The sequence below is a fragment of the Ictalurus punctatus genome, chromosome 6 (assembly GCF_001660625.3).
Source record: "Ictalurus punctatus breed USDA103 chromosome 6, Coco_2.0, whole genome shotgun sequence".
In the NCBI taxonomy this organism is placed as follows: Eukaryota; Metazoa; Chordata; class Actinopteri; order Siluriformes; family Ictaluridae; genus Ictalurus; species Ictalurus punctatus.
In genome coordinates, this window is record NC_030421.2 from 4,922,630 (window position 1) to 4,994,718 (window position 72,089).

Here is a 72,089-nt window from a genome sequence, read left to right on the forward strand (position 1 = left end):
AGTGTGTTAGAGGTTAGTGTGTTAGGGGTTAGTGTGTTAGAGGTTAGTGTGTTAGAGGTTAGTGTGTTAGAGGTTAGTGTGTTAGGGGTTAGTGTGTTAGGGGTTAGTGTGTTAGAGGTTAGTGTGTTAGGGGTTAGTGTGTTAGAGGTTAGTGTGTTAGGGGTTAGTGTGTTAGGGGTTAGTGTGTTAGAGGTTAGTGTGTTAGGGGTTAGTGTGTTAGGGGTTAGTGTGTTAGGGGTTAGTGTGTTAGAGGTTAGTGTGTTAGGGGTTAGTGTGTTAGGGGTTAGTGTGTTAGAGGTTAGTGTGTTAGGGATTAGTGTGTTAGGGGTTAGTGTGTTAGGGGTTAGTGTGTTAGGGGTTAGTGTGTTAGAGGTTAGTGTGTTAGGGGTTAGTGTGTTAGAGGTTAGTGTGTTAGGGGTTAGTGTGTTAGGGGTTAGTGTGTTAGGGCTTAGTTTGCCTGACTGTCTCTATCTGTGTCTCCCCCTCTCTCTTTTTGGGTATCTCTCTCTTTTTCTTTCCATGTCTCTGTCTATCTTTCAGTGTCACTTTGGGTTGCTTTATCTCTCTCTTTCTGTGTCTCTCTCTCTCTCTCGTGTTTCTCTCTTTTCATCTCTTGTTGTCTCTCATTCTCTGTCTGTATCACTGTCTCTATCCCACACTTTTTCTTTTTGTGTGTCTTTTTCTATAACTCTCACTGTCTCTGTTGTTTTGGGTGTATCTCTCTCTCTCGTTCTCTCTTTGGGTGTCTCTCGCTCAGTCTGTCTTTCTCTTCAAGTGTCTCTCTCTCTCTCTGTCTATATCTCTCGCTCTCTCTTTTCCTGTCTCTTTTTTTTATATCTTGGGTCTCTCTCTCCTTGAGTGTCTCTCTTTCTCTCTCTGGGTTGCAATCTTTCTCTTATTGGGTGTGTCTCCCAAAGCCTATCTCTCTGTTTGTCTCTCCTTTTAGTCTCTCTCTCTCTGTTTCTGTTCCTCTCCTGTTCGTTCTCTCTTTCTGCCCACCCCCCTCTATTACTCTGTTTTGGCAGTACTTCCTTCTCTTCTCCTCTTCTCTCTCAGGGGACAGGACAGAGGACGAGCGATCTGTTCATCATCCCGTCTGAGCTGAAACACACAGAGGAGCTGCTACCCAGATCCTCATCTCACTTTCCAAACGAGGGGGAAAGTGCAAGGACGCAGCACAGACACTCTTTTCATTCATGATTTTAGAAATACTGTGTGTGTGCATGTGTGTGTGTGTGCATGTGTGTGTGTGTGTGTGTGTGTGTGTGTGTGTGTGTGTGTGTGTGTGTGTTTTGTATGGTGTAACAGCAACTCGGCTTTAAGTGAGAGAGCTTTTAATCAGCAGGCTGCTAAAAGACACATTTACTCATCTTAATGAACTCATATTATTCACCTTACTCAAGAAATAAAAACAACCGTCTATTAAGTGTGTGTGTGTGTGTGTGTGTATGTGTGTGTGTGTGTGTAGGCTCTAATGTTTAAATTAGCCCTGAATGTGTGATCTGAATCCATTAAATACTGTTTATGTACAATAATAAAAGCTTTAATATGTTTTTAATGCCCAAGATCCTACTCTACACCTTTAGCCTCATTAAATATGCCTATAAACCATGAATATGCACAAATATGCAAATTAGAAACCATCCTAAATAGCCTAATATTAGCTAGACGGCTCTTTAACTGTTACTAAACTGGCTCGTATGTGCAATATATTTCTTTTTCTTGAACTGTCGTATTATTTTATATTTTAAATTATGTTGCCAAACGTATAAAATGTTACACATACATGTTGCTAAACGAATAAAAAAAATGTATGTTGCCATAACAACTACCATTTTGTTCACTGCTAAAATTAACTGGCGTAGTAACTGCTATCATAAATAGTACAGTATAGTGAACTATCTGTGTCGACTTGAATGTTCCCTGTCATTTATTCATGTAACAGTTTATTCTTAGTGATTATTTCATGTAACAGTAACTAAACTTTTGAAACATGATGTTACCATGACAACCATTATTTTCTTCATCAACGACGTTAGCTAGCCAGTTAAATGAACTGCTTAGTAATTACCAACTGCTAGATAAATTTACTGCTCAGAGATTTCAGTATTTCAGTTTGAATTAGCAAAATATGGTGTTACTATGACAACCGTTATTTTCTTCATCACCAACATTAGCTAAGTTGCCTAGTTATCTGCTAGTAAACTAGCTCGCCCTTTTAAGTACTAGTGTCTTAATTTGAATTATTATTATATTGTTGTGATTTATCATGCAACAATATGTAAACCTGTTGAAACATGATGTTACCATGATGTACGTGACATAGCCATTTTCTCCCCCCCCCCCCCCATCACTACCATTAAAAGGTTTGCTAGCTAGTAAGTAATAACCAGTGTACCAATTTCTTTATTTCAGTTTAAATTATTATGTTCTTATTCATTTAACTGCAGCTAAACCTGTTAAATTATGATATTACCAGGACAATCATCATTTCCTTCACCACTAACATTAGCAAAGTTAGCTAGCCAGCTGGTTAACTGCTAGTAAATGATTTCGCATTTTGACACAAGTGGAGATTTCAGTATACGAGCCTCAAGTTGCATCTTTCTGTCAGTTTTCAGCGTCTGACACTTTTGTATCACCATATACTAAGCGATTAGCTGTCCTGCTAATTTTGCTGCTAGGAAACTAGCTCACAGAATTGAATCACTGTATCAGTCTCAGTTTACTTTTTTTTTTTTTTTTGGGGGGGGGGGGGGGGGGGGGGGTTGTTTCTTAGTTTACAACTATTTACAACACCCTCACAATTATTTACAGCGGTAAAACCTGTTAAAAGTTGTTATGTCATTTTTACCATAACAACTATCATCAAGGCTAGCATAAACATTAGCAAACTAAAATGTCGAGCTAGCTAAGTGCTAATGAACCGGCTAAAATTCGGCACAGGTGAACGAGTGGGATTTCAGTTTCAGTCTCCATTTCATTTACATTGTTATGATTAATATTTAACAGGAGCAAACCCTGCAAAAATACTGTTACTATAACAACCACAATTTTGTTCATCACTAGCTAGCTATCTGCATTTTATCAGATATTTTAGCATTTTGTTCCAGAGGCCGACACGAGAGGAGTATGTGACTAGAAACCTGCTAAAACATGCCGTTACCAAGACAACCATGATTTCCTTCATTAGTATGATTACCAAACTTAGCTTAGCTAGCTGGTTAAACTGACTTAGCTAGCGTTTGTCACCATTCATTGATATGCGTCTTTATTTATTTAACAGCAGACAAACTCGTCCATTTATAGCGTCACCATAACAACCATGGTTTTGATCATTATTAACATTAACATTCAAACTTCTATGGCTAAAAGTTTCAGGGTAGTACGTTGTCATTCTCTGATCATTTGCATACTGGGTGTTACATGACTAATTGAGGTCATAGGTAGCCCCGCCCCCAAAAATCAGCCGTATACAGAAACAGCCTAAACATTTATCTGTATATTAAAAATACATTAACTGTTTAGAAAATCACCTTCAGGTCGAAGAGACAGTACATGCACATACACACAGACTGTAGATACACCTCAGTGTTCTATCTGCTACTGTGTGTGTGTGTGTGTGTGTGTGTGTGTGTGTTTACTCTGTGTGGACACCTCTTTACAGCAGGGTATTTTTGGGCTGTGGAAAACACACACTTCAGCTCTAGCAATTATGGCGGTGGTTAGGCCACACAGCCCTGGTCTGGGCCTGACAGTTTCTCTCTATACCCCCTATCCACACACACACACACACACACACACACACACACACACACACACCCTGCCATGGCTGCGGAATTGAAGACGCCCACGCTCGTCCGCACCCAGATCTCTCCATCTGACACAGCTGCCAGAGATGGAGCGCTATTCAGCAGCCAAGACCTCCCCCTCCCCGACACTACGCCCCCACACTCACTCACACACACACACAGAGCTCAGTGCTCTCCTCCCGGCAGGGTGCGAGTGTGTACAAGAGTGGGAGAGAAAAAGAGAGAGAGTGAGACAGAGAGAGAGAGAGAGAGAGAGAGAGAGAGAGAGAGAGAGAGAAATGAATGTTGGTGAGATGGAAGTGTGTATAAGAGCCTGAGACAGAAAAGTTTTTTGCATGCAACTTTTATGACCGTGTGTGTGTGTGTGTGTGTGTGTTCAGGTTCAGCTATAAGACGAGGAAAGAAGACAAACTGTAAAGGGATTACTGACATTTAGGTTTGAGCTGTGACGACTGTACGTGTGTGTGTGTGTGTGTGTGTGCTGACTCGCAGGGTGCGGGTGTACATGTCTTTTGTGTATCTACGCAAGAATGTGTGGGCAGGTATTTACGCATTAAGTGTATTTCTGCGCAAGTGTGTTTAGGTGTGTGTGGGCGGCTGAGCTGCTCACATCTGTGTTTTTTTTTTTCTTCGTGCTCATTAAAGTGAGAATGTGTGTGTGTGTGTGTGTGTTTGTGTGTGTGTGCGTGTGGGCTGAGTTCTTGCGCCAGGGTGTGTTCTGTGTGTGTGTCTGTGTATGTGTGTGTGTGTGTGTGTGTGTGTGTATAGGGAGGGTATCTGGCATCTAAAGATAGCTGATTTGGCTCAGTGTGTTTATAGCTTTCCCAGTTTTCCTTCTCATGACTTCAGTGTAAAGGTTAAAAAGTTGCCCTGAACACAAGAATGTAATATTTTTAAAAGTCTCTTGCTCCATTTCAGATGGATGATTCGGAATATTACATTCTTAGAAAGAAAGAAAAGATCAAATTTAAAAACCTGTATAGGTTCCCTGAAAATCCTATATCTATACCTGTATATATAATTCTATTATTATTATTATTATTATTATTATTATTATTATTATTATTATTATTAAACTAACATCTGGAGAAAATTGAATAAAATCCATATACAAATAAACAAACCTATATTTTTTCTGAGTAAAACTGATTTGGGGCGGAGCAACCTCTGAGCTCAGCATATGATGTCACTAGGAAAAAAAAAATCAGACTCCACAGCTTTCAGCCAATCACCTGCCTGCTCGACTTGTTAGATAATATACAGACTTAATGAACTTGATGTTAATGATGATGGACAATTGTGGTTGCTATGGTGTTAGATGAGTCACTAAGAAAATCAAAAGTCAGATCCTTTTGAAATTTGCATATTCGTAAGTAAAGTTGTCAAGGCGTCCATTTTAGTTGTTTCTTAAGTATTAACAGAGTATTCTCTCTTTCTCTCTCATATATATATATATATATATATATATATATATATATATATATATATATATATATACAGTATGTGTGTGTATGTGTGTGTGTGTGTGTGTGTGTGTGTGTGTGTGTGTGTAATGGGCAGGTCAGTGCTGTTTTGTGGACTTTTGAAGGACGTGTCGACAGAACGAGCACCCAAAAACCTAAACAGGACACCGACTTCCTGTACTTGACGGTAAATGTTGTGTGTGTGTGTGTGTGTGTGTGTGTGTAAGAGAAGTGGTTGTTAGGATGGGATGTTCTAAAAACCAAGGCTAGTGTGGGTGGTGGGGTGGAGAGACGTGACCCTAGTTCACCACACACACACACACGCGCGCACACACACACACACACACACACACACACACACACACACACACACACACACACAACAAATGTTTAGCAGAAACGTTCACACAGTGTACAGATGATATGTGGTAATGACACACACACACACACACACACACAACAAATGTTTAGCAGAAATGTTCACACAGTGTACAGATGATATGTGGTAATGACACACACACACACAGTCACACACACACACACACCACAAACAGAAAAGTTCACACAACTAAAGAAAACCCATTTCTACAAAAAGTAGAATGATATTGTTCTCTCACATCGTAATTTTTAACAATAAATTCACGATGAAAATGGCTGCTACGTTTTTCACTCACATTTGGTGAACAGAATTATGGGAAGTACACATGTTCACCCTTAAACAGAACATGTGTCAATGGTATAATCTTACCTGAGCTTGAGGTGTGTGTAGAAACATAATAAATGTACAATAATGAGATGAGTGACAGTCGTACTGTATATTAAAGATAAACTACTAGCATCATGGTGCTCAGGGGCGGGGCTAACAGTGTTAATCACTGCTGATTGGGTGCTAATGAAATGTTGTTGAGTTTGTTTGAAATGTGAGAAATAAATGCACAGACGAGTTCAAAAACGTTTTTTTTTTTTTTTGTTAAATGCATTTGTTAATTGTGTAACAAAAGGATAATGTTATTTATTGAAGCATACAAAAAAAGTTATCCTATCCCAACTTAGACTGTGTGAAAATGTATTTGCACCCATATTACTAATTCCCCTAAATCTATGAAAACCACTGCTAACCCAGAAGAACATTACGGCTCGTCTGAATTTTTGCCCAAACACACCTTGATGATCCTCAAACCTTTCGGGAGAATGTTCTGTGGAATGAAGAGTGTAAAGTGGAACTGTTTGGAAGACAGCGGTCCCGTTACATCTGGCGTAAACCAAACACCGAATTCCACAACGAGAACATCATAGCTACGGTCAAGCCTGGTGGTGGAAGTGTGATGGTGTGGGGATGCTTCACTGCTTCAGGCAGCGCATTCATTTAGAACAGTGATTAAACTGACTGAAACTACCTGGGGTGTATATATATATATATATATATATATATATATACGGTTTTAACGCACACCTTCCAGCCAATCAGAATCGAGTATTCGGAAGTGTTTTGGAGAGGACGGAGTTTATTAGTTACGGGAAAACTGCGAGTTTCTTTTTGGCGATGCAATCAATCGAGAACACCTTGTTGTTGAAGTGGGAGGGGCAAATCGCTTTACAAGCTTCGTGAATGTTATTCTTCTTACAGTATGTTGAAAAGATGGCCAGAGTTTGTGCATGTGTGTGTGTGTGTGTGAGAGGGAGAGAGAGAGATTTCCAACAATCTTGTTTCTCACGTTAGTCCTCAGAGTCGCAGTGGCTTGAAGTCTGAGTGCTGTGGTACAAATCTGCAATGAGAAATCCTACACAGCAAAAAACAAAACAAAAAAACAAACTCTAGTTAATTTTATAACTTTATAACAAGATCATTTGCATGGAAACACTGCGAATCGCTGTTTCTTATAGGGTATCTTCGAAAGGATATGATTATTACGGGTCTACAGAAAACTTTTAAACGTTGCAGACTGCACTTCTAATGTTGTTTACGCTCTACGCCTGGTTTACTGTAGATGCTGCTATTTACAGTAGTGTGCATTGCTAATATTATATGGTTTGGTGGTTCATTGACAGTTTGTCATTAGCACTGATTATCACTCCAGCCTACGTGTTTATAGTACTCGTTCTTTTTTGCACAAACGTTCTTTCTGTGTTCTACAGCCACAGCTAGCTCACACTTCTGGTTCCTGGTCATTTGGTGAAACTTTTTGCAGCATTTGTATCACTTGTGTGTCCTAACACGTGTTGCAGGGCTTAGAATAAAACCGTGACTGAATAAATGCTAATTCTTGGATGATCTTTTGACAAAGCGACGCTCTTAATAAAGCTTTTCGATAATTGCCGGTTCGTAATGAAGATCTTTTGGTTTGGATTGGGTTCGCAGCCAAGATTTCCTTTTCTTTTAAATGGCCTTTTCTTTCTATTTCATTGACTGAAGCGCAAACTGCTGTTTTTCCACCTCCAGCTGTTTTTTTTTTTTTTTAAATAGCGGCGTTAAGTTCTCTGTATAATCAATAACTCACATCAGACAGGTTCACGGTGCACTTGACATTAAGTTAGGGATAATAACAGGAGAAGGAGGACGACGTGGCACATGTAAACGCACCGCAGCCCACGCTTAATCTTACCTGCTAATGCCTGGATGTGAGGTTCTCGTAATCACAGCAATTCATTGCGACGACGCAATAAACACTCAAGACCTTGTCAAGCATGTCAAGAGGAGAAATTTCACACAGATTAGATTGAGCAATCAGATTAAGGCTCAATCCGGCTGAGAGTGCTCGTGTTCACCCGTGGCGCCTGTGTGAGCGAGCGTAGGGGGGGCGACGGCTGATTAAATTTCACCCTAATTCCCTTATTTGCTATGGAGATTGAGCAGGAGTAATCCCCGCAGCATGGAGACGCTGGATTCAGAGCCACAGGGTGCTCATGTCACGCGTCAAGCCGGCTTTGCCTGTACGATCGTGCTGTCTGTGAACAAGTGGAGGAGATATGAAGCGTCTGACTGCACTGGCTGCTCTCTGAAGTCAGGAGATATTCTCGTTGAAGGAACGCTAAACAAAACACAAAATTTACATTGATAGATGGCGGCATGTCCCTTAAATCTTAAAATAAATATGTACCCTTTCGTGCATAGTGCCCACGCTTTCTGATGGACAGTCGGATTGTTTTCTAGGAAACTATAAGATAGAAATAATCTGCAAATCACCTGAGATCTTGACTGTAATTGAATATTAATCACGATCCTGGTTTCTGTTGCTCTTTACCATTCTCAGTGCAGTCTCTGGTTTACGTTTACATGACATTATACTCAAAATACCAATTTAAGAGACTATATACATATATTATTTACAAACATTATTCATTTTCTGGCCCAGAAAAAACTCCAATCCACCAACCAATTCACTAAAGGTTGTAACTCATTATGTTCTCCCTCCAACTAGGAAACCCCCCCCCCCCCCCCCCCCCCCCAAAAAAAAAAAACTCTCCTTCAACTCAGAAACCCTACTTTCCTCAAGTTCAGAAAGTGATGTCAAATCAACATGGCCGCTTTTTCGGTTCAGGGTTTTTGTAGAAACTAATCGCAGCTAGGAAATAAAGTTGTGAGCTGGGAACTGAAGAAACATCAGACTACAGGACTGATCCGAGGAGTCGTTCGAGCCAGTTGTTTGAAATTTGCCGCTTCACTACCTATGCTTCATAATTTGTGTAGAATTGTACGAGTTAAATGTTGCTGAAATCTTTTGAAAACAAACAATCAGCTGGATTACGTCCGTTGCTCTGCAGAGTCTGGAGGTGGGCTTCTGAGTTTAAATCTGGCGACCCTGCGGGAGTGAGAGTGATTCCTGATGGATTAGGGTGCTTACACTGCTATTATAACAAGCTGGAGGAAAAGTAAGGTGCCTCTATACGCAGCACTAATGACGCTCTGCAAGCTCCCCTGAGTGGAGCTCGTATACGTTCCTCCTGAAGGACTTCAGCACAGGCGTACACGCTGCCCACAGCTTCCTGTGTGTTTTCAGGGCACCGCCTACACGTGAGCACAATAATGACCGGTGTCCCTCCCACCTCCTGCACACACACTGCCATAATGAGCTGTAATCACATCTCATGGCCCCTGGTGGAGCTCGGCGTGTGGGTGGGGCTCCCACCACTGCCACATTCTGATTGCTGCCCACCCTCCATTTCCTGCACAGGGAGGCTAATGAGGAGCCGCCGGCCCACCGATCAGCGCGGGTCCGACGCTTGTTTGAAGGGATTAATTAAGAGCACTCCACGTCTGAAGCCTGCATCTCGCTCGACCTGAGCCTTTCCATCATTACCACATGTTTATCATTTACCGTGTTCAGTGCGGGGACATGTATGACTTTTGTTTGGATACAATAAAACCAATATTAATTTAAACCTGCCATATAAACGCATGTGCATGTTTTCTTTTCCAACGTGTTATTTTGGAAAAGGGTTTATTATTATTATTATTATTATTATTATTATTATTATTATTATTATTATTATTTTTCAAGGCTTCTGCTGTGCTGCTAAAAGGCTTGAACCAAGAATGTGGAGACAAAAAGAAAAGAGTGCTGTGTCCTTACACTATAATACACTACACTACACTACACTACATTACACTATAATACACTACACTACACTACACTACACTATAATACACTACAGTACATTACACTATAATACACTACACTACACTACACTACACTATAATACACTACAGTACATTACACTATAATACACTACACTACATTACACTATAATACACTACACTACATTACACTATAATACACTGCACTACACTTCACTACACTACACTACACTACACGAGATTACATTACACTACATTACCCTACACAACACTATTATACACTACACTATAATACACTACACTACACTACACTTCACCACACTTCACTACACGTCACTACACTACACTACACTACACTACACGGGATTACATTACACTACTTGGACTTTTCTCAGTCTTGAGCATTGTTTTCGCTAAATATGGTCTTTGTCTCAACTGAGACAAATGTTCTTCTTTCTTTCCATATGCACAAAGTTTGTCACAAATAATTCTATGGCATTTAAATGGTATCATTAATAGAGAATGTATGGAACAGAGAAGCTTTTGCTCACTTTCTTTCGCTTGTGGAAGCAACCCTCTGCTTGTGAGTCAAGTTGAATTCTGAGACTTTGGGGGCGGGAATGAGCTGCATGTTCCCTCGCCCATAATTGGTCACTTTTAACCAATCCCCTTTATTTTCTACACAGACTTTGATGTCATTTAAAGTAAAAATTCCAGCAGCTTGAACTTTCTCTTTCTAAGCACACTCATTAATACTCTCACACTATATAATTCCTTCTTTTAGGAAACCGAATCTTTGGCGCAATGCAATTCTGAGACTTCAAATCTGAAGTAAAGGCTTGAGCTCAAAAAGGAGTCTTGATTTTGACTCGATCTTGCTTTCACTTGGCCTTGACCCCACTAAGATCATGGTCTTAATGGGGTCTCCCGCTCTGTATCTCAGACAAAAAACAACGTAATTCCTACGTAACTCTCACGTCCCAGTTCTGATGCAAGATGAACTTGTACCAGAATGATGGGAAGAGAAGAGTATGGAGAAGGAAACAAATCATACCACATGATTTGTCAAACATGGTGGAGGAAGTGTTATGGCATGGGCATGTACGGCTGCCAGTGGAACTGAGTCATTGGTGTTTATTTATGATGTGACCGCTGATAGAAAGTAGCAGGATGAATTCTGAAGTGTACAGAGCTATACTGTCTGCTCAGATTCAGTCAAATGCTGAAAAACTGATAAGACGGCACTTCACAGTACAGATGGATAACGACTCAAAACATACAGCGAAAGCAACCCAAGAGCTTCTTAAGGCAAAGAAATTAAATGTTCTTAAATGTCTGATAAGGCGGAAAGATCCACAGACAAGCAGCAACTGAAGGTGAAGCATCTCAAGGGAGGAAACTCAGCATTTGGTGATGTCCGTGGGTTCCAGACTTCAGGCAGTCATTGACTGCAAAGGATTTGCGTCCACTACTTTTGAGCCTGTGAAAATGGAGGGAAAATGGCTGTAATTCGCAATGTTTGTTAAACCCCTTGAAGTAACGCGGAAAGTTTACACTTCTTCAATCTCATCTTCATCGCTTCATTTCAAATCCTTCGTGGTGGTGCACGGACGGCAAATGACGAAAATCGCATCGCTGTCCAAATACTTATGGTGAGTTTCTAACACATTTCAGAGTGGAAAAAAACAAAAAGTGTTTGGAAATTATTTATGAGATTTAATCGTAGAAAACCTCAATTAGAAACAAAACTAAACTATTTGTTTATTTGACTCGCGTATATGTTTTGTTCTGTCACGAATCTGACCAACACCTGAACAGGTACCGAAGTCCTCTTTCTCCGAAACATACTGTAAGGCGGAATATAAAATCACATACGGTTAGATTTCTTTTTCACTGTGTATCTTAAGAAAGAATCGAGTCTTTTCACGTTTGATGTTTCCCAGACGGCAATTATGAACAGGCTCTGCTGAGGATCGGTCCCCCCCACTCATCCGCCTACGTACACACTTTTTTTTTTTTTTCTCAGCTCACTGCTCATGTCAATCTCTCATCTCTCTCTCTCTTTCTCTATTTCTGTCTCTCTGAAACCCTCCTTTAGGAAACAAGAATGGAAAAAAAAAACTTCATAAACAGCCGTTTGAAACTGAGAAGTACTTCCAATACGTAGATGTAAACTTTTTTTTTTTAAAAAAGCAAAAAAAAAAAAAAAAAAAAGCACAGGATTGGCATATTTACTGCAGAACTAGAAGAAGAGAGAAGACTCCAGGAAACTGTATTTGTGTATATTTTGTGCACGTATTAGCTAGAAAGTGGGACGATGTGGGGAACGGAGAAGCGATCTTCGTCCCACACACGGGTCAGCGCCCAGCAGTGGGTCACTGAAAGTCCCTTTAAGCTTCCCTCTTCCCGCTGAGGCTGTGGAAGTGTTTGTGTCTGTAGGATGGGCTTTAGAGGCCTGGCTGTGGCTGTGGGTGTCAGATTTGAGCCCACTGATCACACAGAGTACAAAAGTCCTTCTTTTCTGTGTGTGTTTGCGGAGAGGCGTCCGTCCTCTAGCGCCAGCTCTGCCGTCAGTGCTCCGAGTCCCACGTCCAAAAGCTCGGCTTTGAATTACAGGGTTACAACAATGCAGCCGTGGAGCTCCAAATGGAGGAAAGATTTAGCGTCAAGAATTCTATGCACTTTATTTTTTTAATCACACACCCATCATACTCATGATCACACGCTCATCGTGTATTCTTTCTCAAAACATGACGTTTGTCCTGTATCTATCTCCGTTTTCTTAACGCACGCATTATACAGAAGAAGAAGAAGAAGAAGGCAAATTCTGCCCTAAAATCGGTTCTTTAAAAAAAAAAAAAAAAAGTTTTGTTTAACGGGACTTTCTGTACCTTAAAAGAAACCACGAAACTTCCTCTAACTGTCGGTTTCTGACTGTTTTTCCTAACAATTTCCCCTAGTGGCTCGGCACATCCTGCATCTTTGTAAAACAAAACAGTTTATGCAAACTCCTTCGCTAAGCTTGGCGTAAAAACGATCCTAAAGACGTTTTATTGGCAAAGCTACGAAAAATGTTCTTGCAAACAACAACAGAATGACTCATTTTTATCTCATACTGTTTATCTCCGTATTATAAGGTGAATAAACCAAATATGTGATGATTGAAACCTGTTCTAGACTCATTTGAAGCTTCACGTTCTGTAGTCATGTTCTGTTGAAAGATCAAATTTTTCTAAGCGTTCATTTCTAGGAAGAAGAGAAGCAAAAAGAAAACGTAAAGCCTTAAAAATATCATATTATATTTGATTTATAATAATCTGAGATAAATATGAGATAAATTTGCCCCTATTTAAAAAACCGACACTTGATGGGATATTGTTTTTCTACTTCGTGGCTTGGTGTGAAAACCAGTGAATCGTGTTTTTAATGTTCTTTCGTTCCCGTCTCTCTTCTCTTTGCAGTCTGCGTGATATCACTACGTGATATTTTCTTAACGTACACCATGGTATACAGTTTGGAAATAGCAACATAACTGACTCACACAACATTTCCAATACAGTACTATGCAAATGTTTCGAAATGCTGTGTTCACACATCGCTAATAGCTTCCTGTCTGACACTGTCGGCTTCCTAAAGGTTAACCCCTGAGCATGTCTTCTTCTTTTTCTGATGCATTTGTTAAAATATGTATAGAGGAAAGTTCAGTTTTTGGGCTTGCTAACATTATTCACAGCACGGTGCTGTGAGAATTCTGGTTTCTGATTGGTCAGAAGGTATTCATTCCCGAAGTAATGATTTCAAGAATTCAGAACAAAGTTGGTCATATATCAAATCGTTGCCTTACGAATCGAAATCTTATCGTATCCTGTTGCGCGATATCAGATCATATCGTGTCACATCCTTTGTGTTGTGTCATGTTGTATCGTATTGTATTGTATCATATTATATCATATAGTATCGTTTCCGGTTGTATTGTACCATATCATATATTACTACATTGTATTGTATCGTTTCACATTGAATCGTATTGTATCGATCGTATGATAATGATAACACGATACACTACAGCAGAGTGAAATTCTTTGCATAGCCCAACATGACAGGAAGTTGGGTTCAGCGCCCCTGGAGCAGAGAGTGTTAAGGGCCTTGCTCAAGGGCCCAACAGTGGCAGCTTGAACCCCTGACCTTCCGATCAGTAACCTAGAGCCTTAACAGCTAAGCCACCACTCTTGTATCATATCATATATCGCATCGTGATGTATATATCGTATCACATTGTATCATATTGTATCAAATCATATTGTGTCACATCGTAACGTCCCATAAAGTATCACATTGTATCATATTGAATTGTATCATTTCAAATCATATCGTTGTATCCTATAGTATCATATCGTGTCATATTGTATTATACTGTATCTTGTGGAAGCCTGAGGTTTACACCCCTATATGAAAGTCTGATTTTTTGTTTTTTTGTCATGTACAGTGTGTGCGTACCTCAGATAAATCCTCACAGACATGCTAATCCCTGAAAGAAATATGTGCCTGTAATTATCTAGCTCTATTACCGTGACTGTTTGCTAAAGTCTATGTCCGTTTGTGTTTCTTGCTGACTCTCAAACTCTGTGCTGAAGATGATTCAGTGCTGCACGTGATGATTATGTGCTACAGAAGGAGGGGAAAAAAAAAATCGCAAGCAAATTTTAGGTTGCAACTAGAGAAATAACGAATACGAACATGAAACTGCTGAAATCTTATTCCTGTAGTGAAGAGAAGCCAGTGAACGTTTCAAAGGGTAACGGCAGCATGTGCAGCAGTGTGAGGTGTGCGGCGTGTGAAGAGAGAGAGGCTGTGACGGTAGGCCTCGTGGGCGTGGGTGTACCTGTCAGGAAAAGCCACTGTCGTCTCAGCATCCTAGAGAAATGAGAAAGCAGGCGCCTGCTGTGCATACGCCCACCACAAAAATCCCCCTTCCATTTCAAAGGCTGAGCGCTGCACTGAGATGACATTTTCATCAGGTCTTTGCAAAGTTTTTTGTTTTTTTGGTTTTACATTTTCCCCACAGCCTGACACGGTCTGTGGCACACTGTGTTAAGGATATGAGAGAGACAGAGAGGCAGAGCGAGAGAGATATTCATCACGGTTTCATGTGGAGATAAAAAATATCGCATATGAAGCCCTTTCTTTGATGTTTTGATGTTTCACCAAGGCACGCAGGACAAAAAAAAACAACAATGGGGGACATTTCCATTTCCGGGGCATTGATTATAACACTCTCGTTTCGACAAAGAAAGCCTTCATCTGGATATCTTCCTCTGGAAAGAGCTTTCACAGTAGACACGATGATGGAAAGAACAACATTCTGAGACTCAACGCTCTCATTTACAGTTTAAGAAAGCATAATTAATTATGAAGAGAAATGTTTTTGTAGTATATTATACCGCGGTGCTGTTGAATTCTGGATTCTGATTGGTCCGAAAGTGTCAATGCTACATTTAACAATTTAAGACTAATAATAAGCAGGTTTTAAAAATGTGTTGTTATGTAACGAAGAAAAACATGTATAATTGCGTTTTCTGATGTAACAGTTATGGAAGGAGTCTCCAGCGTCAGCGCTTTTATAACGGTCAGCGATAAATCTGTAACTTTACGTTTTCAGGACAGAGGAGTTATAATAAAGGAAATCGTTTGGACTGCAGATATTAAAGGTTAATTAATTAAATGGATAAAAAGTGCAATGTGTCATTATTGGCAAATTGCTTCAAGAATGAAGAAAAACGACTGTTTATAGCTGCTATAACGTAAAAGAGAACCAGACCTAACGTGTTTCACAGACATTGCACGATATCAAATGTGAATGAACGAATGAATGAATGCCTTTTATTGTCACTATACACATGTACAATGAAATTAAGAGCCACTCCTTTTTGTTTCATGCCAACATGTACATAAAATAAACAAGAAGAATAAACAAGATAAATAAACAGATAAATAAACAAGATAACAAACAGATAAATAAACAAGATAAATAAACAAGATAAACAAGATATTGGGGCGGGGGGGGGGGGGGGGGGGACTATGAAATGCACAGTTTTGAGACACTATATACATATACTGTGAAATCAGTACATGTATGTGTTTAGAATGGTAATAGCTTTTGTGAAAAAACTATTCTTAAATCTATTAGCCCTTGTTTTGATGCACCTGTAATGTCTCCCTGAGGGCAACATATTGAACAGATCAGAGCCAGGGTGAGAGCTGTCCTTAATGATGGTTTTTCCTCTGCTGAGGCAACGGGAAGTGTAAATATCCATCAGGGAGGGCAGAGGGCAGCCAATGATCTTCTGTGCTGCTCTTAAATGTAATTCTAAATGGACAAAAATAATAACGTCATTGTTTAATATGTTTTTTTGTTTGTTTGTTTTTTTTGAAAGGAATCACTGGTAAATTGCTGTGGTGTAAGAGGAGTAAAACACTTCGAAATGTTCTGTTATAGGAAAATAATCTCCTTCAGAATGGTAATTTTAACAACTCTTTGCATCTTGGTGCATCACACAACCCTGCCTTTGGTTATTTTCCAATAACAGCATGACCTGACATGTTTTCTTACTTACTCATATGCTCCTAAAACCAGAACTTCCCTGGAAAGCTGGTGCTGGGAAATGGATCATCAAGACCCCTAAAGTAGAGGAACTGTTTGTTTTATCATTGTTCAGAGTCAGTGTGCACTTTTTTGTGCTCAGAAACGGTGTCTAGAAAAAGTTGCTCATTGAAAAACAACTCTTGGATGTGACATATAAAAATAAATAAATAAATAAATAAATAAATAAATAAATAAATAAATAAATAAAGCATGGCCTTTAAGAGAATCTGTTATGTGTTTGTATGTTCTGATTAGATTTCTGAATAACAAAAATTCTTGAAAAATGTGAAAATTGACCTTTGAGGCTCAAATATGTCGTGTGCGATTGGTTTAATCTGATTTGTGTTTTTGGAAGTGTATTAAATAAGTATGGAACAATTACTTCTTTTTTTTTAGCTTTTAAAGGTCAGGTCTTAGAGTTACGTTTAATGTTGTGGATCGTCTGAAAAACAATTTAGTTTCTCTTATCACTTACATTATAATCTATAGTCTGTCCTTCTGTTACTTACTATTGAAGTTAATAAGACCAAAAAAAAAAAAAAAGAGAATAAAACATGTTACAGCTTTAAACTCCTGCAGTCCGACAGTTACAACAAATGCTGACACTGGCGACTACTTCCATGAATGTTAAATAAACGTCTCCTTACAAAAACTTCACCAGATCAACCATTTTTAAAAAAAAATGTTCATGTAGACCATCCAAGTGACTGTGAATGAGCGCTCTGCTGAACAAAACAAAACAATAGAAACCCTCAGAGAATTTGTAATGGTTTTAATGGGAATTGTAATCAGGTTCCTGTGGGTCTCTACTGGTAATCTATTGCCTTCTATTTGTGGCATGTTTTGCCTAGTGGATACCATTAAGATATAAACCATTTTGTAATGGTTTTTAATCAAAACCATTTTGTAATGGTTTTAATGGTTAACAGCTGATGGTTTGTAATAGTATTTGTAGTGTAAACCATTAGAATGTCTGTGATGGTTTCTATTGGTTTGTATTAGAACAAGCGCATTAATATAAACTTGTATTATTGTCAGAGCTGCTGTTATAGAAAATTAATCAACACCTTCTGACCAATCAGAATCCAGAACAGGACTTATAGTGTAACAAGGGGTATATAGAAAATTATTTCAATGTGTATATTTATGGATTAATTTCCACGTATTGTAGTCATCGACATGCAAACAGGTCTTTAGGAGAGTTGTATTATTTTTATTTGACATCACTGTGACCTTTACAGTGCCTTTAATAGAACCCGGAAGTGGAGTTGTTTATTTTTAAACTCTTTCGTGAGCTCCACTGTTTAAACGGCTCTGTCAGGCCAGACTAATCGATCGCGGTTTGAATTCTTTTTGCTTTTACGCTTTTTTAAAAGCGGATTCTTTGGAAATTTCAATTATTAGTATTAACAACTGAAGAACTTGTTAGACTAGTGATTAAACAAGTAAACAAAGTTAAAAATGAAGACAGTTCGGCGAGACGAGCCGCTCTGGATCTGTTAGTCATGCCTTACCGCAGTGCACCGAATTTGAAAATAAAACTTTTCCTATCTGAGTTAGCCAGCTAGCTAGCTGCTTAAGTCCTGTTAGCTTTTAATATTGCAGCAGTGTAAATTAGCCATTTAGCCACGTTATGCCATTATGAAGAAGGTTGTTAGCAGTATATATGCTGTAGGATTAATTATTATTTCCATCTCACGCGCTGAAGGAAACAGAGGATATTCCTATGCAGGTAAATGCTAGCTGAGCGAGCTAACGGCTAGCGTTTGCTAGCTAGCTAAGTAGTACTGTAAAGAAGAAACGTTTATGTTAAGTAAAGCATTAAACCTAATTTTAGCCTAATTATCTACAACAACTCACGTAAAAGTGTGCTTATTCGCTATTGTTAACTGTTTATCCTAGCCAGAGAGCTGTGAATGCAGTACATATCAGCAGGATTAGCTGGCTTGTTGTTTGGTTGTTATATAAACACATGCACACATATATTGAAACAAACACAAAAATTGATGCAAAATATTAGCATGTAAATTTAAACTCTTATCACGGCACATTTTTTTTTGCATGAACAAAAAGAAAGATAATAGATTAGAATTAGAAAGGATACTTTCTTTCATTAAGCTGTTCATTAAAATTAACATAACATTATTTTAATTGAACTGTTCCGCTTAAAGTAAACTCTTAATTAAATATTATTCTGATGAAACTGAAAATAAGAAACAAATAAATAAACATACCGAGGTCGAACACAACCACTTCAACTTTTATATCATTAAAACAGTAAAAGAGCTCAAACGTGAGCTCAGAGATGCATGCAATTGGCTAGTGTCACTGTGATTGACAGGGGAGACCAAGAAAGTCCCTGCCCACTCCGGGAGCATGGGCAGTTTTTGCACTTAATAAACTGTTACTACATTCATCACTGAACAAAGACAAGCAGTGATGTCCCTCTAATCACGTGATTTCAGAGGTCCAGTGATGACGTGTCGTTAACGCGTATTCATTTATCCTCTTGTCTCCAGACTGCACCTACGTGAAGCCAGACTACGCCTCCATCTACTACGGGGGTCGGTGCTTCTGCTACACCAGTCCCGCAATCAAATGGAAAGACTACTGGTCCACTTTCCAGGTATGTACTGTACAGGTCATCCCCCAAGCTGTGGTAAAGCGAACGTTTATGATCAAGCTAATGTGCCTGTAGGAGGAAGAGTTTTGCTGCAGCGTGATTTAATTTCACTTCCTGTATGAGTCTTTGATCAAAACAGAACTGAGTGTTCACAACATCAGCCACGGTATCGCTTTTAAACCTGAAACCATTTTTTCATGATGACATCACCAGGTGCTTCCTGCAAGGTTAGGTTAGCGAGACAAAAGGATTAAACGGGGGTTAGCTAGCAGGAATCGGCAAGATAGCTGATACTGTCACAAACAAAATGCAGTCTGATACAGTGTTGATGGAGAAATAAAGCACTCGAGGTGGTGTGATGCAGTGGATTTCTCACAGGTTGAAAAGGGGGCGTGGCATGAGTAAAATTCGTAATAAAATCAGCGTAAAGCACGACATCAAGCAATTCGCTGCTTATAACTTAGTTGTAGATGAAGGATACGAGACAGATATCGTCACAAGCTGTATTATCGCTTATATTCCTCTATCTTGTATCTGATTGGAAGATCAATTCTATTCCTGGCACCAGTCGTTTACAAAATATGGCAATTTTGTTATGAATATTCAGTACCATTGAAAACGGGTTCCTCCATTTTCGTTTCTGCGCTTTGCAACCAAATATCGATTTCCGGATTCTGATTGGTCAGAAAGATCACGGGTTTATTTTCCCTTCTTTCCTTCTATGTTGCCATTTCTATAGCGACAGCCCATACTCGCTCGACACGTAATCGATGATACGGAGACGTTTATTTAGCAGTTAGAGAAGTTTACATGTCATGACGTGTTAAATAAACGGATAAAAAGTACCAGGTACTGTTTGTTAGTTAGTTAATATGTAACTTGGTAAGAGAGTCGTTAACGTACAGCTCTGTGGGAAGTGCTTTTCGGGATCTGGAGTGGAGGAGGAGGAGGAGATGGAGGTGGTGACTGTGACGTCGCTCTGTCACAGCACCTCATCTTCGATTATTTTCCTGTAAAAGCATGACACAGAGAGGTTTATTCCGTGTATCAGAATACGTCCGCTTGCTGTAACTGCGAGTCTGATCCGATCTTCTCGCCGTGCAGGTCCAAGTGTCGAGCCACGAGGACGTCGTGATCGTGTACCCGATGGAACCCAGAAACTGCCACGACTCTGAGAACCTTCTGAAGCTCGGCACGTGTCTGATGGAACACTACTGGCTCTCGAGTGTTCAGAAGGAGAGCACTGTGGACCTCCCGCTGGTTGAGGAGGAGGTGTTCTTCATGGCCAGGTCTCCCAGAGCCAGCACCGAGTACACACTCTACGTCTCCAAACAAAGTGAGCACGACAGTGACCTCTCAGACAGACACACAGTTTAGTTTTTATCCTGGTATGATTAAGTCACTGCCATGATACCAAAGATGTTTATTTTCCTATAACAGCATGTGTAACAGGAGTGTTTTATTCCTGTTATACGACAGTATAAGAGATTTTTACAAATAATTATTTTGTACAAATAAACCATGGGAATTATGTTGAAAAAATAAAACAATGCAATAAGCCGTGGCCTTTAAGAAATGTTTATGTTCGGTGAGTCAGAACTAAACTGAATGGAACCTTTGCTCTCTGTACAAAGTCCTGTTTGAGTGAAGCTCGATCATACACACCGCGTCTTTCTGTTCCTGTAACCGTTAAATGATTTTATTCACAGAGTTCTGATGGAGATTATAAAACTGTGCATTTTACATTTCAGGGTTTAACAGGATGCGGTTTTTCCTCTTTGTCTCCGGACTCGTGCTCTTCTTCTTTGCGGGAGTCATATGCAGGTAAACAGCAGGTGTTTATACTTCTTCACATTTTACAGTGATGTGTGAGGGTATGTCTGGGATTTTCAGGGCATATTTATACTGAGAAGCAGGAGGGAGAGAGAGATGGGGAGGCATACAGGGAGGGAAGGAGAAAGAGGAGGCAGCAGAGAGGGGGAGGGAGAAGAGGAGGCAGAGAGAGGGAGCGAGATGGGTAGGCATAAAGGGGGAGATGGGGGGAGGGAGATGGGGAGGCTTAAATGGAGAGGGAGGGAGAGAGATGTGGAGGCATAAAGGGAGAGAGGGGGAGGCATAGAGGGAGGAGGAGGGAGGGAGATGTGGAGGCATAAAGGGAGAAAGGGTGAGGAAGAGGGGAAGGCATAGAGGGAGAAAGAGGATGAGGCAGACAAGGGAGGGAGGGAGACGGGGAGGCTTAAAGGGAGAGGGAGGGAGAGGAGGAGGCAGAGACAGGGAGGGAGGGATAGGAGGAGGCAGAGAGGGAGAGGAGGAGGCAGAGAGGGGGAGGGAGAGAGAGTGGGGGGGATGGGGAGGCTTAAAGGGAGAAGGGAGGGAGAGGAGGAGGCAGAGAGGGAGAAGGGAGGGAGAGGAGGAGGCAGAGAGGGAGAAGGGAGGGAGAGGAGGAGGCAGAGAGGGAGAAGGGAGGGAGAGGAGGAGGCAGAGAGGGAGAAGGGAGGGAGAGGAGGAGGCAGAGAGGGGGTGGGAGGGGATAAGGATAGTGACGTTGCTCAGCACCTCTATTTCACTTATTATAAACAGTTCTGATTAGGGGTGGGGTGAAGTGACAAAAATATCGCATCACGATTCTCAAAGGCATTTCTACAGTACACGATATTCATTTAATGTCTACAAAAATGGATTTTATATATGTTATATTTAAAAATACATATCATTTTTTCAGCTTTGATTAATCCGTTTACATTCTCCTCCCTTTTCAAGGAGCTTGCTATTTTTCTACATCTCTGGGGTTTCACTGGGAGTGGTCTCCATTTTAGTTTTCCTGCTTCTGGCCCTGAAAAACGTCGTACCGACGGTGAGTAACGCATCGACGTAGAGTTAATATCTTAAGAACTTAGACCTGGTTAGGATTGATGGTATTTTTCCCTGGATAAAGCGAGGACTCTTCCTGCTGCTGTTCGCTGCCGGCTCCGGTCTCTCGTACCTGGGCATCCAGAAGCTGATAAACGAGCGGGATGAGATGATGACGCTGTACTGGAGAGAGCTGCTCGGTAAAGTGAAACCTTCTCACGCTGACTCGCTTTATCCGTCCTGCACATCACCTGCTGGAATTTTCTTTGAAAAAGTTTCACATTTACTCAGCCATTCACAAATTCTGCACTCTGATTGGTCAGAAACTGTTGATTAATTCGTTATCATTTTAAAACGATGTATAAGAACATTGCTAATAATTTTCCTGTAACCTCACAACACTGTTTTTTGTCCCCACATCTGTTTGTGCTAAACTTTTTTTGAAACCCCCCGCCCCCCCTGATCGTCCGATTATTGAATGCTGTAAGCCCCGCCCGCGGAGACATGTCTTGCTCCACTGCTGTATAACACCCTAGACAACTCCAAAAACATACGCCATCTCACCTCGTCGTCTAGGATATCGTCCTTTTATAAACTCCTCACTGTTTAACTTACTCACTAAGGTAAAGTCTGGTGCCGTTAATATTCGCGGGGGAGTGGCGTGGTGTGGCGTGCCTTAAACGCTATTGGCTGCTGTGTAAATCAAGCAAGCACATCAAAAGGATATAGATCACAGGAAACACAATAAGCTGTATAAAGTCTCCTGTTGGGAGAATATGAATGCGTTATATCCGGCCCTCTGTCCCACAGGTTACCTGCTGGTGTCAGGCTTTGTGAGTTTGGCAGTGTGTTACCGCCTCGGCCCCGTCACTAGCAGGCGCACGCTGAACGCAGCGACGTGGACTCTGCAGGCTGTAGGCGTGGTGCTGGCATGTCACGGTGTCACCTACGCTCCCGTGTCCTGGATACTGCTGGCTGTGCTGCTGGGGCTTAAGATCCTGCCTCTGCTGTTCACCCTCTTCCTGGCCATCTGGAGGTGCTCACTCTTTCACTCGTTTATCACATCTTTACTGTGTGCATACATACATCCCTCTCTCTTTCTCTCTCCATCTCCCTCTCTCATTTATCACATCTTTAGAGACTGCAGAGATCCTTTTCCTAATCTGTCGCCTAATTTAGAAGAGTGTAAAGGTTTTTTTTTTTTTGGTATTCTGAGAATTTGACATCTCTTGCTGTCTGTCTCACTGTCTTTTTCTGTCTTTGTTTTTCTTTCTTTCTTTTCTTTTTTGTGAAAGTCTGCACCTGTATTTTTGTGTAAGATACACTTATGCATTAATTTCCCCCATATTTGAATTCACCATTTGTTTTCTTCTCACATCCCCCTCCCTCCCTCCTCACTCCTCACTCCCTCCTCCCAGACAAACGTGTTGGCTGCTGTCGATGTCCCTGGGTCTGTTCCAGAGGAGGAGATCACCTAACTGCAGGCTGCTGACGGAGGAGGAGTATCGGGAGCAGGCGGAGAGACACACCAGAGCCTCTCTGGAGGAATTGAGGAGGCACTGCAGCAACCCTGGCTTTCCCGCATGGGACACGGTGCTGAGACTCCGTGCCCCACAGAGGTACACTGTCTGTAAACACCACAGTGCTGCTATCGGATCCTGGGTTCTGATTGGTTGATGAATTAACCGCCGATCGGTTCTCGTCTCTCGTCACACGCAGGTTTGCCGAGTTCCTGCGTAGCGGAGCCCACATCACGCCGTCAGAGCTGCAGAGCCACGAGCAACACAACATCTTCGGAGCAGAGTACGGCGAAAAATCACTTCTGGACTCGACGCACACCACAGCTACATCAGAGGACTTCAGCGACGACGAGATCAACACGAACACACACCAATCTCCGAACCTGAGCCCCTTCTGTTCTCTTCCTGATGTTCCTACTCTGCCCATTCCTCCCACCTACACAGCCTCTATCTGCCCCTACCCCCCCACGCCCTACACCCCAGTACCCGAGCGCCTGCTCACAGACGACGACGAGCCCTTCTGACCCGTCCAGCTCTGACTCTCACTCGCCTGATCACGTGTATAAAAAAAAAAAAAAAGAAGAAAAATGGGTTTTTAAAGGGTTTTTCCTCTGCTTTTATTTTTAAATAATTTAAACTGGAAGATTGTTTGTATTTGTTATTTTAACTTCGAACACTTGTAAATAACGACGCCACGTCCAACCTCCAAGGGCTTTTAATTATGATTCAGGGAAACACTGCCCTCTAGTGTCTGTGTTACATAATCACAACACACACAGGAAGCTGGATTTATTCTCATTTTGCTGTGGCATGGTCATGTGATATTTTTTATTTTTAAAAAAGATTTTATGAGTAGATCATTTTACAGTAATGTATCACTGTCTAGTTTTATGCCTTCTTTAATAAAGAACAATGACACTGTACAGTCTAATGTCATAGGAAGTGATATTATTACTCCTGCATTACAGGCAAATGAGATTTCACACACACACACACACACACAGAGGTAAATTTGATACACACCTCTCAGCTTATATTCCTGATCTTTAGCTCTTAATTGTCATTTTTAATCCGTTTATCAAATACAGAGCTTAATTAGCATACACACACAAGTTCTCGGGTAATAAATCAATTAAAAATGTACTCTGAATTAGATATAGAGTTCTGATTGGTCAGAAGGTGTTAGTGTTAATCTCTGTGTAAACAGCAGCTCTGACAGTTATTAATGCACTTTAGTCTAATACTTTATCATTTCTATAGTAACAGCTCACTCACCTGGACTCCTAGAGCAGATTTTAAACTTATAGAGTGTGTAATCATTGACATTTCTGTGGCATAAAATCAACTAAAACGTGGGGACTATCATTACCTAGTTACCCCAAATTAACCTCTAGCTAACTTAACGGTCATTAGAGAGCTTACTGACCTACATATCCTACCCAAACATTAAACTCTAGCTAACTTACCTGTTCAGCTGATAGTGATTCATTTTACTGAACTTAACCATCAACTAACTACCCAACATTAACCTCTAAATAAGTTAGCTGTAATTAACTAGCTACCTAACATTAACATTTATCTAACTTAGCTGTCATTAGCTAGCTACCTAAGCTTTAGCTAATCTTTAACTTATAATTTTGTCATTAACTGGCAATCTAACATTAACATTAGCTAGCAAGTATTATTCTTTATCTAACTTAACTTTCATTAGCTAGTAAACTAACATTAATATTTAGCAAACTTAGCTTTCAGTTGCTAGTTATCTAACATTAACCTTTAGTTAGCTTAGCCACCATTAATCCATCCATCCATCCATCCATCCATCTTCTACGGCTTACTCCTTTTCAGGGTCACGGGGAACCTGGAGTCTATCCCAGGGAGCATCGGGCACAAGGCGGGGTACACCCTGGACATCAGGGTGGGTCCATCGCAGGGCACAATCACACACACACTCACACACCCATTCATACACTACGGATACTTTAGACACGCCAATTAACCTACCATGCATGTCTTTGGACTGGGGGAGGAAACCGGAGTACCCGGAGGAAACCCCCGCAGCACGGGGAGAACAAGCAAACTCCACACACACAGGGTCACGGTGGGACTGCCACCATTAATCATCTAGCTAATATTAATCTCTAGCAAACTTAGCTGTTATTAACTAATGTAGCTGTCATTAGCTAGCTACCTAACACTTACCTATTGCTAACTTTACTTTCATTAATTTGCTACCTACCATACTATTAATCTTTAGTGAATTTAAGTCATCAACTAGAAAACTAAAATTAACATCATTAAGTTAGCTCCAATTAAATACCTACCTAACACTGATCTATAGCTAACCTAGATGTCATTAACAATATGTCTAAGGTTCACCTTTATCTGACGTAGCTGTCATAGGCTAGCTACCCAACATTAACCTCTACAGAACTCATTAGCTAGCTATCTAACGCTAAACACTGTTGAACTTAGCCATCATCAACTAGCTGGTTACATGACATAAACCTTTAGCTAGCTAAGCTCTTATTAACTACCTGACATCTATCATTGATTATCTAGCTACCTAACGGTAATCTTTATCTTACTTATTATATATATATATATATATATATATATATATATATATATATATATATATATATATATATATACATACATACATATATACACTTATCTAACATTAATATGTATGTAATTTAGCGGCCATTAACTAGCTACCCAACATTAAGCATTAGCTGACTTAGCCATCATTAGCTAGCAACCTAATATTCACCTCGGAGTCATCATTAATTAGCTAGCTTACATCAATCTTCAGTGAACGTAGTCATTATTAGCTAGCTAGCTAGGTTTAGTTAGTCATTTAGCTGCGTATATTGTAAATAATTGTGCTCACAGCCGAATTTTATTCCCATCAACAAACTTTTACTTGCTAAAATAATTAGCATTAACAGAGACACTGATTATTTCATCATGTCCAAACTTTCTGTTTAAACTGAGGTCATGATGTGGATGCGAGTGTTCTGACCGCAGGGCTGCAGTCAGAACCTTCTAGAATGGTCTCTCCTTCACATTCTACTTCTTTGGCTGCTTTCACACTTCACGGTTTTTCCCTCCCAGGAAAAGTGGATGGAGTGCTTTTGTGCCGATATGAAAAGGAAAATGGCTGACGTGACGCTCATACTATAACCACAGCAACTTTCTTACCCGTGTCAGCTAGTATCTGCTAACTAACTGGCCTAGCGTCCTCTCTCACTGAGCTTCCTGCAGATTAAATAAAGATTGGTGTACCTCTGGTGATGACGATGCTGTTTGTCTTCGTTGTAGATTCAAAGGCAGAAAATCAAGACAATTTGAGGTCTTTATTATTTTTAATTGGAACACTGATGATTAAACATTTTCCCTTCACCTCACGAAGACTCGTATTTTAACCGGCACTTTGTCCTCCATGTTTGTTTAGGTTTGATTTTTTGACCTGACTAGCAACCCTGCTGAAAAAAACACCCCCAATAGAAGCCATCACAGAAATTCTAATGGTTTCCACTACAAATGCCATTACAAACTATGAGCTAACTATTAAAACCATTACCGGTCCTTAATGGTATCCACTAGATACAACATGCCACCAATAGAAGGCCACAAATGACCAATAGAGGCCCTCAGGGGCCATTAGAGTTTCCATTAAAACCAATACAATTCTCATTATAACCATTAAAACCATTACAAATTCTATGAGGGTTTCCACTGTTTGTTTGTTTTTTCAGCAGGGAAGTGTCGCTTGTAGTTTGTCTCCTGCGGTGTGCAGCGTGACTGGGTGTGGCCTGTCCAGCAGTATTTAAAAAGTTACAAGAAACAGGAATAGCTATACATAACCTTGGAATGCTAACTAGTGAAACGAAATAACGCACTAATCAATCAGTGGGAAAATCTGTTATTGCGCGCCAGGTTTCATACTAACATCGTTCTCCGATTAGATCGGCAAAGCAAGCCAACTGAACACATTTAACGAGAAGTCGTACATGACAGGATAAGAAGAAACCACGGTTACGGGTTATTTTTCCGTTTCTGAGCGTCGGACGGTAAACAGGAAGTGATCTCAGGTTCAACTTGTGAGTTGGAGAACTGAAGAAACGTCGATTTGTCGTTCCTCCTATTTTCAGTGTTTCGGTGCTCTGTCGAGTATTTATATACCGACTGAACGAACGCCTGTCTCTCTGCGAGTGTCGGTTAACGTCAAGTGTGAAAGCAGCGTCGTATAGCCAGTGTGCGTGATTTCTGGAGAACGTTGTGGAGCGAGATGATAAATACAACAGGGTTTAACGTTTTCTGTGCGTTGTAACATATAAACCCTGACCTGGCAGTGCAAATCGCATTTACTGTATGACCAAACATCAGCGTTCAGTTCAGACCTTCGTACAGTACTCGGAGTTTACATTTTAAAGTAGTTTCTAAAGCAGTTTTTGTGTTGTTGAACTGCAGACGTCATGGATCAGAGGTTCGAGATCAGTCTGGTGTGGGTGCAGGCTCCGGATCTTTGTCTGAAATCTTCTGTGGATCTTCTGATGATCCTCCCGAGTCTGTGTGATGGGAGACGGGACTATCTGAGACGGGACGTTCAGAGGCGGAACGATCAGAGACGGGACGATCAGAGACAGGACGATCAGAGACGGGACGATCAGAGACGGGACGATCAGAGACGGGACATTCAGAGACGGGACATTCAGAGACGGGACATTCAGAGACGGGACATTCAGAGACGGGACATTCAGAGACGGGACGATCAGGAGGATCATTTGAAGAGATCGGCTCTGGAGCACTGGTGAAAGGACCTGGAGGAGTTTCTCCAGCAGATGGCGCTGCAGACACCTGCTCAATGCTCTCCTACAAACACAGAGACAGGAAGGAGTCAAACAAGGACACATCCTGGACAAGTATAAATAACATTCTTGGTGGAGACTTTTCAGAAGCCAGTGAAATAGTGATGATAAGTGCGGTGTGGATTTTTTCCATCTCAGGGTCGTTGTACAGAACATACTCCCATTATATTCCCATTTCATCAAGAATCACCAAGATTAAAGCATAGCTAGAACAAGCAGGAAGTAAACCCAAAACAGAGTCAAGTGCAAATGGTTTCCCCATTTTTATAACGGAAGAAAAGACAATATAGCTCTTTGTTTTTACAATTTATCGACAAGAACTACTACATAATGCGAAAAACTAAGCGGAAATCCCGGGAACGAGACCAGAACGCAACGTAACGATCCTCTCAGCCTCAATTTTTGCACTTGACTGGAGTTCATGGTGAAAAATACATTAAGAGAAAATCCTTAATCCTCTGTTAAAATAACAGAGGTTTGTTTTTTTTGGTCTTCTTAACTTCAAAAGAGAGAGAGAGAGAGAGAGAGAGAGAGAGAGAGAGAGAGAGAGAGAGAGAGAGAGAGAGAGAGGCTGATGAGGGAATGACTGTTTATAGCGGCTATAAAACAATCGAGAAAAGGAACTAATTTGTTCACATAACATTAAATGTAACTATAAATGTATAATAAAAGTAGGACAGGTGCAGTTATTGGAAAATAATTCAGCTGTGACTCTGCTTCATCACACCACTCAGACACTGATTATTTTCCTTTAACGGCACGACACCCAAGTGTTGTTGTTTTGGTTTTGTTTTAATTCCTTACTTATATAATTCCTAAGAAAAACACCAAATGAAAACCACAAAGCCCAGGAGGAAAAGAAAAAAGATCTCACCTTTAATCTGAGCAAAGAGAAAGCATGAATGAGGGGGAAAAAGGAAAGAGTTGAAAGGTCACTCTCGCATTTCTTGAAACTGGTTAAACATAAAAAATAAAAATAAAAAAGATAAGTGACAGGTACAGATCGTTAGTTAGCTGCTTTAAAGAACAAATGAGTGAAATGAAGAAACAGGAAACCGGAATTTGTTATTAAAGAAAAGCTTTTTAGTTTATACACTATATGTATTCTTATTATTAGTATTATTGTTGCTGCTGTTGTTATTGTTTCCTATTGGACACACCCCCTGTAGGCGGGGCTCCTCAGCTGGACGATTGCTCCTGAGGGTGGACATCATGTCTTTGATTTGGTAAACGGCGTAGGACATGGTGACCCAGGGGGAAGTGGACACCACCCACGCCGGCTTGCTCACATCCTCCTGCTCGTCCTGGAACTTGGTCTTCTTGACAGCAGGAGCTGTGGCGCAGTTGGTGTTGGTCTCGACCCTCGTCTCCAGTTGCCTCTGGTTCTGCACCAAGTCGATGGTGGCGATGGGAACAGGACTGGAAGGTACCAGAATGTTCTCAGCCAGCATCTGGTCTCCTGTGTGAGACACACGGGTTGTGATTTATCATCCTGCATTACAGGCTGGATGCATTTGGATGGAATAAAGCGTGCTTACGCCTGTCGTGGCTCGGCCCGATCAGGCTCTGGATGAGGGCGAAGATGAGCAGGATGACGAGGGACGCCATTCCTAAACCTCTGAAGGTTTCAGCCGCACCTACACACACACACACACACACACACACACACACACACACACACACACACACACACACAAATAAATTAAATTCAAATGAATGAAATAAAATGAAGTTTTCCATATTAGATTAATTTAAATCTGAATAATTAATCTTCAGAAAAAAATTTAAAGAATGGCTACAGAAAGAAATTGTGGAATTCTGCTTGATCTAATTCGAATTTAAATCTGCATATGAAAATAAACTAATTATGCAACTGACTAATTAAAAAAATGAATGAATTAATTAATTAACATAAGTTAAGTTTTAAAGTGAAATTAGATCAAGCACGACTGATTGGTAATATAAAATATTACACCAAGAAAGCATGGACAATAAACTCAGTTTGAAGGCATAAAAAAAATAAATAAATAAATTAAAAAAAACAATAAACATTAAAGTCTAAAAATTTTTACATTTCCTTTTTTGGAAAACAAAAATCATTCCATATTAAAATAAATGCATAACAGATTTCTATACACTCAATTATTATTATTATTATTATTATTATTATTATTATAGGTTTCAATAGCCATTAAAGGTGTAGTAAGTGTTTCTAGAAGTGTGGAATTCATACAATTTTGATAGAAATGTTCATTAGGAACATCCGTACTTCACAGTATTGACCACCCTGACGGTACGTTGTGAATGTTTTCAGTTGTAATTCCCCACACAGGCAACAGATGGGGCTGTAAACATTACACACCGCACCTTTAACATGGAGACACTCCCATCACAGTGACTGGATGATGTCATTCCTGAGAAACATCACGGGTGTGTTTTTCACGTTTGTGCTTATTTTCTCTCGTCATACCAAAGTAGTTGACAAACACTCCTCCGATCATGGCGCCACAGCCCCGCCCCAGCCCCAGGTGGAGGCCTTGCAGGATCCCCTGCGCAGACGTCCTCAGAGCCGGAGGAACCGCCGCGCTCAGGTACGAGATACACGCCGCCCAGACGGACGCATGGGTCAGACCTACAGGAAAACAACGTCGTTAACATAAATGGCCTGATTAGACGGATCAGTTCAGCTGATTTACACAGTACACATAGAGAAGAAGATAAATACGCACAGGTATGATACGTGTAAAAGGTAAACACTGGTATGAAAGGTCAATATTAAACGCAAACACCTATAGGGATCTGAAGTAACTACCTAAAGGGTGGAAAAGGTAAGATACAATGTGCTTTTACATTATTAATTAATTAAATAATGCATGAAATTAGCTGAAATTTAAGCTGAATCAGTTTCCACACACACACACACACACACACACACACACACATAAAAAGGACGACATGTCATACTTTTAATTCATTTACTGATACATTTAAACAAGTTCGTTTCTGTTGTCACGTACGTTATAGCAGCTATAAAAAGCCATTCCCCTCACTTGCCCTCTCTTTATTCTCTCTCTTGAAGTTAATAAAGGAAAAACAAAAACAACCGCAGCTTGTCATGTGACCGGGAGACCGCAAAGGAGCGTAAACACTTCTGTCCTGAAGATGTCGGAAAACTTAAACTTACAGCTTTACCTCCGACACTGGAGACTCCTTCAGTAAGTGTTAAATGAATAAACGCCTCCTTACTTTAAGAAAACGTTGTTGTTGTTTTTTTTATCCGTTTATGTGCCGTACAAGTCCCTATGAATGAGCTGTTACTATAGTAACACTAACGCACTCGAGTGAATAGGTGAGGACTACTGAGACGCAGCTGGTTTGTATTTGTTAGTCTTTATTTACTGCCTTCACTGGAATAAAGTGTCAATAATGACATTTTCTGTGTCGAGTCAGAGCTTTCATGCGGCGGTGAGATGATGTCCTTTAAATGTTCAAATGGCGTGATTGGGTGTGACTTTGGGCTGACAGTAAACAGATTATTACCAAAATTAGACTTTTGTGGCCAAACCCACGTAGGACAATAAAGCTGACCTGACTGCTGAGTCTGTGCTGGAAGATCCAGACAAACAGGCTTATTTACTCTCAGCATATTTCTCATCAGGACAGTCATGGTGAAAGCTGCCAAACCAGCCTGGTGCCGTGGTACAGTTACAGTAATTTCGTGCAGGCCTGTTAAAGGTTGGGTCTGTGTTTTTCAAGCCTTAATAAGCATAATATTATTACTGGAACTCATTAATAAGTCAGAACATTGATTATACCTTTAATGCAGTTGGAATGCAAGTTCAGTTCAATGCAGATCCCAGACTAATCCTTCTGTAAATGTCATATATATACACACACACACACACACACACACACACACACACACACACACACAATAGTGTTCTCTAACTACACCCAGTGAGCTGCATTAAAATGGGCGTGCTGCAGGAAACAATGTGCCTGAGCTGCAAGTCAAACAGCTGATTCATGGCCTGAGCTGAACTCGCAGCCGGACAGACTTCCAGTCCAAACACTTCCCGGTAGATAAATCAACTGGACGCCTGAGTGCACAGTGCAGCATGGCTCTCACCTTGAAGGACCTCCATGGGCAGAACTACCCAGGCGTTCTCCAGGTAGGAGATGTACAGGTAGCGTGCAGTGTTACAGGCCAACCCGATATACAGTACTCTGCAGGACAACAGAGAAAAGGCATGAAAAGGATGCGTTACAATAACAAAACACAAAACACTGGTTACAGGTAAAAACCCTGTGTCAATACTGTCAAACCTGGCCAAAATGTCTTCAGAGCATAAAACCAGACAAAACATTTCATAGAAGATAAAACCAGGCTAAAAATGTTTTCAGAGGGTGAAACTAGGTCCAAAAATGCCTATTTTTTAATTAATAAAAATAGAAGAAAAAAAACAAGGCAAAAAAAAAACAAAAACAAAAAAAAAAAACAGTAACATTGTGAAACCAGGACAAAGAAAATATTTTAATAAGATAAAACCAGGCCAGAATTGTCTTCACAGGGTAAAACCAGGCCAAAAACATTCAACTGAAAGCAGGGTGAAAAATATCTTAAAAATTAAACCAGGCCAAAAATGTCTTAATGCGGTGAAAGCAGGCCAAAATTCTTATAAAGATAAAAACGGATCAAAAAAAGTCTCAGTAGGGTGAATCCAGGCCCAGAATATCAGAATATGTTGAAAACGGGCCAAACATTTCATAAAACAGGCCTAAAAATCTTTTCATAGGTCCAATTTTTTTCTTTAATTAATAAAAATAAAAGAAAAAACAAGGCTAAAATGTCTTCATATTGTGAATCCAGGACAAAAAAAATTATTTTAATAAGATAAAACCAGGCTAAAAATGTCTTCAAAGATAAAACCAAGCCAAGATTGTCTTCATGAAGTGAAACGTATTTGTGCACTCGCTTTGCAAAGGTGATTATTTAAGCGTGTGCGTTAGACATGCGAGCGTGTGCAACAACAGACACCACAAGAGGAAATGACTGGTCGTGTACACTCCAGTCCTGTGTCCTCTGATCTTTGTGTGTGTGTGTGTGTGTGTGTGTGTGTGTGTGTGTGTGTGTGTGTGTGTCAATATTAAAGCTTTGACAACAGTAACTGTCTTTAACTACAGCACTAACTAACTTGCTCAAAGTTGAGTGACGGCATGGTTCCTGAGGGGCGTGATTTAAAGGGGTTTACGCTGTTGTCCAGAGATTGCGAGCTTCAATCTTGATGATGCCTGCCAATCATAGTAACACTAGCCAATCACGGGCGTCTGTGAGCTAAAGTAGTGGGTGTACAGCTTGTGTAAGAGTGTAAATTTGCTGAACTTGCAGTGACCAGTATGAGGGAGTGTGAGAGCGATGACACCAAATTTAACACACCTGCTCCCCATTCACACCTGAGACCTTGTAACACTAACAAGTCACATGACACCGGGGAGGGAAAATGGCTAATTGGGCCCAAATTGGACCTTTTCACTTAGGGGTGTACTCACTTTTGTTGGCAGCGGTTTAGACATTAATGGCTGTGTGTTGAGTTATTTTGAGGGGACAGCAAATTTACACTGTTACACAAGTTGTACACTCACTACTTTACATTGTAGCAAAGTGTCATTTCTTCAGTGTTTTCACATGAAAAGATATCATCAAATATTTACAAAAATGTGAGGGGTGTACTCACTTTTGTGAGATACTGTATAAATGTATCAACATTTCATTTCTGAAATAAACCAAGGCGTTTTTCAGTCTAATCTCTCTTCACGGCATCTAGAGTTTGTGTGATTAGAGTTTAAAATATCTGACTGAGGAATTTTCACAAAAAGATGCATTTGTGTTTAAATGTTTATTGCCCGTCCTTAGACTTCCGCTATATCAGAGTTTTAGCTTAAAAAATAAAAGGTTTTCTGTTATATCAAGTTAAGTTTTTCTCCATGAAAATCACACACACACACACACACACACACACACACACACACACACACACACACACACACAGCGTTTTCCTTTAACCACTATAAATGGTGTTAAAAACAGATCATTACAAGAACGGAAACTCCTTCCTGTGTGCCAGTAGTGAGTCACGTGAGCCACCGAATTCAACATGCAAACGTAGCCGTGATGTGACGTGCATGGAGATATCCACGCAAATCAGGAGTCTTCTCCACATGACCTCATCTCGGTCACTTTCTGAGCACTGAATCGATCCCGGACAGCAGGACGTCAGTCGGATCGATGGATAAACGCGCCGAGCTGAGCTGTACGAATCTGGTTAGCTAATGGCAGGGATCGGATTACGCCGACCATGGGGTCATTAGCACACAGCTCTGAAATCAGACTGCTAAACACAGAAAGGAGTGCTGAGAAGCAATGCACAGATCACACACACACACACACACACACACACACACACACACACACACACACACCGATCAAACCCTGTTTTATACATTAAATACAATACAACTGCAAGCTGCGATCTGAGGGGTCCAAGCACCATTCACAAATAACATTCACAGTCTTGCCAGGTTCCACAGAACAATAAAGTGACCATACTTTTCAGGTTTGATTGACATGCACTGATGAATCATTTCAATACCAATCATAATAAGTGTATAATTAACAATCGCCGGGGTCCAAGCACCAGAGCGCCTGTACAATCCAGTCGTCCCCATACAGGACATGAGGAGATGTCGAGTTTCCGAGCTTGTAGAATGCAAATCAGTATGTCTAGACTGAATAATTTGAATATGCGGGTATTTGTTCTTTACGAAGGTATCAGTTGGTCTATTTGTTTTTTAGTAAATTAGCTGTCTACTCCTTATATAAACACATCACACAGGCAGTGAAACGACTCTGATTCAGGGCTACAAACACACACACACACACACACACACACACACACACACACACACACATATACACACATATACACACACCATCTTGGATCAATAATTATAAACAAGCACGTTTTTTAGATCCCGTGAGCGTCTTCCTGGAACTGATCCGCATTTGGGTGAATCCCAAATGACTTGCAGTTTGAACATATAGTGCACTAGATAGAGTAGAAACCATTGCTCAATCATTTCTCCACCTCCTTTAACCCTTTTATTTATAGTGTCCACACTCATGCGGTTAGTGTATTGTTTTAGGTTGCACCGTGGTCCTGGAGACACATGTCTTTCCTTTCCCTATGTACTGTACCAGACGTGTATGGTTGAAATGACAAAGCCACTCGGCTTCACTCGGCTTCACTCGACTCATGGGCGGTCAATTTAAGGAAAATATAAAGATGTAAAATCACCTCCAAATCACTTGAGAGCATTATTTTAAATGAAAAGAAACTCCCGTAGCTCTTTGGACTATTTGCTGTTTATTAAAAGTTTTCTACGTGATATTAAAATCAACTGTGTAAATCCCGTACGTTCGGAAACGTTCTTTTCTGAACACGTACATATATTTTAGGCCCGCATGTTAAAAACATCGGACATTGAATCTTCAATCTTACATCTTATCCTACGACCTCTCGTTAAATGTATAGAGAGACATTACGAAGAAAAATAAACCTTGGTAGGACGTAGCGGAGATCGTAGGTGCCTCTGGGGAGTGTACTATATGTAGCTAGTACAGTTAACTCGCTTTGCTAATCTAATCTGAGAATGAAGCAAGTATAAGGCTGGGCATGTTGCAGAACTAGTGTTTAAGTAGTTCGAGTACAGTGAAAAAAGGTCTCATTTACCGACAAACATCGCTGCGAAAGATAATTTCATACGATTGTAAATTTCACCAATTCAAGTAGTTTTCTGCAACAACAACAACAACAACAACAACAACAAACCCCACAAAAATCTCCGCAAGTTGCGAAGTGATGTAGCTACAACTGTTCCTCATCTGAACATAAAAACGTGCCGGACAGGCCACGCCCACAAGTGACAACAGCAGCAGTTGCTACAAGCTCCTAAGAAACAAACTACAAGTGACATGAGAGCTGTGAGCTAGTGTGAAAGCAGGGTTACAATTCAGACTAGATTCTAAATTACAGGAAAGTAAACAAGAAGAAATACTCCTGAAAATAAATAAATAAAAATAAAAATCGCTCGTTCTTAAAGCTGTAAGTGTCGACTTTCATACAAGTCTTTAACCATTACTGTAGAGTAGTACCTGATCACATCTCCGCCAGTCATCTACAACTCTAGTAATTAATTCATTCTCATAATTTACCTTCAGGATGTTTTACAGTTTTACTTCCGAAATACTGAACAGCAGACGGAGAACGTGCGTTTAAAACCGCATCCTCACCTTCACCTCCCTCTCTCTCTCTCTCTCTCTCTCTCTCTCACCACTGTTTGCTCGTGCCCTTTATTTTACAGCTGGTAAACACCCGAGACAGCCGTCGTGCTGCGTATTCAGCACTAAAAAGTCAACAAATTGACAACACAGGCACCTTTTGGTCCCTCAGTGCTGTGGCACAGGAACTAAGTACGAGTTACAAGGTGTTGACTTTCACTTTGCCTGCTTATCAAGCGCTCAGTGAATCAGAAAGATGGGCAAATGTTAAACAGTAAACATGATTTGGATACAGATGAAAAAGTTTATAGAGGGCTGCACAGAGGATTAGATTAATTAACCAGTTCAAGGATGAACCAAGAGTTGGGATTTGCCAAAAATCCTCGATAGTTTGACAGAAATAAAATCCTAAGCAAAAGCATTACAAATAAAAATTGTTTATCTAATACATGAAGGCTTTACAGAAATGTAAACCTCCTCAGATGACAGAATAATCCCAGGGTGATGAATATAACCTATTTCTAGGCATTTTTACTTGTTTCAAGCTTTTTTTTTGTGTGTATATATATATATGTGTGTGTATATTTATATAAAAATTGTGTGTATGTGGAGAAAAAAAGTGTTTTTTTAATTAAATTCTAGAATGTTATAATAACAGTATTTTCAAATACATTTTCATGAAAGGTGCCAATAATTATGCACAGCAGTGCAGTCTACATAAGCACTGGAGATATTACAAATATTCGCTAGTCATACCAGCTAAATGTTAAGCCTCAGAAGCGGTAACGAACACAGGCGCACACTGAGGAGGAGTGTGTGGGGCACGTCACACCGATCTCTCAGATTCCTGAGAACACTGGGCTAAGTTTCATGCTGGAGATTAGCAGAAACAGGAAGGAGTTCACGTGAGGGTGTGACACGTCAAAGATGACTTTCAGAACCCGCTCTCTGTGCTCACATACACTCTACGTGTAATGCTTTGTAGCTTCCTTGCACTGACTAATGCAAATGTGTGAAGGCTTACACACACACACACACACACACACACACACACACACACACACACACAGGAAGTTACAATGTACAGGTCTAAGTCATTACCACATTCAGTTCCACACACGCCGTCATGTTGAAACCGAACTTAGTTTATACGCCTTTAAATCAATTATCATGATATATTTTTACACACTAGTTTAAACAATACAGAAAATAAACAGAAAATACTCATCACTTAATTCTAAAATAATAAGCACTCCATTACATGTAGTCGATTGTGACTGACTGTACGCTAAAATCAAAGATTTTTCTACCATTTTGTTTCCGTCTGTCCGTGCCTGTCGACTTTAAAGGAATGCTAATATGCTTATCGGCTAAAACGGCGACGGAAAGCGAATGGCCACCAGTTAGCACCGCCGGGACGCAGCTAGGCGTCGATAGGAGATACGCAAAAAGCACTGCGATATTTTCCGGATGCATGATATTTAGGCTTCATCGTGCATGAGCATATAGTATCAGTAGGTGATATGTGAAGAATAAAACACTCCGTGTCATGCAGTTAAAGGAAAATAATCAAATGGCACGGTTGAGTGACGAGGCGATGCGTCAGTGTTATCATCCTCAAGTTGATTAGGTTCCTGTAACAGAAGATCCTAAAGTGTTTTATTTCTCTCTCTTATCTTACCGTCTCGATACAGTATAAGAGTTTTTATCCGTTCACGGTTACATTTAACGTTGTGGGACGTCCACGAAAACAAGTTCGTTCCTGTTATAGCGGCCAGAAATATCCGCTCCCTCGCCAGCGTCTTTATTTGTTCTCTCTTCACGTTAATAAGACAAAAATTTACGAGGAAAGCGTAACGCGCAAACTCCTCCGTTTTGAAGACGTCGGAAAAACTTACGGTTACAAAAGCACTGACGCTGAAGACTCCTTCCTTAAACGTTAAACAAACGTTAAGAAACCTTCACCATGCAACAAATGCGTTCATGCGTTTACGGGAACGACTCCCAGCGAACGAGCTGTTGCTATAGAAACGCTAACGTATTAGAACAGAGTTGCGTTAATATGCACCTGCATTAGAGTTTCGTGAATAAAATGTACCTTATGTGGCCAACGAGTCCGATGAGTTTGTGGCTGATGAAGTAGGCGGCGAGTTCGGAAGCGTGGCTGAGCACGGAGCACACCCCGAACAGCGTGGTGGTCCCTTTCAGGTCCTCCAGGTGCCAGTACAGGAACGTGAACACGAAGCCATAACCAAAGCCCATGAACCAGGCCACGAAGAGCACGGAGCCATAACGGATCCCGCACAGCAGACGGATCAAGTCCTTGAACGGAAACCGGGGGTTGTTGTTAGACCTGGGACACACTGGGACTTCCTCCATACTGGACTCGGACGTGTTCTGGACCACGTGAGGGATCTCCACCTGTTGCTTCACGTCCTGTTCGGACGGATCTGCTCCAAACCTGGAATCGAAGCGGAACTGCGTTGCGACGATAAGGGCTAAAGTCATGAGCACGCCGAAGACGATGAAGGCGATCTGGTAGTTCTTGTACTCCGGCAGGATGCAGCCGGCCCCTTGGATGATCAGGGTGAGATGTGTGTGGTCAATCCAGATGCCTACAGATAACATGGCTATACCCCAACCTAGAGAACCCCACATCCTTTGGAGGCCGTATCGGTCGCGCTGCCTTCCCAGGTACTGCAGGGTCACGGTGTCGACGATGGTCACTGCCGGCGCGCTGAAGAACTCCCCGATGATGATCACCAGCAGGATCACGAGGAAGATGGTCTCCACTTGGCTTTTGTCGTAAATGATAGTGTACTGTTTAGGTGACGCTGTAGTGGAGAGCGAAGAGCTTGTGTTATCGCTCCTTACAAATCGATTGAGAGGGCTATAATCCCCAGATAAAGTCTGAAACGTCGACGGCATGCCCAACACATCCCCTATGAGGTATCGACGGTGTCTGGTCTGGTTTCCGGAGGAACTCGGAGTTGTTACGTTTTCTGATCCTTTCTCTATGCAAGTCATGCGTGCTGGCTGGACGAAGACGATGCTGCAGTTGAACACAACCCAGCAGAAAACGGAGAACAGCAGGACGGCCTTGCCTTTGTTGAAGCGGTCAGCTACTATACCCCAAAACGGTGCGCTGCAGAACTCGATGAAGTAGCGGATCCCCACCAGGAGGCCGCTCTGGCTTGGCGTCATGCCCAGCTGCTTGTAATAGACAGCCAGGAGGGGGTGCAGGGAACCGTATGCAGCATAGAAGAAGAAGTAGAAGATCTTGGAGATCAGGAGGCGCTCGTCTATTCTCAGGCAGATCCGCTCCAGGCAGTCCGTACTGGAAGAGGTCGGCGGGGGCGGGGAGTCGACAGAAGCAGACGATGATGTTTGACTGGGTGGAGAGCTGTTTGCTGTCCCCAATGACAGGGTATTAAACGGCTCAGCCAGGACGTATCTCCGCTTCTGTTCTTCCTCGTCATCATCCAGGATGGCCATACGATCGCTCGCCATCTCTAAGACAAGAAAACACACCTCATATAACTCGAGCACTCCTCAAATATAACATTTAATAAGATCAATGACAGCGGTATGATTAGCAAGAATGATTATGGAAGATTACATCACGGGTACAGTGCAAAATAAATACGGTCACCTGACTTGGGGCTTGAAATAGATTTTTAAATATTTTTTTTTCATGGACAAAATGGCCTTCACACAGCAGCCCAGTGTGTTTACAGTAGCAGAAGCATAGACAGAGATCTAAACACTGAATGTTTTGGCTATGTGATAAACTCATGTGTTAACCTCTCTCTCTCCCTTTTATTTTATTTTTGTAAAGAAAAGTTCTACCGTAACAGGAGTTAATCTATAGAATAGATGCTTTTATAACAGTAATTATATAAATGCATTAACTTTACAGTTTGAGAACACACCATAATGTCAGTGTGGTAAGTCTGTGTTTGACATCCTGTGTAAATATACGATCTCACCACACCCACAGTTATATTATTGTGGGCAGATGATGTACCTCATGATATTTCAAGACTGGCCTGAACTGACAGGAAGTCTATAGTAACTCAAATAAATCACTCTTTTATTAATAATTATTTTCCGTGGTGAGAAAAAAAGCATCTCAGAACGCAAACACATAAAACCTTGATGTTGATGGGCTACAACAGCAGAAGACCACATCAGGTTCTACTCCTGTCAGCCAAGAACTGGAATCCGAGGCTGGTCTTCCGCTCTTGTAGCCCATCCACCTCAAGGTTTGATGTTTTTCGGCATGCTTTTCTGCTCACCGCAGTTGTAAAGAGTGCTTATGCAAGTTACTATAGACCATCTATCAGCTCAGACCAGTCTGCTCATTCTCCTCTGAGCTCTCTCACCTACAAGGTGTTTCAGCCTGCAGACCCTCTGCTTGCAGGATGCTTTTTTTGTACCATTTGGTATAAACTCTCGAGACTGTTGTGTGTGAAAATCCCCGCAGTTTGGCTGATTAGATGAAATGAATGAATGTGCAGGTGTTCCTAATAAAGTGTATAGGTGGGTGTATATATAAGTTTACTGACAAAATGCCAGCAAAACAGCAGTGTTGCATTTAAATAAGGTAAACATTTAAAAGTTAATTCGATGAATATGACGATACAGTACTAATGAACCACCTGCTGGTTATATTATATATCACAATACCAACAATATCAGAGAAAAATGTATTGTGACATGATTCATCACGATATCAATTTATATAATAATATCACCCGGCTCTACGATACATGATGTAAAAAAACGCCTCATTTTGATCGAGACAGTAAACAGGATTCAAGGAAAAAATTATTACTATAAAAACATTACTATTGACCAGAGAGATGATACCCCTGCTGAAAAATACAATAGAAACCATCACAGAAATTCTAATGGTTTCCATTACATTACTACCATTACAAACCTTCAGCTACCCATTAAAACTATTACAGCTCCCTAATCATACCCACTAGATATAACAACCCACCAATAGAAGGTCACCAATAGAACCCAGTACAGCACATTACTACCATTACAAACCTTCAGCTACCCATTAAAAACATTACAGCTCCTTAATGATAAACACTAAACATAACAACACACCAATAGAAGCCAGTACAGCACATTACTACCATTACAAACCATCAGCTACCCATTAAAACCATTACGGCTCCTTAATGGTATCCACTAGACATAACGTGCCACCAATAGCAGGCAACAAATTACCAGTAGAGACCTACAGGGACCATTCCAGTTTCCATTAAAACCAATACAATTCCTAATACAACCATTAAAACCATTATACTTTCTATGAGGGTTTCTATTGTTTATTTGTTTGTTTGTTTTTCCAGCTGGTACTCTTCATGATAATCCATTTGAACCGCGTTGACTGTGTATGTCCTGAAGGTTACATGATCCTCCTGTCTCATGAAACAAGCCACACTCATGACCCCTGAAAGCTCTGCTCTCTGAACTCACCTCTGTATTGTTCCTCTGAAGTTCCTGCTAAGATCTCTTCTGACCAACACAATAATACACTCCTTCATCCATCATGGGTCTCAGCACGCGCGCACAGGATACACACGCAGCTCCTAAACATCTCCAGCACGCGCGGAATCAAGTCAATAACATAAATAAATCAGAGAAAAACTCAGCTGATGTATGTGTGTGTATGTGTGTGTGTGTGTGTGTGTGAGAGAGAGAGAGAGAGAGAGAGAGAGAGAGAGAGAGAGGTTATTACTGGCAGCAGCAGCCAGTGCAGCTCCACTCCCGAACACATGACGTCTGCGTCTCACCTGCGCCGAATCTGATTGGTCGAGCGCACCGGGGAGGTCGAAGCTGACTGGCTGGAGCTTCACATGCCTTATAATTGTGTAATTATGAAGAAGTGCGTCTCCTTAAAATTCACTCTGGGTGTGTCTTGGATAAGTTGAATAGAGGGATTAGTGATATGAGTCACTGTTTCAAAAAGAGAGAGAAAGGAGACAAAGACAAAGAGAGATACTTTTTTATTTGTGGAGGATTTTATTTTATTCCAACACAAGATGTTACTAAGATACCGATAGATGGCAAGTGTAAGTGTTTACCACCACCTAGTGGACGACTCGGCTCAGTTCAGGTTTTTAATTTGGGAAAAAAAAACCCCAAAAACAATAGAAACCCTCATAGAATGTGTAATGGTTTTAATGGGAATTGCATTGTTTTAATGGAAACTGTAATGGTCGCGGTGGGTCTCTAATGGTAATTTGTTGCCTTCTATTGGTGGCCTTATATCTAGTGGATACCATTAATGGCAAAAAAAGGTGATGGTGATCGTTTGTAATGGTATTTGTAGTGGAAACCATTAGAATTTCTGTGATGGCTTCTGTTGATTTTTTTTCAGCAGGGGTCTTTAACTGTAAATACAACTGTAAATCCAATTCCGAAAAAGTTGGGACGGTATGGAAAATGCAAAAAAATCCCCAAAAAGAGTCGATTGAAAATTCAGTTCCCCCTGTATTATACTGAAAACACATTAACATATTATTTGAAGTTTTACTTTGTGAATTGAATTTATTTTTGAAAATAGACATTATACATTTAAAATCAGATGACGGCAACACACTCCAAAAAAGTTGGGCTCGTTGGCTGATGTGAAACGTCAGCTTTTCTTTTAATTTCACTTATTAAGTGTTTGGATGCTGAGTGAAAACACCAGTTGGTTAAGTTCAGTGAGCGGAATTTTCCTCCATTCATCCATTATGCATTTCTTCAGCTGTGCAACTGTACGAGACCTTCGTCGCCTTATTTTGCACTTCATAATGTACCACGTTCTCAATGGGAGACAGGTCATTACTGCAGCAGGCCATGCTAGCACACACACTCTCTGCTTACGCAACCACACGCTTGTAATCCGGGCAGAATGTGGTTTGGTGTTGTCCTGCTCTGGATGGCAGATTATGTTGCTCCAAAATGTGTACATAAATTTTTGCATTAATGATGCCCTCACAGATGAAGTTACCCATGCCATATGCACTGACACGCCCCCATACCATGGGCACTGACACGCCCCCATACCTTGGGCACTGACACACCATCATACCATGGGCACTGACACGCCCCCATACCATGGGCACTGACACGCCCCATACCTTGGGCACTGACACGCCCCTTTACCATGACAGACGCTGGATTTTGGCCCTGACACTGATAACAGCTCGGAAGAAGAAGAATTACTGAAGTGTAAGGAGTGCATTAGAAATGTGTTACCCTCTTATTCCTTGGATATGGATTTTTATTTTTATTTTTTATTTTTTTTTTACTAATTTGCATAATGTGCAAAACCTCCTTTTGACATCTTGTCCTAGGATTTTTGGTCTATTTGCACAAAATTGGTGCTTCAGGGGAATCTTTTTTTCAGAAAAGTTATTTTTCAGAACATTTAGAAAAATAAAAAATATGACTGCTACATGCCACTCAATTCATGCAAGACGGAGCCTAATTTACTCAAACAGCTGTAACACATGACTGCTTCTGTGGATTTGCACAAAATCATGCACAGGAGAAAATTATGAGCTCATTTGCAAATTTGGGGCATGGCCATACAGAGAGGGTAAGCCAAAGTCAGATAACTGTTTTTTGAAGTCCTGTCAAGATAAAATTTGGTAGATTGTATTTACATTTATGGCACTTGGCCGATGCCCCTATCCAGAGTGACTCACATTTATACAACAGAACAGTCTTGGGTTAAGGGCCTTGCTCAAGGGCCCAGCAGTGGCAGGTTGGCAGTGCTGAGATTTGAACCCATGACCTTCCAAGCAGTAGTCCAACATCTTAACAGCACCACTGCCCCAAAACACACCCTGATGATCCTCAGACATTTTGGGAGGATGTTCTGTGGAGTGAAGCGTGGAAAGTGGAACTGTTTGGAAGACATTCAAAAAACCAAACACAGAATTCCACAAAAAGAACATCATAGCTACGGTCAAGCATGGTGGTGGAAGTGTGATGGTGTGGGGATGCTTTGCTGCTTCAGGGTCTGGGCATCTTGCAAAAAAAACAACAACAACACTGTATTGTGTGTTTATTCAGGTCGCCTTTATTTTATACTTTATATGGTTTGTAGATCTAAACCTATTTAGTATGAGAGATACACAAAAACAGAATAAATCAAGAAGTGGGCAAATACTTTTTCACAGCACCGTAAGCATTAATACAATCCGGGCGTGCTACACGGCACCAATTCTGACAGCTCTTCCATGCCAGTCATATTGCAATATGGGATAGCGCAGTGTCCACAGTGTCCAGTGGTTCCATACTGCAGAATTGAGGTGGAAGCAGTAGGTCATCCGGGTATTTCTTGAATACTGTTTGATGAATACTGAGAGTTCGGACGTAGTACTCCTTTGGCTGACTGTTTTTCGCCTACTATATAGTAAGACAGCAGGGATATTCAGATGCAGCCAGTGATGTATTAGAATTGGAGTCTATGGCAGCCAAGTTTGTAGGCCATGATGTTCTCTGTGAAGTTGAGTCCAACACCAACTCTAGCATTGAAATGACATTAGAAGAGTAACATGTGCAACTACATGTTGTAGATCATCACACTAACTATGGATTAACTGTCACAACCAGAATAATCTTCAGTGTCCTGGTTGGTCTGATGTGTTGTTTTCTAAGAGAGAGTTCCTCAAGAGTGCAGCAGTCTTGTATGCGGTCCAGAGTTTGGAGTCTCTCTTGCCAGTTATGGGAGTCACTGAAAGCAGAAAGAAACACAAATAAGTAGACTCATGGTAATAGGTAACTGGTGAGAATCATCAAGCATTACCTGCCAGTTCGACCCGCTTCTGCACCATCAACAGCTGATGCTTGACCATGCCCTGTGGCTAGATAGTTGATGTTGTCCAAGCTTGCCACTCTTTGGGTTTTGGTCAATTGACGATGACGCTTTAATGCTCTTTTGCATGTGCTTTAAATGAATTCAGACAAGCTGAAGTAAGTTGTAAGCTGGGCCAGCGGAGAAGCAACAAAAGGATTACAGAGTTGAGACACTTAACAGTTAAAAAAAAAAAAAAAAAAAAAATGCTTAAAAGATGAAATCTCTCTGTTTCATGTGTCTCCTGTTGGTACTTTATGGGATGGCTGTAAGTCTGGTAATAGAATACAGTTTCGTTGCTCAGTTGATGGACTGTGCGTTTCAGGAGAACGGTTTTGGAATATCAAAATTCCTTTGAGAAGTCACGATGATGTGGTGAAGATTGGATACAATTTGGTTGAGGAGGGGCAGAAAAAGCAGTAAGATGTAAGCATTTTCAGCATGTTAATGTAACATTTGACCAGTAGTTGGCGCTGACCTGAAATTTGTTGCATAGCCTCAGGTCATGGTCCTGAAGGTGCTTACCAAATTTTGTGTAAAATTCGTCACACAAAGTCGTTGCTGAGATTCAGCCTCACAGAAATTGACATCGTAGGATGTGTTGAACTCGTCTCGACCCAGGGAATCTAGGAATACCTGGCTTTCAAACTTTAGACACACAGTTCAAACGTTATGACCATAAACGTATTTCCAAATTTGAGCGTTGTCAGCAACTGGCCCAAATCTGGTCAGAATGCTCCGTTAAGAGATTAGCACATAGATGCAAAATACAAAATATCAGCTTGATCGGTCTTATGGTTACTGAGAAACAATTATACGACCTTAGCTCCAATCGTTTATGTATGATCACACCAAAACATTACATATGACCTCAGTATCTCCATGTATACATGGCTTTCAAGTTTCATGTGAATCCATGCAAGCACTCATGAGTTGCACCTGGTTGAGTAAAAAAGATTCCGCATAATTAGTGTTGATTGACAAGTGGTGGTTGATCAACATTGTGTTTGATCATTCTTCAGGGTCACACATAGTTTGACACCAAATTGGTGAAGACAGGCCAAAAATTCTAGGACTAGTTCACAAAAGTAGGTTTTGCATATTATGCAAATTATCAAAAAGTCTAAGTGCACAGAGGTGAATGGATCTTGAGATCAAGGAGAAGTCAAGTGAAAAAAACTTTTGTTTGTAAGACTCATGGTTCATGAGATAAACGTAAACACTTGGGCTCACTTGGCCCATCTGTCTTCCCTGAGTAGCAGGAGGGAGTACTACGTACTGACCAAGTTTCATGTCCCTACGACTTACTGTTTGGACTGCATGATTTGTTTTAAGGCATAAGAGGAAGAAGAAGAAGAAGAAGAAGAAGAAGAAAGAAAACTCTAACAAAAACAATAATACTGTAACAGTGGTGCAAAAAGTCAGTATTTAAGCTTTTATGCGGCTATAGAGTCCTCACCCTTCACAAAAATTGTTGAGTCCTTCTGTATTGACACTCATGTAACACGGTTTATTTTTAAATTAAGTTTACTATGGGTTGTCTTATCTGATGTCTTATCTGATCTGAGCATTATTATGTCATGCAACCAACATCAAGATGATTTATACGCCATTTGTCCAGTACATGTACATAGGAATTCTAAAGTTGCAACCCCCTTGGTGCTTGGACCCACCATTAGCTGCTTGCAGCTATATACAGTATATGAGGACAAGCACCGAAGGTGTGTAGGCACCCAAAGGTTATTCTGCATCTTTTATTATTATTATGCTTCCTCTTCTGGCTACAGTGTCTTTGGAAGACCATAGAACTATCCGGTAAAAAGTTGTGAAATTTGCCAAACTGACTGGGTCGAAGGAACTTCTGACCAAATTTGGGCCAAGTGCTACAAAAACTCTAGTACCACTATCGGGTCAAATTTGGAATTATGTTTATTTTGTTCATGTTATTTTGTCCAGTCATTATCAAATTTGGCATACATCGTCTTCAGAGTAAACCTCACAAAAATTTTCAAAATAATTTTGAATAGTCCACACAGTTTGTCTGTAATGGGCCAACAAATCTGACAGCAAAGCTGCTAAAAAGGAAGTGAGGCTGTATCTCAGCAATGACCTTGCACATTGACACAAAACTTTTTTTAAATGAAACAATAGTCTGACTGCTTTAGTAACTGAAACTACATGGATTATAAGTGCCTGGAGCAGCTTCCTATCCAGGGATAATGATGATGATGATGATGATGAAGATAATAATAATAATAATAATAATAATAATAATAATAATAATAATAATACAATTAAAAAAATTCAGTTGCTCCACTGTTTGAGTTTTAGACACATTACATTTTCAAAACACATATCAAGCCTTTTATTAAAATTGAGAGCTATGATTAATATATTTTAAATAAATGAAGTAACATTATTTGTAGTGGTCGTCCGATATGGGTTTTTTAATGGCAATGTCGATATCTAGAAAGCAGCGTAGATGATACGAGGCCGATATAACACCAATTTAATTACAGTCAATGGGACCTACAAAAAAATTTATGAAACTAAATGAACATTTGGTCTTGTTTTAAAAATGACTGAAGACACACACATGTCTGAGGAAGAACCAGTCATGAGATTAGTGACTGTCTGTGATGTAAATTGTTTTCAGTTTGTTTGAATTTGTTTACTGCACACCTGTGTCGTTATAGGAGTTCACCATGAGCTTGTTTGCTACTGCTGGGCTGCAGATCTGACGGCACACGTTACTGATTGAATACGACTGCGACTGACTGTCTGGCAGATGCTCACTTAAATATAACAAAATTTTAACTCAATTAATTCTATTTAAGAGTTAAAGAAATTGATTTATCAACTTAAAAGTGGAGGTAATTAGTTTCCTTTCAGTTAAGTGAACTGTCCAGTTTTACAGTGTACCTAATTTCTTTGAAGAGGGACTGAACTACAGGATCTATGAAGGATTGAACTTTTTTATTGAATCATTTTTCCTCCACTCATTTTTCATTAAAAAATATTTTCCCCCTTAAATTTTAGCATTGTGGTTAGTGCAGTACATCGCCAGGACACCAAGAATGAATAAATAACAGAAAAAGAGTTCCCCAGGAGTGTAGCAGGCAGTCTTGTAGCTCTTTGAAGGTGTGTACAGTAACGCTAATAATTAAACACACGAGTGACAATTTTTACCTTCAGAACCTCACAAGAAATGCAGAAAAGTTCAAGCTACAAAACATTAAGAACAGAAGTGTTAGTCAGTCTGTTACGAAGCGTAGACGGAGACAAGCGCGGGCGAGCGGTGAGATGGCGTGTTACTGAACACAGAACGAGAATCGGATTGGAACAGAGCAGGTAAGCTGTATATCAGGGACGTAGGCAAATTAGTGAGTGACAAGCGTGAAGTCGAGCACCAGGGAAAACACTTATAATGAAATCGGCTTGGTAAACGAACAGAGACGAGGCTTCTGAGCGGATACTTCGCAAGCGGCTAATGCTAGGAAGGCCCTTATATAACCTCAGGTGTTTGCAGGTGTTCGTGATTAGAACTCTGGCGAACTCGAGCGCGGGTATGACTGGGAAGTGTAGTCCTCCTCCGCCACGTCCCTGGGCGGCACTACACTTTGTGAACTGCCGCGCCGATTTCGCCGTGTCGTAACACAGTCTGGTTGATATTCAAGATTCAAGACTATATTATCATTCTTACTCTGCACTCATTCTGCTCACATGGTGAAAAGGCTTAGTAATTTAATTCTTCAATTCAGCCCCCTTGCAGTGTCTGGTGTATATCAGCGACAATACAGTCATTAATCTGCAGCATATTCATTATTGTTATATTTGTTTATGTACAGTAATGTGCCATTAGAAATGGAGTTTCATCAAACATTCAAATGTTTAAATTTTTTTTAGCTCTGTTGATTTCATATCTAGTGTACTCTATTCTAATTGTAAATTGATTATTCATATTTCTTTCTTTATTTAGACACCACACACATATCGTCGCGTATCCTCACTTGAGTGTGCAGAATAAATGCAGTGGATGATCATTTGATTAAACACCGAACTCTGGACTACTGCCTCATTGTGTGTTCTTGCTGCAAGAACATATGACCTGTAATATATTTATTACACGTACAAATGTGATGTTGTCCAAGCTTGCCACTCTTTGGATTTTGGTGAATTGATGATGACGCTTTAATGCTCTTTTGCATGTGCTTTAAATGAATTCAGACAAACTGAAGTGACTAAGTTGTAAGCTGGGCCAGCGGAGAAGCAACAGAAGGATTACAGAGTTGAGACGCATAACAATTAAAAAAAAAAAACTTAAAAGACGAAATCTCTCTGTTTCATGTGTCTCCTGTTGGTACTTTATGGGATGGCTGTAAGTCTGGTAATAGAATACAGTTTCGTTGCTCAGTCGATGGACAGGGCTACTGCTCAGAACTATTGCAGGCAGCGCTATGGGGATTTGGCTATCATCACTACTGAAGAGGAAAACCAGAGAGCTGTGACGGTTACAGGGCAAAACAACTTTAAGTCTTGGAATGGGCTGGACAGAATTACACCACATGTCAACACCTGGAAGTGGTCTTATGGAAAAGAAGTAAATTTCACAAAGTGGAACCCCGGCGAGCCGAATGATCAGTTTTCAGGAGAGAATTGTGCTGTTATGAATTCAAATGGCTGGTGTGATACTACCTGTGGGGGATATTTAACTTCCATTTGTTGTAGGAGGTTCGTGTTGGTGAAGGAGAAAAAAACATGGGATGAGACTCTCAAGTACTGCAGGACGCACTACACTGACTTGACCTTTGTGGATTCGAGAACACTGCTAGACCTGCTTAAAACAGAGACTCAACAAGCTCAAACAGCCAGTGTGTGGACAGGTCTGCGTTTCCTCGATGGACAATGGTTCTGGGTGAACAGGATGCCGCTGGGGAGCCTGGTATCACTGCCTTCATGCCCTGTCCAACCCTATCGCTGTGGTGTGTACAACTTCAACACGAACGTCTGGGAGAACAGAGACTGCAACGAGAAGCTTAATTTCCTCTGCTATTATTACTGAAGGTGAGCAATAAACATCCAGAACATAAACCAGGATCGTGTACGTTTTAATATTAATGTCATAAAGCATGATAGTTGCTAGAACTTTCAGTCCAGCACTAAAGACTTAACTGTAGAAGTGTGTATCACGTTCACTTTGTCCTTCACTCACTCCTTCAACCTGCATATATCAAAAACTGTACATGTTTCTCTTCCTAAACAGATGACTCTCTGCAAATGGAATAAGAAGAACATCTCCCTCAAGAAGCGTTCTTCAAGAATTCATTCAGATCTAGATATTATGTAGTATGTTTAACCCAGGATCATCACTTAAACTACAACTTAATCTATAATATAACAGTGAATTGCGGCAGGTGTAATGATTTCATGTTAGAACATTATGTATTTCAGAGTAAATGTTTGGTGGTTGTTTTTCAGTGACTTGTAGGGAAAAACTAGAACGCTAGTGTTTAAAAAAATTTAATGGAATGAAGATAACCATTAATGCTTGTTAGCTAATCCAAGATAACTTGAAGGCTGAAGTTATGTTGTTCTATAGAGGCCTGCTTTCTTAGTTTGCATTTGACGGCTTTGAATAGGAAATCTGATGTGCAAAGGTATAGTACTTTTCGACATTACTTTGCATTGACCTTGAGGCACAAAATACATTTAATCATTGTTATTCCTGTACTGAATACTATCCTAAAAACACATTGCTGTAAAGAGAATACCTCTAAGTTGTTAAAAATGTCAACTTTAAGTAAAGTAAGACATGTAAAAACTAGACTCAATTCACCCCCTGTTGACATCTATACCACAGACTATGTGGATCTTTGTGGATTGTATGTTCCTGAAGCACCCTGCTGTTCATATGTTAAAACTTCTCTTGCATTTTTTTTGTTTGTTTGTTTTTGAGGATAAGCAGTAAGGATAAGGGATGGATTTCCTTACTGCTTATCCTGCATAGGGTTGCGTAGGAGCCTGGAATCTATCCCAGGGATCTCAGGGAACCCATTGCAGGGCACAATGACATACACACTCACACACCCATTCATACATTACGGACAATTTTGGAAATGCCAATCAGCCTACAACAAATGTCTTTGGACTGTGGGAAGAATCTGGAATACCTGGAGGAAACCCCCAAAGCACGGGGAGAGCATGCAAACTATGTGCTCACATGGCAGAGACAGAATTCAAACCACTAAACCACTGTGCTCCCCCATGCATACACCCCCCCCCCCCCCGATATATATATATCTACATATATAAATCAATATCTATAACCAACATTTAGAATTATTACTTAAGCATAATCTAATAATTGATATTAGTTAACAAGCATAATCTATATGTATAATCAATATTTAGAAGCATAATCTAAATCCATAGAACACTTTTTGATCAAGTTATATTCTAAGTGTGTATTGAGTTAGATGAATTCTGTGTCTTACTGTACAGTAATAGTTTTTCTGTATCAGCCTGTACCTTCCTACATAGAAATAAATTTGCATTAGACATTCGTTGAAAACTGCTTTTGTAAGTAAATAACTTTGAGGCTGGAAACCAGTTAACGATTTAGGATAGGGCCTGAGGAAGGGAGGTAGATATCAGCTAGGACAGCAGATAGAAATAGACAGAAGCTCACTGAGACATAAGAAGGGAGTGTTGGTCAGAGAGCAACAAAAAACAAAGACTCTGTCTGAGTGAAACCTTTTTTTTTTTTTTTTTTTTTTTAAAAAGAAACCTTGTCCTCATAAAACCCTTTCAAGAAAAACAACTAACTACGCATGCTCCACAAATTTAAGATAACATATAGACATGAATAATTGATTGTGGCGAAGAAGATTGGTCTGTTTTTAATGAGAAAAGGTAAAACCCCGCCTAAGAGTAATGAGTACGCTGTGGAGAAAGGTATAAAAAGGGCTGTGTGTATTTGTATAATTTAGACTTTCTGCAGACTGTCTCACATTATTGTTTCAATAAAGTTGAATTACTTTTTGACATCTACAAACCCTCTGTCTCTGAAGTTATTCTGACTTAGGCTGGAAAGATTGTTTGCCATGACAAACACAGGACATTTATTTGTTATACCTCTGCGTTTTCTCTCAAATTGCCATTTGTATTGGCAAATCTCTTTCTGTTTGTTTGAGAGTCGAGCCTTCCTGTGCAAAGCAGATTGTGTTTGTTTGTGAAATGGTATATTTATTTGTTTAGTTTTGGCACAAATTTTTACTCCATATTACAAGCTGCATTTTTCAGCGGCCAAGCATTTCAGCATACTCCAGGGATTTATAGGAAAAAAGAACTGTGAATTTAGCACAAATAAGTTGTTACAGTTCTTGAACACAAGGTGGAGCTGTCAGGAAACGTCTTGGGTACATTCAATTCAATTTGACAAAATTTGGAGGAGGAGGAGCAAAAAAATCAATTACAGGCAAACAGTTTGGAATATCGACTTTTGTCCAAGTTGGTCTGAATATGATGCGTGCCAAATTTGGTGTTGATTGGACATAATTTGTAGGAGGAATAGAAAAAAAAACCCGTTTTTAACTAAATCCAAGATGATTGACAGGAAGTACACGTGAATTTCAGATGTCAGTGTACGTTCACTTCAGCATACTCCAGCAAATTATAGGAATTATGAAATGTGAATTTACTACAAATTCTTCAAATGATATAAGGAAAAAAATAAAAGTGGTTACAGTTCATAACCATAAGGTGGCACAGTCACATAACGTTTTGGGTATATTCAGGGCGTGATCCTGAAGACTCTTCTCAATGCTTGTGATGACACTTAGCTGCATTAGTCAGATACCTCTGCTTTACACTTTTGCATTTGCCAGTGCGTTTCAGGAGAACGGTTTTGAATATCAAATTTCCTTTGAGAAGTCACGATGATGTGAGCCAAATGTGGTGAAGATTGGATACAATTTGGTTGAGGAGGAGCAGAAAAGGCAGTAAGATGTGAGCATTTTCAGCATGTTAATGTAACATTTGACCAGTAGTTGGCGCTGACCTGAAATTTGTTGCATAGCCTCAGGTCATGGTCCTGAAGGTGCTTACCAAATTTTGTGTCACTGCACAAAGTCGTTGCTGAGATTCAGCCTCACAGAAATTGACATCGTAGGATGTGTTGAACTCGTCTCGACCCAGGGAATCCAGGAATACCTGGCTTTTAAACTTTAGACACACAGTTCAAACGTTATTACCATAAACATACTTCCAAATTTGAGCGTTGTCATTAACTGGCCCAAATTTGGTCAGAATGTTCCATTAACAGATTACCACATAGATGCAACATACAAAATTTCAGCTTAATCGGTCTTATGGTTACTGAGAAACAATTATACGACCTTAGCTCCAATCGTTTATGTATGATCACACCAAAAACATTACATATGACCTCAGTATCTCCGTGTATACATGGCTTTCAAGTTTCATGTGAATCCATAGAAGCACTCATGAGTTACACCTGGTTAGGTAAAAAAGACTCCGCATAATTAGTGTTGATTGACAAGTGTTGGCCATGTTGTTTATGAATGTCAACATTGTTTTTGATTATTATTCAGGGTCACACTCTGGTGAATAGTTTGACACCAAATTTGTGAAGACAGACCAAAAATCCTAGGACTAGTTCACAAAAGTAGGTTTTGCATATTATGCAAATTATCAAAAAGTCTAAGTGCACAGAGGTGAATGGATCTTGAGGTCAAGGAGAAGTCAAGTGAAAAAAACTTTTGTTTGTAAGACTCATAGTTCATGAGATAAACGTAAACACTTGGGCTCACTTGGCCCATCTCTCTTCCCTGAGTAGCAGGAGGGAGTACTACATTCTGACCAAGTTTCATGTCCCTACGACTTACTGTTTGGACTGCATGGTTTGTTTTAAGGCATAAGAAGAAGAAGAAGAAGAAGAAGAAGAAGAAGAAGAAGAAGAAGAAGAAGAAGAAGAAAACTCTAACAAAAACAATAATACTGTAACAGTGGTGCAAAAAGTCAGTATTTAAGCTTTTATGCGGCTATAGAGTCCTCACCCTTCACAGAAATTGTTGAGTCCTTCTGTATTAACACTCATGTAACACGGTTTATTTTTAAATTAAGTTTACTATGGGTTGTCTTATCTGATGTCTTATCTGATCTAAGCATTATGATGTCATGCAACCAACATCAAGATGATTTATATGCCATTTGTCCAGTACATGTACATAGGAATTCTAAAGTTGCAACCCCCTTGGTGCTTGGACCCACCATTAGCTGCTTGCAGCTATATACAGTATATGAGGTCAAGCACCGAAGGTGTGTAGGCACCCAAAGGTTATTCTGCATCTTTTATTATTATTATGCGTCCTCTTCTGGCTATGGTGTCTTTGGAAGCCCATAGAACTATCCGGTAAAAAATTGTGAAATTTTCCAAACTGACTGGGTCGAAGGAACTTCTGACCAAATTTGGGCCAAGTGCTACAAAAACTCTAGTACCACTATCGGGTCAAATTTGGAATTATGTTTATTTTGTTCATGTTATTTTGTCCAGTCATTATCACATTTGGCATACATCGTCTTCAGAGTAAACCTCACAAAAGTTTTCAAAATAATTTTGAATAGTCCACACAGTTTGTCCGTAATGGGCCAACAAATCTGTCAGCAAATCTGCCAAAATGTGAGGCTGTATCTCAGCAATGACTTTGCACATTGACACAAAACTTTTTTTTAAATGAAAGAATAGTCTGAAAATGGACTGCTTTAGTAACTGAAACTACATGGATTATAAGTGCCTGGAGCACCTTCCTATCCAGGGATAATAATAATAATAATAATAATAATAATAATGCAATTTAAAAAAATAAGTTGCTCCTCTGTTAGATTGTTAGACACATTACATTTTCAAAGCACATATCAAGCCTTTTATTAAAATTGGGAGCTATGATTAATATATTTTAAATAAATGAAGTAACATTATTTGTAGTGGTCGACCGATATGGGTTTTTTAATGGCAATGCCGATATCTAGAAAGCAGCGTAGATGATACGAGGCCGATATAACACCAATTTAATTACAGTCAATGGGACATACAAAAAAATTTCTGAAACTAAATGAACATTTGGTCTTGTTTTAAAAATTACTGAAGACACACACATGTCTGAGGAAGAACCAGTCATGAGATTAGTGACTGTCTGTGATGTAAATTGTTTTCAGTTTGTTTGAATTTGTTTACTGCACACCTGTGTCGTTATAGGAGTTCACCCTGAGCTTGTTTACTACTGCTGGGCTGCAGATCTGACGGCACACGTTACTGATTGAATACGACTGCGACTGACTGTCTGGTAGATGCTCACTTAAATATAACAAAATTTTAACTCAATTAACTCTATTTAACAGTTGAAGAAATTGATTTATCAACTTAAAAAATTTTAGGTAAATAGTTTGCTCAAATTTTTTTCAGTTAAGTGAACTGTCCAGTTTTATAGTGTACCTAATGTCTTTGAAGAGGGACTGAACTACAGGATCTATGAAGGATTGAACTTTTTTATTGAATCATTTTTCCTCCACTCATTTTACATTAAAAAATATTTTTCCCCCTCTACTTTTAGCATTGTGGTTAGTGCAGTACATCGCCAGGACACCAACATTAATAAGAATGAATAAATAACAGAAAAAGAGTTCCCCAGGAGTGTAGCAGGCAGTCTTGTAGCTCTTTGAAGGTGTGTACAGTAACGCTAATATTTAAACGCACGAGTGACAATTTTTACCTTCAGAACCTCACAAGAAATGCAGAAAAGTTCAAGCTACAAAACATTAAGAACAGAAGTGTTAGTCAGTCTGGTTGATATTCAAGATTCAAGACTATATTATCATTCTTACTCTGCACTCATTCTGCTCACATGGTGAAAAGGCTTAGTAATTTAATTCTTCAATTCAGCCACCTTGCAGTGTCTGGTGTATATCAGTGACATTACAGTCATTAATCTGCAGCATATTCATTATTGTTATATTTGCTTATGTACAATAATGTGCCATTAGAAATGGCGTTTCATCCAACAGTCAAATGTTTACATTACAACTGATGATTTCATATCTAGTGTATTCTATTCTAATTGTAAATTGATTATTCATATTTCTTTCTTTATTTAGACACCACACACGTATCGTCGTGTATCCTGACTTGAGTGTGCAGAATAAATGCAGTGGATGATCATTTGATTAAACACCGAACTCTGGACTACTGCCTCATTGTGTGTTCTTGTTGACATCAGCAAGAACATATGACCTGTAATATATATTACACGTACAAATGTGATGGTGTCCAAGCTTGCCACTCTTTGGGTTTTGGTGAATTGATGATGACGCTTTAATGCTCTTTTGCATGTGCTTTAAATGAATTCAGACAAGCTGAAGTGACTAAGTTGTATGCTGGGCCGGCGGAGAAGCAACAGAAGGATTACAGAGTTGAGACGCATAACAGTTAAAAAAAAAAAAAAAACTTAAAAGATGAAATCTCTCTGTTTCATGTGTCTCCTGTTGGTACTTTATGGGATGGCTGTAAGTCTGGTAATAGAATACAGTTTCGTTGCTCAGTCGATGGACAGGGCTACAGCTCAGACCTATTGCAGGCAGCACTATGGGGATTTGGCTATCATCACTACTGAAGAGGAAAACCAGAGAGCTGTGAAGGTTATAGGGCAAAACTATGCACATGCTTGGAATGGGCTGAACAGAATTACACCACATGTCAATGCCTGGAAGTGGTCTTATGGAAAAGAAGTAAATTTCACAAAGTGGAACCCCGGCGAGCCTGATGATCAGGGTTTAGGAGAGAATTGTGCTGTTATGAATTCAAATGGCTGGTATGATACTAGCTGTGAGGGAAATTTTGCTCCCATTTGTTGTAGGAGGTTCGTGTTGGTGAAGGAGAAAAAAACATGGGATGAGGCTCTCAAGTACTGCAGGACGCACTACACTGACTTGACCTTTGTGGATTCGATAACACTGCTAGACCTGCTTAAAACAGAGACTCAACAAGCTCAAACAGCCAGTGTGTGGACAGGTCTGTGTTTTCTCGATGGACAATGGTTCTGGGTGAACGGGATGCCGCTGGGGAGCCTGGTATCACTGCCTTCATGCCCAGTCCAACCCTATCGCTGTGGTGTGTACAACTTCAACACGAAAGTCTGGGAGAACAGAGACTGCAACGAGAAGCTTAATTTCCTCTGCTATTATTACTGAAGGTGAGCAATAAACATCCAGAACATTAACCAGGATCGTGTACGTTTTAATATTAATGTCATAAAGCATGATAGTTGCTAGAACTTTCAGTCCAGCACTAAAGACTTAACTGTAGAAGTGTGTATCACGTTCACTTTGTCCTTCACTCACTCCTTCAACCTGCATATATCAAAAACTGTACATGTTTCTCTTCCTAAACAGATGACTCTCTGCAACTGGAATAAGAAGAACATCTCCCTCAAGAAGCGTTCTTCAAGAATTCATTCAGATCTAGATATTATGTAGTATGTTTAACCCAGGATCATCACTTAAACTACAACTTAATCTATAATATAACAGTAAAATAGTTTTGGCTCAGTGGAAACTGGGGCAGGTGTTGTTTAACTGTATACTTTTCTCTTGAATAAGTTTATGTTAAAACATTGTGTACTTATATGTAAATGTTTGGTGGTGGGCTTTTATTGATTATGTTCATGTTAATACATTGTGTACTTATAAATCTTTCGGATGAGGTGTTAAACCGAGGTTCTGACTCTCTGTGGTCATTAAAAATCCCAGGAGACGTATCGTAAAAGAGTAGGGGTATAACCCCGATGTCCTGGTGAAATTCCCCCATTGGCCGTTCTCTATCATGGCCCCATAATAATCTCCATCCCTGAATTGGCTACATCATTCTTGAGGAGTTGAGGAGATAGCCCCCCCCCCCCCCCCCCCCCCGCATCCATATATGTAAAGTTCTTTGAGTGTATTGAAAGACGCTATATAAATGTAAGGAATTATTATTATTATTATTATTATTATTATTATTATTATTATTATTATTATAAGTAAATGTTTGATAGTTGGTTTTCAGTTACTTAGGGAAAAAGAAAGCTAGTGTTTAAAAAAGGAATTAAATAAAGATAACCCTTAAGGCTTGTTAGTTGTTGTATAACTTACTTCTACAGAAGTTTGTTTTGTTAGTTTGCATTTGACAGCTTTGAATGGGAAATATGACGTGCAAATTTATTTACTTTTTTACATTACTTTGCACTGATGTTGGTCACCAGATCCATGTACTACATACAATCATTAAAATATCTTTCTTAAGAGAATAACTTGCTTTTTTTCACAAGTTGTTAAAAATTTCGAGAGTAGACTGAAAATGTCCTGCTTTAGCCTCTGTGAAACTATGTGGATTGTACAGTCCTGGAGCACTCTGCTGTTCATTTTTGCAAACTTCACGAGTTTTTTTGTAAATTAAATGGAAAATTGGACAAAATTTGGAGGAGGAGTAGCAAAAATGGCACATAGATTTTCAGCAACTTTTGACCAGTAAGTGGCGCTGTTATAAATTTTGTGCAGGTTGGTCTGAAGATGATTTGTGCCAAACTTGGTACTGATTGGGCATAATTTGTAGGAGGAGTAGTTCAAATGAAAATGAAAGTTGTTGCAATTCTTGACCACAAGATGGCGCAGTCAATAAACTTCTTGAGTACATTCAGGGCATGGTCCTGAAGGTACCTATCAAGTTTCATGATGATTCCTAGATGCATTACGTGAAAATCTGATGATGTTTTAGGTCATATTTATGCATAAATGTAGAAAATTCTAAATTCTAAAGGGTTCACAAATTTTCAAGCACCTTATATTTCAGGTTTTGTGCAATTCTGCCCCCGATGAATGGCCACACACCAAACTTTGCTCCGAATATTATCCTGTAAATGTCTTTCAAGTTTGGTGAAAATCTGTTCAAACAATCATGAGTTACAGCTGTTTGAGTAAATTAGGCTCCACCTCAGTAGAATTGACATGTGGTGGCCATGCTGTTTAAATATTTCTGATCAATATTGAGGTTCACACTCTGCTGACTCGTTTGGTGTTTAAATGACTTGTGGTCTTTGCTCGCCATTACCATTTTAGCAGATAATAATAATACTACTAATACTAATACTAATACTAATACTAATAATAATAATGGGGGTGCACAGTGACTTAGTGGTGAGCAGGTTTGCCTCATACCACCACGGTTGGGGGTTCAATTCCCACCCCCACCCTGTGTGTACGGGGGTTTCCTCTCCCAGTCCAAAGACATGCATTGTAGGCTGATTGGAATTTCCAAATTGTCAGTAGTGTGTGAAAGGGTGTGGGAATCTGTGGGGGGCCAAGCACAAAACATTAACATTCTTAAAACTTGGTTGCACTCAGAAAATTATTAAGGCCTGACTGCTAAATTAGTTCATCATCAAAAAATCTATTTACAGATTAGCGCATAGCTGCACCATACCAAAGTTCTGCCCCTTTATGTATGACCACACCCCAAACTTTGCATCTGACTTCAGAATCTCCTCCTACATATGGCTTTCAAGTTTCTTGTGAATTCTCCTCTTCCTATCATTGGAAGAAGCCAGCTGGTGGTGCCACAACTCCAGTTATAAATTCAGCTGGAGTACAACATTTTAAAGAGGTGATGCTAGATTATTTAAATCTTTGTACTTCAGCTGATTTTCTAACAGGAGCTGTTGCACCACCAACATGGCTTCTTCCAGTGGTAGGAAGAGGTACATAAACTATAATAAACACCTTCATCCATCATGGGTCTCAGCGCGCGCGCACAGGATACACACGCAGCTCCTAAACATCTCCAGCTCGTGCAGAATCAAGTCAATAACATAAATAAATCAGAGAAAAACTCAGCAGTTGTGAGTGTGTGTGTGTGTGTGTGAGAGAGAGAGAGAGAGAGAGAGAGAGAGAGAGAGAGGTTATTACTGGCAGCAGCAGCCAGTGCAGCCCCACTCGGGAACACATGACGTCTGCGTCTCACCTGCGCATCTGATTGGTCGAGCGCACCGGGGAGGTCGAAGCTGATTGGCTGGAGCTTCACATGCCTTATAATTGTGTAATTATGAAGAAGTGCATCTCCTTAAAATTCACTCTGGGTGTGTCTTGGATAAGTTGAATAGAGGGATTAGTGATATGAGTCACTGTTTCAAAAAGAGAGAGAAAGGAGACAAAGACAAAGAGAGATACTTTTTTATTTGTGGAGGATTTTATTTTATTCCAACACAAGATGTTACTAAGATACCGATAGATGGCAAGTGTAAGTGTTTACCACCACCTAGTGGTCGATTCGGCTCATTTCAGGTTTTTAATTTTGGAAAAAAATCCAAACAAAAAACACAATAGAAACCCTCATAGAATATGTAATGATTTTAATGGGAATTGCATTGTTTTAATGGAAACTGTAATGGTCGCTGTGGGTCTCGAATGGTAATTTGTTGCCTTCTATTGGTGGCCTTATATCTAATAGATACCATTAATGGCAAAAAAAAGGTGATGGTGATTGTAATGGTATTTGTAGTGGAAACCATTAGAATTTCTGTGATGGCTTCTGTTGATTTTTTTTTTCCAGCAGGGGTCTTTAACTATAAATATAACTGTAAATCCAATTCTGAAAAAGTTGAGACGGTATGGAAAATTAAAATAAATAAATAAATAAATAACCCAAAAGAGTCGATTGAAAATTCAGTTCACCCTGTATTATACTGAAAACACATTATTAACATATTATTTGATGTTTTATTTTGTGAATTGAATTTATTTGTGAAAATAGACATTATACATTTCAAATCTGATGACGGCAACACACTCCAAAAAGTCGGCTGATGTGTAACGTCAGCTTTTCTTTTAATAACACTTATTAAGCATTTGGATGCTGAGTGAAGACACCAGCTGGTTAAGTTCAGTGAGTGGAATTTTCCTCCATTGATCCATTATGCATTTCTTCAGCTGTGCAACTGTACGAGACCTTCGTCGCCTTATTTTGCACTTCATAATGTACCACGTTCTCAATGGGAGACAGGTCATTACTGCAGCAGGCCATGCTAGCACACACACTCTCTGCTTACGCAACCACGCGCTTGTAATCCGGGCAGAATGTGGTTTGGTGTTGTCCTGCTCTGGATGGCAGATTATGTTGCTACACAATGTGTACAAATATTTCTGCATTAATGATGCCCTCACAGATGTGCAAGTTATACATGCCACATGCACTGACACGCCCCTAATACCATGTGCACTTAAAAGCCCCCCATACCATGGGCACTTTCACGGCCCCATACCATGACAGACACAGGATTTTGGACCTTACGCTGATAACAGCTCAGACGAAGAAGAAGAAGAAGCAGAAGAAGCATTACTAAAGTGTAAGGAGTGTGTTACAAATGTGTTACTCTCTTATTCCTTGGATATGGATTTACTCATCTATTTTACTAATTTGCATAATGTGCAAAACCTACTTTTGACATCTTGGATCTCCTAGGATTTTTGGTCTATCTGCACAAAATTGGTGCTTCAGTGCCACGAGTTCCCCTTTAAGCAGCGCGCTGTGGAGCATGTGAGCGCGCATACACGAGCACCTGCTTTTTCCCTTGTTGACAATCGTGACATTTCGACTCGTGCATTTGTTTATGTTTCTGTGATGTCTCCTCCCCTTTCTGTCATTGGTTGTTGTTTCACATGTGTCTGAATTGCCCTCAGCTGTCAGCCATTACAAGGCTGATTATATCCGCATATATACCGCGCGCCTCCCAGCACACAACGCGGAATATTGAGTTAGAATAGATTAGTTTAGAGTTCTTACGATAGAGCGCCACAGTTCATAGTTTCATGTTTCGATTCATAGTCATAGTTCATGTCATATTTAGGTTCGTTAGTTTAGTTCACGCTGGTTTCTCCGCTACCAGTCCCTCACTGTAGATTATGTTTCATGTTTTGTATCTCGACCCTGTTTTCCGTGACCACGATCTTGATTCCTGCCTCACCCCTTTATGTCTGTTTGCCGATCGCCTGACCTTTTACCTGTTTTTGGATTACGTTTTGGATTTGTCTGCCTGTCTCTCTCCTAAATAAAACTTGTTCATCCTGCGCTTGCATCCGTCTGAACTATCTCACGTCACGAAACGTGACATTCAGGGGAATCTCTTTTTCAAAAAAGTTGTTCAGAACATTTAGAAAAGGAAAAAATATGACTGCTACATGCCACTCAATTCATGCAAGGCGGAGCCTAATTTACTCAAACAGCTGTAACACATGACTGCTTCTGTGGATTTGCACAAAATCATGCACAGGAGAAAATTATGAACTCATTTGCAAATTTGGGGCATGGCCATACACAGAGGGGAAACCAAAGTCAGATAACTGTTTCTTGAAGTCCTGTCAAAATAAAATTCGGTAGATTATATTTACATTTATGGCATTTGGCAGATGCCCCTAGCCAGAGTGACTTACATTTATACAACTGAACAGTCTTGGGTTAAGGGCCTTGCTCAAGGGCCCAGCAGTGGCAGGTTGGCAGTGCTGAGATTTGAACCCACGCCCTTCCAAGCAGTAGTCCATCATCTTAACAGCTGAGCTACCACTGGAAGTAAGTGTGAATTTCAGATGTCGGTGTGCGTTCACTACAGCATACTCCAGCAAATTATAGGAATTAGGAAATGTGAATTTACTACAAATTCTTCAAATGATATAAGGAAAAAAAAAAAAGTGGTTACAGTTCATAATCACAAGGTGGCACAGTCACATAACGTTTTGGGTATATTCAGGGCATGATCCTGAAGACTCTTCTCAACATTTGTGATGAGACTTACCTGCATTAGTGAGATACCCCTGCTTTACATTTTTGCATTTGCCAGTGCGTTTCAGGAGAACGGGTTTGAATATCAAAATTCCTTTGAGAAGTTTTGTTTAGACGCATTTCACGATGATGTGAGCCTAATCTGGTGAAGATTGGATACAATTTGGTTGAGGAGGAGCAGAAAAGGCAGTAAGATGTACGAAGCACAAGAGGCTACACGCACCAGAGGAGGAGAAGAAGGGGAGCCGAGACACACCGAGGGGCAAGTGGTCCACATAGAAGGGGATGTGGTGCTCACCCCAAACACGACAGAGGAAGAAAAGGAATGGGAAGGCAGAGTTCGGCGGGATATCATACAGGGTGGGTAAAATGGAGGAACTGGAAGATCTCGCAGGTCTAGCACTCCAGATGGCAAAGGCTGCAAGGAATGCGACCACGCATGGTCGACTGGAAGAACCAAAAAGGCCACAGAAGTCGGGAAAAGCACTGAACCAGTCAGCAGGAAAACAGCTAAAAAGCATGGGTAAGCCCTCAAAAGCCCCAACACGAGTGCATAATGTAAAGCAACAGCGGAAGAGTAAGCAAGGGTGTTCAGATATGGATCTGGATGAACAAGAGGGGATCGAGAGTGAGGGGACCAAATCTGAAGACGAAGGAGAAAATGGACAGGATGTTAGCGAGGATGAGGGCCCAGGTGTCACCCTCCCGACAAAGGTGAAGTCCAGTGTAACTAGAGAACTAAGGGACAGAGGGAGCCTGAAAGCCTAGTGAGATTCCAACCAGGCGTCACAGAGGCTCGGGCATTGACGCGTTCCCGCTCCCAGTCTGATCCGGAGGAGCCACCCCAAGGTCAGATGCCTCTCATGATCAAGGGAAAAGCCCTTCATTATGCACCCTGGAGCTTCATGGACCTGACTGGTCTGATTCAACGATTACCCAACATGTGTGAAGGGGAGCAGAAATGGATTACACAGGTCAAGGAAAAGACATCCGACTGCCCTGCGGCCCAGTCTCCGAAGGGAGGGGATCATGCTCTGCTTCAGTGTGTCACAGTACATGTTGGCATTGGAGGGATCTTTATTTCAGATGGACGGTAAGGGGAGTGCGGGTGTGTGTGTTTGTGTGTTGAAGAGCAATCGGGCGGTGAGGGTCTCAGCCGTCTTCGGTTACAGCCAGGGGGTGGAGCCTTCACTCCCGTTGGATTCGTCTGAAAACCAGAAACACAGAAAATACAGCAAATAGCGGCATGCACTTGTCGCAAAATATCACCTAACACACGCCAGATACTTGCGCACATGCTCGGAGATCCTTCTATCCTCTTGCGAGTGGAATGTCGCCCTTTTATATTCTCCCCTCGCCTGCTGGATGGTGGAATTCTTTCTGCGCGTTGCACCATTCACGAGCCGTGGGTGTGTCGGTGGCCCCGCTCAGCCGCCATGTGCTCTCTGGCCATCCAAAACATTGGTGGCGCTGAAGCGGAGCTGTCTCTTCAGCGCCACTGCCGGCCTGTCACCACAGTACCTTCCCCTCAGCTCCGAGCCCACTGCCAGGAAGGGCCAGGAACTTGCAGGAGCTACTGGGCACTAGTAGGAGCTCCCAATTGCCCTCTTGGAACTCCCGAGGCTGCGTGGGATAGTTGTACACTCTTTTCTGTTCTTCCTGGGCAGCTCGCATGTGCTCCTGAACTATCGGGTTTACTCGGTCAATCTTCTCTTGCATCTACTGCACATAGTCGATGACCGAGCAGAATGGGGACGGTTGCTCCTCCCATGCTTCACGGGCCACATCTAGCAGTCCTTGAGGTCGATGTCCCAAGAGGAGCTCGAAGAGGGTGAAGCCTGTGGATGCCTGGGGGCACTCCCGGACGGGCAAAGAGCACGTAGGGAAGGAGGAGGTCCCAGTTCCTCCCTTCCTTGTCTACCACCCGGCGTAACATCTGTTTTAGTGTCTGGTTGAATCTCTCGATCAGTCCATCAGTTTGCGGGTGGTAGACAGACATCTTGAGGTGTTTCACCTGTAACAGCCGACAGAGATCAGACATTAGCTTGGACACAAAAGGCATACCTTGGTCAGTCAGAATGTCTTTTGGGATCCCCACACGACTGAACAGGAGTACCAGTTCTCTGGCGATGTTGTGGGAGGTGGCTTTGCGTAGTGGCACCGCCTCGGGGTACCGGGCAGCATAGTCCAGGATGACAATTATGTACTCGTGGCCCTGGGCGGACATGGGGAGTGGCCCTATGAGGTCCATTCCGATACTTTCGAAGGGGACGCTGATGATGGAAAGTGGGATGAGGGGCACCGGCGGGGGCTTCCTGGAGGCGGTACGCTGACACTGAGGGCACCGTTGACAAAAGGCCCAGACCTCTGCGTCCATCCTCAGCCAGGTGAAGCGGCCCTTCAGTTTTTCCCCAGTGTTTCAGGCCCCCAGGTGGCCCCTGAGCGGATGGGTATGGGCCAGGTGTTTGGGTTCAGGTCTTGGAGACTACCAGGAGGCCGTTTTAGTGTTGTTTGTGGAGGAATCTTTATTTCAGACGGACGGTGAGGGGAGTGTGGGTGCGTGTGTGTGTGCGCGCGGGTCGAAGTGCGATCAGGCGGTGAGGGTCTCAGCCAGGTTACAGCCAGGGGGCGGAGCCTTCACTCGCATCGGATTCATCTGAAAGCCAGAAAAACAACAGCGATTAGCAGACATGCACTTGTCGCAAAATATCACCTAACACACGCCAAATACTTGCGCACATGCTCGGAGATTTTTCTCTCCTCTTGCGAGTGGAATATCGCCCTTTTATATTCTCCCCTCGCCTGCTGGATGGTGGAATTTTTCACCATTCACAAGCCGTGGGTGTGTCGGTGGCCCTACCCCGCCGCCGTGTGCTCTCTGGCCGTCCAAAACACTGGTGGCACTGAAGTGGAGCTGTCTCTTCAGTGCCACTGCGGCAGTCGTGGGAGCAGCGATCTTCATTTCCTGTGCGCCTGCCTGTCACCACAACTGTTACAGAAGCTGTACACTCACTACTTTACATTGTAGCATAGTGTCATTTCTTCAGTGTTGTCACATGAAAAGATATAATCAAATATTTACAAAAATGTGACAGGTGTACTCACTTTTGTGAGATACTGTAATCACACTTTCACGTTTCAAGGTAGATTCGGAAGTAATCACAGATATACAATGTTTTATTAAACAAACAAACAACAAAACAATGACACTAAGACAACCTGGCAAAATATTGTAGCAAGAAACAAAACACAATAACATGAACACGGTAGTCTAAGACAACCGTAAGATAGAGAAGCAGTGCAAACAATGGCTATATATAAGCGTGTTCATTAACAGAAACGTGATTCAGGTGCAGGTGGTCATGTGACATGTAGTACAGTGCTGATGGGAACTGAAGTCCAGAGTAACCTCCTTGATATATGACACACATGTACAAATGTGATGTTGTCCAAGCTTGCCACTCTTTGGGTTTTGGTGAATTGATGATGACAGCATTAGTGATTTTCAAGCATCACTAATAATAATAATAATAATAATAATAATAATAATAATAATAATAATAAGTATGCACAAGAACAATAGTAGTGCTTTTCAAGCACCACTAATAAGTATGCCTTATTACAATAGTAGTACTTTTTAAGCACCACTAATAATAATAATAATAATAATAATACTTATTATAATATATATATATATATATATATATATATATATATATATATATATATATATATATATATATATATATATATATAGTAATTATAGTATTTATAATTAGTATTTGGTAATTAGTTTCCTCAAATTTTTTTCAGTTAAATGAACTGTCCAGTTTTATAGTGTACCTAATGTCTTTGAAGAGGGACTGAACTACAGAATCTATGAAGGATTGAACTTTTTTATTGAATCATTTTTCCTCCACTCATTTTTCATTAAAAAATATTTTTCCCCCTCTAATTTTAGCATTGTGGTTAGTGCAGTACATCGCCAGGACACCAACGTTAATAAGAATGAATAAATAACAGAAAAAGAGTTCCCCAGGAGTGTAGCAGGCAGTCTTGTAGCTCTTTGAAGGTGTGTACAGTAACGCTAATAATTAAACACACGAGTGACAATTTTACCTTCAGAACCTCACAAGAAATGCAGAAAAGTTCAAGCTACAAAACATTAACAACAGAAGTCTTAGTCAGTCTGGTTGATATTCAAGATTCAAGACTATATTATCATTCTTACTCTGCACTCATTCTGCTAACATGGTGAAAAGGCTTAGTAATTTAATTCTTCAATTCAGCCACCTTGCAGTGTCTGGTGTATATCAGTGACATTACAGTCATTAATCTGCAGCATATTCATTATTGTTATATTTGCTTATGTACAATAATGTGCCATTAGAAATGGCGTTTCATCCAACAGTCAAATGTTTACATTACAACTGATTTTCATATCTAGTGTATACTATTCTAATTGTAAATTGATTATTCATATTTCTTTCTTTATTTAGACACCACACACGTATCGTCGTGTATCCTGACTTGAGTGTGCAGAATAAATGCAGTGGATGATCATTTGATTAAACACCGAACTCTGGACTACTGCCTCATTGTGTGTTCTTGCTGCAAGAACATATGACCCATAATATATATTACACGTGCAAATGTGATGTTGTCCAAGCTTGCCACTCTTTGGGTTTTGGTGAATTGATGATGACGCTTTAATGCTCTTTTGCATGTGCTTTAAATGAATTCGGACAAGCTGAAGTGACTAAGTTGTAAGCTGGGCCAGCGGAGAAGCAACAAAAGGATTACAGAGTTGAGACGCAAAACAGTTAAAAAAAAAAAAAAACTTAAAAGATGAAATCTCTCTGTTTCATGTGTCTCCTGTTGGTACTTTATGGGATGGCTGTAAGTCTGGTAATAGAATACAGTTTCGTTGCTCAGTCGATGGACAGGGCTACTGCTCAGAACTATTGCAGGCAGCGCTATGGGGATTTGGCTATCATCACTACTGAAGAGGAAAACCAGAGAGCTGTGAAGGTTATAGAGCAAAATGTTCTGTATGCTTGGAATGGGCTGGACAGAATTACACCACATGTCAACACCTGGAAGTGGTCTTATGGAAAAGAAGTAAATTTCACAAAGTGGTCCTCCAACGAGCCGAATGATCGGAGTCCAGGAGAGAATTGTGCTGTTATGAATTCATATGGCTGGTATGATATTAGCTGTGAGGGAAATTTACCTTCCATTTGTTGTAGGAGGTTCGTGTTGGTGAAGGAGAAAAAAACATGGGATGAGGCTCTCAAGTACTGCAGGACGCACTACACTGACTTGACCTTTGTGGATTCGGGAACACTGCTGGACCTGCTTAAAATAGAAACTCAACAAGCTCAAACAGCCAGTGTGTGGACAGGTCTGCGTTTCCTCGATGGACAATGGTTCTGGGTGAACGGGATGCCGCTGGGGAGCCTGCTATCACTGCCTTCATGCCCAGTCCAACCCTATCGCTGTGGTGCGTACAACTTCAACACGAACGTCTGGGAGAACAGAGACTGCAACGAGAAGCTTAATTTCCTCTGCTATTATTACTGAAGGTGAGCAATGAACATCCAGAACATTAACCAGGATCGTGTACATTTTAATATTAATGTCATAAAGCATGATAGTTACTAGAACTTTCAGTCCAGCACTAAAGACTTAACTGTAGAAGTGTGTATCACGTTCACTTTGTCCTTCACTCACTCCTTCAACCTGAATATATCAAAAACTGTACATGTTTCTCTTCCTAAACAGATGACTCTCTGCAACTGGAATAAGAAGAACATCTCCCTCAAGAAGCGTTCAAGAATTCATTCAGATCTAGATATTATGTAGTATGTTTAACCCAGGATCATCACTTAAACTACAACTTAATCTATAATATAACAGTGAATTGGGGCAGGTGTAATAATTTCATGTTAGAACATTATGTATTTCAGAGTAAATGTTTGGTGGTTGTTTTTCAGTGACTTGTAGGGAAAAACTAGAACGCTAGTGTTTAAAAAAATTAAATGGAATGAAGATCACCATTAATGCTTGTTAGCTAATCCAAGATAACTTGAAGGCTGAAGTTATGTTGTTCTATAGAGGCCTGCTTTCTTAGTTTGCATTTGATGGTTTTGAATAGGAAATCTGATGTGCAAAGGTATAGTACTTTTCGACATTACTTTGCATTGACCTTGAGGCACAAAATACATTTAATCATTGTTATTCCTGTACTGAATACTATCCTAAAAAAACATTGCTGTAAAGAGAATACCTCTAAGTTGTTAAAAAGTCAACTTTAAGTAAAGTAAGTCATGTAAAAACTAGACTCAATTCATCCCCTGTTGACATCTATACCACAGACTATGTGGATCTTTGTGGAGAGGGGGGGGGGGGGGGGGGGGGGGAGAGATTAGCGATTGGAGAGAGTATACCGTCGTGCTCAATGTTGGCGCGCCTATTATGCCGCTGAAGAGCACGCACGGTGTCTGTCTCTTAGCCGCCTTAGTTTCTCCCGTACGGCCGGAAGCGCGTCCTTTTATCCTCCTCCGCCGTCGCCTGAGTGGTGGAATTTTCCCGACGGACTCCCCAATCGCCGGCCGGTGTAGCGTCAACGGTCCCGCCCCACCGTGACGGTCCTTCCGGCTGATGGTGTGGTTGGCACGAGGCTGTCCGCTTCGTGCCGGTGCGGTAGTTGGGGAAGGAGCGACCGTCTTATTATGTGCGCCGGCTGTCGGTCCGTCGCGACAATATGTATGTTTGTGAAACATGTAGAAAATATTTATGAAGTGTAATCAATATGTATAACCAACATTTAGAATTATTACTTAAGCTTATTACTTATTATTACTTATTATGTAGTATGTTTATCACAAGATCATCACTTAAACTACAACTTAATCTATAATATAACAGTAAAATAGTTTTGGCTCAATGGAAACTGGGGCAGGTGTTGTTTAATTGTATACTTTTCTCTTGAATAAGTTTATGTTAAAACAATATGTACTTATAAGTAAACTTTTGGTGGTGGGCTTTTATTGATTATGTTCATGTTAATACATTGTGTACTTATAAATCTTTCGGATGAGGCGTTAAACTGAGGTCCTGACTCTCTGTGGTCATTAAAAATCCCAGGAGACGTATCGTAAAAGAGTAGGGGTATAACCCCGGTGTCCTGGTGAAATTCCCCCATTGGCCGTTCTCTATCATGGCCCCATAAAAATCTCCATCCCTGAATTGGCTTCATCACTCTTGAGGAGTTGCGGAGATACCCCCCCACCCCACCCCCCGTATATGTAAAGATCTTTGAGTGTATAGAAAAGCGCTATATAAATGTAAGGAATTATTATTATTATTATTATTATTATTATTATTATTATTATTACTATAAGTAAATGTTTGGTGGTTGGTTTTCAGTTACTTAGGGAAAAAATAGAAAGCTAGTGTTTAAAAAAGGAATTAAATAAAGATAACCCTTAAAGCTTGTTAGTTGTTGTATAATGTACTTCTACAGAGGTTTGTTTTGTTAGTTTGCATTTGACAGCTTTGAATGGGAAATATGATGTGCAAATTTATTTACTTTTTTACATTACTTTGCACTAATGTTGGTCACCAGATCCATGTACTACATACAATCATTAAAATATCTTTCTTAAGAGAATAACTTGCTTTTTTTTCACAAGTTGTTAAAAATTTTGAGAGTAGACTGAAAACGTCCTGCTTAAGCCTCTGTGAAACTATGTGGATTTGTGCCAAATTTGGTACTGACTGGGCATGATTTGTAGGAGGAGTAGTTCAAATGAAAATGAAAGTTATAAAGGGTTCACAAATTTTCAAGCACCTTATCTTTCAGGTTTTGTGCAATTCTGCCCCCGATGAATGGCCACACATCAAACTTTGCTCCGAATAATATCCTGTAAATGTCTTTCAAGTTTGGTGAAAATCCGTTCAAACAATCATGAGTTACATCTGTTTGAGTAAATTAGGATCCACCTCAATAGAATTGATTGACACGTGGTGGCCATGCTGTTTAAATATTTCTGATCATTATTGACGTTCACCCTCTGCTGACTCGTTTGGTGTTTAAATGACTTGTGGTCTTTGCTCTCCATTACCATTTTAGCAGATAATAATAATAATAATAATAATAATAATAATAATAATAATGGGGGTGCACAATAACTTAGTGGTGAACAGGTTTGCCTCATACCGCCATGGTTGGGGGTTCAATTCCCACCCCCACCCTGTGTGTACGGGGCTTTCCTCTCCCAGTCCAAAGACATGCATTGTCGGCTGATTGGCATTTCCAAATTGTCAGTAGTGTGTGAAAGGGTGTGGGAATCTGTGGGGGGCACAAATCATTAACAAGTTGGTTGCACTCAGAAAATTATTAAGGCCTCACTGCTGAATTAGTTCATCATCAAAAAATCTATTTACAGATTAGCGCATAGCTGCACCATACCAAAGTTCTGCCCCTTTATGTATGACCACACCCCAAACTTTGCATCTGACTTCAGAATCTCCTCCTACATATGGCTTTCAATTTTCTTGTGAATTCTCCTCTTTCTATCATTGGAAGAAGCCAGCTGGTGGTGCCACAGTTCTAGTTATAAATTCAGC

At 40.5% G+C, this 72,089-nt stretch overlaps 2 protein-coding genes and 1 long non-coding RNA gene across 4 annotated transcripts; 2 read left to right on the forward strand and 1 right to left on the reverse strand.

Annotated features, from left to right (window-relative positions):
• The first annotated feature begins 17,997 nt into the window (after positions 1-17,997).
• Positions 17,998-24,410, forward strand: nemp2 (nuclear envelope integral membrane protein 2). Its single transcript, XM_017470896.3, has 9 exons — positions 17,998-18,226; positions 19,014-19,120; positions 20,222-20,453; positions 20,869-20,941; positions 21,878-21,971; positions 22,053-22,167; positions 22,778-23,003; positions 23,386-23,586; positions 23,687-24,410. Exons 1-9 carry the CDS (start codon positions 18,136-18,138, stop codon positions 24,009-24,011), a joined length of 1,464 nt encoding a protein of 487 aa, XP_017326385.2. The 5' UTR covers positions 17,998-18,135; the 3' UTR covers positions 24,012-24,410.
• A 2,420-nt stretch (positions 24,411-26,830) lies between these two features.
• Positions 26,831-42,486, reverse strand: mfsd6b (major facilitator superfamily domain containing 6b). Of its 2 annotated transcripts, XR_001812963.3 has the most exons (8): positions 42,202-42,486; positions 38,801-40,214; positions 32,494-32,591; positions 30,835-30,996; positions 29,903-30,001; positions 29,525-29,823; positions 29,239-29,317; positions 28,231-28,368 (listed from the first exon to the last, which is right to left on the reverse strand). XR_001812963.3 is itself a non-coding variant. In XM_017470643.2 (7 exons), the coding sequence occupies exons 2-7, from the start codon at positions 40,210-40,212 to the stop codon at positions 27,991-27,993; spliced, it is 2,448 nt and encodes an 815-aa protein (XP_017326132.2). In that variant the 5' UTR covers positions 40,213-40,214; positions 42,202-42,479; the 3' UTR covers positions 26,831-27,990. The 2 variants fall into 2 exon arrangements, 1 of the variants encoding a protein (XP_017326132.2); XM_017470643.2 differs by lacking the exon at positions 29,239-29,317 and having other exon boundaries at positions 26,831-28,368; positions 42,202-42,479.
• A 6,189-nt stretch (positions 42,487-48,675) lies between these two features.
• On the forward strand, positions 48,676-52,336 carry LOC108266959 (uncharacterized). The gene is made up of 3 exons (XR_001812984.3): positions 48,676-48,928; positions 49,557-50,641; positions 50,841-52,336. It is a non-coding gene; the product is annotated as an uncharacterized LOC108266959 (long non-coding RNA).
• The last annotated feature ends 19,753 nt before the right edge of the window (positions 52,337-72,089 follow it).

Coding starts and splice junctions, on each gene's coding strand:
- nemp2 (XM_017470896.3), top strand. CDS start 18,136: ATGAAGAAGGTTGTTAGCAGTATATATGCTGTAGGATTAATTATTATT. Junction 20,454..20,868: donor ACTCTACGTCTCCAAACAAA/GTGAGCACGACA, acceptor TTTACATTTCAG/GGTTTAACAGGATGCGGTTT. Junction 21,972..22,052: donor TGAAAAACGTCGTACCGACG/GTGAGTAACGCA, acceptor CCCTGGATAAAG/CGAGGACTCTTCCTGCTGCT.
- mfsd6b (XM_017470643.2), bottom strand. CDS start 40,212: ATGGCGAGCGATCGTATGGCCATCCTGGATGATGACGAGGAAGAACAG. Junction 32,592..38,800: donor GGACTCGTTGGCCACATAAG/GTACATTTTATT, acceptor GTTGTCCTGCAG/AGTACTGTATATCGGGTTGG. Junction 30,997..32,493: donor GCCCATGGAGGTCCTTCAAG/GTGAGAGCCATG, acceptor GTTTTCCTGTAG/GTCTGACCCATGCGTCCGTC.